This window comes from Lycium barbarum, chromosome 12 (assembly GCF_019175385.1).
Source record: "Lycium barbarum isolate Lr01 chromosome 12, ASM1917538v2, whole genome shotgun sequence".
NCBI classification, from domain to species: Eukaryota; Viridiplantae; Streptophyta; class Magnoliopsida; order Solanales; family Solanaceae; genus Lycium; species Lycium barbarum.
The window spans coordinates 80,981,635-81,053,723 of NC_083348.1; the positions used below are offsets into that span (position 1 = coordinate 80,981,635).

The following is a 72,089-nucleotide window of genomic DNA, read 5'->3' on the forward strand; positions in this document are numbered from 1 at the left end:
TCCGCGGCAGTCAGGTCAGTGTCACAGGTTTTGACGGAGCCCGAAGAGATGTTGTTGGAGAGATCGATTTATTTCTGGAGATTGGGCCTGTGGAGTTCATGGTGAAGTTCCAAGTAATGGACATATCCACTAGTTACAACTTGCTGATCGGGAGACCATGGATCCACATGGCTGGCGCGGTCCCTTCCACTTTGCATCAGAGTTTAAAGTTCGTGTGGAATCATCAAGAAGTAGTAATCCATGGAGAAGGCAACAATTCCCTCTACCCGGAAATTTCAATTCCTCCTATTGAAAGTGTAGAAAGACTAGACGGATCTGTTTTCCATATCAAGGAGATTGTGTGTGCTGTTCAAGCAGGGAAAATGAAATTGCCACAGGCACTTATGATGGTGGCATGGGAGATGCTGAAGAACGGTTTCCAACCCGGTCAAGGCCTCGGTTTGAACTCAAATGGGATTGTGGAACCAATCCAACTGCCCGGACACAAATATACTTTCGGTCTCGGATATGAGCCCACCCCTGAAGAGATTGCTTTAGCTAGTCTCAAAAGAAGAAGTGACGGTTCCTTGCCAAAGCCTATTCCTTTCCTGAATCAGTCATTTCTCAAGGCTTCCGTTGCCCAAGCATCAGAAGAAAAACTGGAAGACAACCTCCTAGAAAATTTTAAGAACTTATTCATCATCGAAGAAGAAGCTGAGTGCAACATGGTTTCGAGTGGGTGTTCTGAAGACCCGACTATCCGGGATGCAGAGCCGGGATGCCGTTTGAACAATTGGACTTGTACCCCGCCCCCATCTCTTCGGGAGTCTTGGTAGACAAAATTGTATTCAGTATTTAATGAAACAGACACGATTCGAAATTGAGGCCTGAATCGTGCCTATGCTTTTGTTGTTTTGCCTCCCAACTTTTGAAGCTCAAATGCAATTTTCAAGCCATGCTTTTGTTTATGTTTTCCGTCTTTGTTTAATTAATTTTTTCTTTTATTTTTCAGCAGTCAAATTAATAGATCTGCTGATACCTCGAATGTGACACATAATGAAACAAGCGAGCCCGTAGGAAATGCCGAGCGAGACTCTGAAGAATACGAAGAAGATATGCAACCTGAAGGATTAACTAAAGATTATGAATATTTTGAAAATAAGCCAAAATCAAATTTGGATGAAACGGAAATTATAAATTTGGGTAATTCAAAAATCATGATGGAAGTGAGAATCAGTGTCCACTTAACCCCGTCGCAGAGAGAAGAATTGATCAAACTTTTGAAAGAATACATAGATGTGTTCGCTTGGTCTTATGATGATATGCCCGGATTAAGTACTGACATTGTTTCGCATAAGTTGTCTCTTGATCCATCCTGTCCTCCAATAAAGCAAAAGAAAAGAAACATTAAATCGAACTTGAGCTTGAAAATCAAGGAAGAGATCTCCAAACAGTTTGATGCAAAGGTCATCCGAACTACGATGTACCCCACTTGGCTAGCCAATATCGTTCCCGTGCCTAAAAAGGATGGCAAAGTTAGGGTGTGCGTGGATTATCGAGATCTCAACAAAGCCAATCCAAAAGATGACTTTCCCCTCCCGAATATCCATATGCTCATTGATAATTGTGCAAAGCATGAGTTGCAGTCTTTCGTTGACTGCTACGCGGGATATCACCAGATCCTAATGGACGAGGAAGATGCAGAGAAAACAACATTCATCACACCTTGGGGGGTGTACTACTATCGGGTGATGCCTTTCGGGCTCAAAAACACAAGGGATACCTACATGAGAGCCATGACCACCATTTTCCATGATATGATCCATAAAGAGATTGAAGTCTATGTGGATGATATCATCATCAAGTCGCGAAAGAGCTCAGACCATCTGACGGATTTGAGAAAGTTCTTCGACAGGTTGAGGCGATACAATCTGAAGTTGAACCCCGCAAAGTGTGCATTCGGAGTTCCTGCAGGGAAGTTGTTGGGTTTTATTGTGAGCAGAAGAGGCATAGAGTTGGACCCCTCGAAGATAAAGGCCATTCAGGAATTGCCTGCCCCAAAGAGTCGGAAAGATGTGATGAGTTTCCTCGGGCGTCTCAACTACATCAGTCGGTTTATAGCACAATCAACGGTGATATGCGAACCAATAATCAAGTTATTGAGGAAGGATGCTCCTACCAAATGGACTGAAGATTGCCAAAGAGCCTTTGACAAAATCAAAGAGTATTTGTCTAGCCCGCCTGTTTTAGTACCTCCAGAAGCTGGAAGACCTTTGCTATTGTATTTGTCTGTATCAGAGAACGCGTTTGGATGTGTATTAGGACAACATGACGAAATAGGAAGGAAATAGCGAGCAATATATTACTTGAGCAAGAAGTTCACGCCCTACGAGGCACGATATACGCTATTGGAATGCACTTGTTGTGCTTTGACTTGGGTTGCACAGAAGTTGAGACATTATTTGTCTGCATATACTACTTACCTCATCTCAAGGATGGACCCACTCAAATATATTTTCCAGAAGCCTATGCCTACGGGGAAGCTAGCTAAGTGGCAAATGTTGCTGAGCGAGTTTGACATTGAGTATGTTACTCAAAAGGCTGTCAAAGGGCAGGCGATAGCTGATCATCTTGCAGAAAATCCTGTAGGCGAGGAATACATACCCCTTAAAACCTATTTCCTGGATGAAGAAATATTGTTCATCGGGGAAGATATCGCAGAAGAGTACCCGGGGTGGAGGCTGTTCTTCGACGGGGCGGCAAACTCTAAAGGAGTCGGCATTGGAGCGGTTTTGATTTCAGAGTCGGGCCAGCACTATCCCATTTCAGCCAAAATCAAGTTCCCGTGTACCAATAATATGGCAGAATATGAGACTTGTATTCTTGGCCTCAGAATGGCCGCTGATATGCATATACAGGAACTTTTGGTTATAGGCGATTCAGACTTACTGGTTCATCAAGTGCGAGGCGAATGAACCACTAAGAATGGGAAGATACTTCCATACTTGCATTGCGTGAAAGACCTATGTAAGAGATTCATCAGGGTGGAATTCAAACACGTTCCAAGGACACAGAATGAGTTCGCTGATGCTTTGGCCACTCTGTCTTCTATGATTCAGCACCCGGACAGGAATCGCATAGATCCTATCAAGATAAATGTGCACGATCAACATGCACATTGCTTCTATGTGGACGAAGAGCCTGATGGAGAACCTTGGTACTACGGCATTAACAAATATCTTAAGACAGAAGACTATCCGGAAGGCATAACCAGTGTTCAGAAGAAAACGCTTCGGAGATTAGCAGACCATTTCTTCCTAAGTGGAGAAATCCTGTATAGGAGGACTCCGGATTTAGGATTATTAAGATGTGTTGATGCTAAAGAAGCGGCCCGTTTGATTGAAGAAGTGCATGGCGGCACATGTGGGCCTCATATGAATGGCTTTACACTGGCCAAGAAAATCCTTCGCGCAGGCTTTCTGGATGACTATGGAATCAGATTGTATCCGTTTTGTGCAGAAATGTCACCGATGTCAGATTCATGGTGATCTGATTCGAGTTCCGCCAAATGAATTGAATGTTACGAGTTCTCCGTGGCTTTTCGCAGCTTGGGGTATGGATGTCATCGGTCCTATCGAGCCAACCGCATCGAATGGGCACAGGTTCATTTTGGTAGCCATTGATTATTTCACAAAGTGGGTGGAAGCATCTTCGCACAAGTCGGTAACAAAGAAGGTGGTGGCAGATTTTGTTCGGAGCAACATTATTTGTCGATTCGGAGTCCCAGAGTCAATTATAACAGATAATGGAGCTAATCTCAATAGTGATCTAATGCGGGAGATTTGCGAAACATTTAAGATTACTCATCGCAATTCCACTCCTTATCGCCCTCAGATGAATGAGGCAGTTGAAGCAGCCAACAAAAACATCAAGAGAATACTGAGGAAGATGATCGATAATTACAGGCATTGGCACGAAAAACTGTCGTTAGCTCTTCTCGGGTATCGCACTACTGTGAGAACTTCAACAGGGGCAACACCTTATCTTTTGGTCTATGGGACAGAGGCGGTGTTACCTGCTGAGGTAGAAATACCATCTTTGAGAATCATCCAAGAAGCCGAGTTAAGTGACGCTAAGTGGATGCAGAATCGATACGAACAATTGATGCTCATTGACGGAAAGAGATTGAATGCCGTTTGTCACGGACAACTTTATCAGAACAGAATGGCCAGAGCTTTCAACAAGAAGGTAAGACCGAGGCAATTCAAAACAGGGCAATTGGTACTGAAACGCATATTCCCATGTCAAGATGAAGCTAAAGGAAAATTTGCACCTAACTGGCAGGGACCTTATATGGTTCATCGGGTGTTGACTGGAGGAGCGTTAATCCTAGCAGAAATGGATGGCGAAATTTGGCCGAAAGCTATCAACGCAGATGCCGTCAAAAGATATTATATTTAGAAACCTTCTCTTATTTGTATGCAATATTCTGCAACACTTTTCCATGTAATGGCATTACTCTCCCGTGGCGGGATGCATGACAAACCTATATCGGGTTAGGTCTTAAGATAGAATTCTGATTTTATTTCTGCTTGTATTTATGAACTACGCTTGACCTGATTCCCATGGGGGATACGTAGGCAGCCCGCATAGGCCTCGGTCACATCATTTTAAACCCTCAATTTTTATTTCCGCTTGTAATATGAACTACGCTTGGCCTGATTCCCATGGGGGATACGTAGGCGGCCCGCATAGGCCTCGGTCACATCATTTTAATCCTTCAATATCATTTCTGCTTTGTAATATGAACTACGCTTGGCCTGATTCCCATGAGGGATACGTAGGCGGCCCGCATAGGCCTCGGTCACATCATTTTAATCCTTCAATATCATTTCTGCTTTGTAAATATGAACTACGCCTGACCTGATTCCCACGGGGGATACGTAGGCGGCCCGCATAGGCTTCGGTCACATCACTTCAAAATTCTCTCAATTTTATTTCTGCTTGTAATATGAACTACGCTTGACCTGATTCCCGTGGGGGATACGTAGGCGGGCCCGCATAGGCCTCGCTCATATCATTTTATTCCCCCCAATTTCATTCCCGCTTGTAATTTGAACTACGCTCGACCTGATTCCCCTAGTGGGATACGTAGGCAGCCTATGTAGGCTCGGTCTCGCCATTTTAAAAAGATCAACATCCCTTGCACCAGAAACTGGGACAAATTTTTTTTAAGGTATTGCCACAAGATAACATCGAGAGACTCGGGAGAATATTGTTCAATAGAGTCATCGGGCAGAAGAAAACTTCGGAAGAGGGGCATTCACTTTGTTTCACAATGTGTCACAGTTCCGAGTTCAGCAAAAATTATTTATCACCATACATATATTTTACTATGTCTATTTTCGAAATAATGTGATTCTAATCAGACTGTTTACTCGTCGGCCAAGACTTAAAATGAGCGGAGGTTACAAGTTCATACGAAGCTGGAGGCATGAAGCGCAAAGAGCCAGATTCTCAAAGTCAACGCGAATCAACCCCCTCCCCAAACTTACAAAATTTTCTTTGGATGCAGGTTTCCAAGTTGCAGAAGCTAAAATATGTACAACCTTATAAGGATGGCGCGTCAAACGGTTCGAGCATTTCTTCTATCAATTGTGCCTTCAAATATCAATAACTTTCGGCAATCACAATAAGTTAATCTCGCAATTTTTTTTTTCAAATATATATATCAAAGCACTAATATTTTCTATTGCCTTCGAATACATTGCTTTATTTATTTTTAAATGCCACTGCATATGCTCGCGGCCGCATTGCACTACACCTGCATTACTCACCGTTTTTCATATGATGCATGGGCTGCGCACCGCCCGTTGCATCGCTTTCATATATTGCATGGGCCATGCACCGCCCTTTTAAATTTCTGCATAAGGCTGTGCACCGCCTTTCATATGATGCATGGGTTGCGCACCGCCCGTTGCATCGCTTTCATATATTGCCTGGGCCATGCACCGCCCTTTTAAATTTCCGCATAAGGCTGTGCACCGCCTTTCATATGATGCATGGGATGCGCACCGCCCGTTGCATCGCTTTCATATATTGCCTGGGCTATGCACCGCCCTTTTAAATTTCCGCATAAGGCTGTGCACCGCCTTTCATATGATGCATGGGCTGCGCACCGCCCGTTGCATCACTTTCATATATTTCCTGGGTCATGCACCGCCCTTTTAAATTTTCGCATAAGGCTGTGCACCGCCTTTCATATGATGCATGGGCTGCGCACCGCCCTTCGCATCGCTTTCATATATTACATGGGCCATGCACCGCCCTTTAAATTTCTGCATAAGGCTGTGCACCGCCTTTCATATGATGCATGGGCAGCGCACCGCCCTTTGCATCGCTTTCATATATTACATGGGCCATGCACCGCCCTTTGTAAATTTCTGCATAAGGCTGAGCACCGCCTTTCATACATTACATGGGCCATGCACCGCCCTTTTAAATTTCTGCATGGGCTGCGCACCGCCCTTTGCATCGCTTTCATATATTACATGGGCCATGCACCGCCCTTTGTAAATTGCTGCATAAGGCTGAGCACCGCCTTTCATACATTACATGGGCCATGCACCACCCTTTTAAATTTCTGCATGGGCTGCGCACCGCCCTTTGCATCGCTTTCATATATTACATGGGCCATGCATCGCCCTTTGTAAATTTCTGCATAAGGCTGAGCACCGTCTTTCATACATTACATGGGCCATGCATCGCCCTTTTAAATTTCTGCATGGGCTGCGCACCGCCCTTTGCATCGCTTCCATATATTACATGGGTCATGCACCGCCCTTTGTAAATTTCTGCATAAGGCTGAGCACCGCCTTTCATACATTACATGGGCCATGCACCGCCCTTTTAAATTTCTGCATGGGCTGCGCACCGCCCTTTGCATCGCTTTCATATATTACATGGGCCATGCACCGCCCTTTTAAATTTCTGCATGGGCTGCGCACCGCCCTTTGCATCGCTTTCATATATTGCCTGGGCCATGCACCGCCCTTTTAAAATTTCCGCATAAGGCTGAGCACCGCCTTTCATATATTACATAGGCCATGCACCGCCCTTTTAAATTTCTGTATAAGGCTGTGCACCGCCTTTCATATGATGCATGGGCTGCGCACCGCCCTTTGCATCGCTTTCATATATTGCCTGGGCCATGCACCGCCCTTTTAAATTTCTGCATAAGGCTGAGCACCACCTTTCATCTGATGCATGGGCTGTGCACCGCCCTTTGCATCGCTTTCATGTGTTACATGGGCCATGCACCGCCCTTTTAAATTTCCGCATAAAAACATTGCACCGCACCTGTCTTGTTTTATTATTATTTTTTTGTTAATGCCCTGCATGTGCTCATAGCCGCATTGCACCGCACTTGCATCGCTGTATTTTAATATTTATTCTTACTGACTATTTTTATCTAGTTTTTAGTTTCGCAGGAGCTTTAGCGCAACGTGGAACTATCTCTTCGGCAGCGAACTGGGGCAATACGTCGGGAAGGACAAACAGACTTCTCGACAAGGGTCAAAGATCTACCTCGAACACTCGGCTCCAAATTCAAATTTCCCGTTCACATTCCAGTACAATCAATTTTCAGGGTTCTATCACAATACCCAGTATCATCATAATTCGACACTGGGACAATTTTTTGCGAGGATTCGCATCAAATCGTGAGTTGCCAGTCATAGGTGTCGTAGTCTTCCCAGAACTACACACGGCCTGATTCTCGTGCAACCCGAGATATGTAGGCGATTCAGAGACCAGAGTTCGGCCGTAATTTTCTTTACCCTTAGTCCTCCACAATCCTTTAGCCGGGACAAAATAGGCTACTAAGTCAACGTCTTTGCCCGAAAATTCTTTCACCATTACCAGGCAAAGAGGGACAAGTTGTTGACACCCAATTTTGTCCCGCCTCTCCTCCGAAATATCTATTTATACTTCTGGTATTTCGAGAAATTAAAATATGCATTTAAGTTTTACTATAATTATTAGTCTTTTATTAACACCCACGTTTTATTTATACTGCAGTTATTATTATCGTTATTATTATTATTATTATTATTATTATTATTATTATTATTATTATTATTATTCCTAAATTATCATTTATTACTAATTGACATTAATTATTATTATTCTTGCTATTTTCCATTATCATTATTATTATTATTATTATTAATTACTAATCATTATTATCAGCGTTATTTTGTTATTAATTATTAATCATCATTATCATCGTTATTTTATTATTAATTATTATCTTTGTTTTATCAATAATTGTTATTTATTATTATTATTATTATCATCATTATTATTTCTTCTTCTTATTATTATTATTATTATTATTTTATTATTACCACTATTATTGTTATTATTATTGATTTATTATCATTTTTGTTATTACCAATAATTGTTATTTATTATTATTATTATTATTATTATTATTATTTATTATTATCATCTTTATTATTATTATTAATTATTATCATTATTCTTATTGTTATTTTTTGTTATTAATTATCAATATTTGTTATCTACTATTATTATTATATCTATTATTATTATTTTATCACCATTATCATCAGCATTATCATTATTGCCATTACCATTATTGTTATCATTATTAGCAGTATTACTACCGCTATTTATTTGCTGCTATTATTTAGTATTATTGAAACTCGCATTTCTCGACGTTTCTACCAACTTCCGCATACACATCGCATTTATTTCGCACATTTAAATGATAGCGTTTGTTGTTAAATATTATTGCACGGTCATTGCGACATCATATAATTTTTATCCGGGTCTTGCATAATTACATATTTCCGTATTAGGTGATATTCTGGCACCCTTAGTACATGATAGAGCTAACTAGCACATTAGCTGAACTGAAGTAAATGTAGCAATTTCAACATATTATTTTGGTAACAAACTGATGTATTACCAGGGAAAAGACAAGAGAGGGTTGCTCAGATGGTAAGTGTCCTCCACTTTCAACCCGAAGGTTGCGAGTTCGAGTCACCAAGGGAGCAAGGAGGGAGTTCCTGGGGGGAGGGATTATAAAAAAAAAAAAACAGGGAAAAGTTTTACAATTTGAGCTGAACCCTCTAGAGTTGGACAGTAAGCCCAACTTCTAGTACACTTGAACAACCAAACAAAAAGTCTAGAACAGCAAACTACATTCTACTAGTTACACTATGGATAATAACTAAGTTCTTGCAACATCTTGTCTAATCTAGGCTGCTTCCCTCCTTTGCAATGCACATCTTGTATAATCAACTTTATAATCACATTCTCAGTCTTCTTCTTGCTTTGGAATACCCTCGTGTTCCTCTCTTGCCACAAATAGTAGATGCAACCAGAGCAAGTTATTCTGTAAATTTCTGCTCTTGCACTACTCCCGTTAGCATGTTTTCTTGCCCAAACTTGCTCCTGTTCCCATGCCAGATTGCCAGCACTAGTCTGTTGATATGCTTCCCTTGTAATAGTTTGTGCCACACTTCACCGACAAATGGACAATTGAAGAATAGGTGTTGCATAGTTTCTGGGCTTGATTCACAAAGTGGGCATGTTGGGCTACAGTTAACAGGCCACTTGATTAGTCTATCCTTTGTTGCCAATCTTCCATGAAGAGCCAGGTAATGAATAAAGATCCATCTTGGACAACCTTCATTGTTACATAGCAGTTTTTTCCATAAAATCTATGGGTACACTTTCCTGATAGAGTACTCTACTTTAGTATATCCTGTACCATCCAAGTACTTATGTGCTTTAAGTATCTTCCGAATGATCCATGATGCTTGAGGTGCTACTGTTTCCCACACTTCATTCCCTTTAATGTAATAAGCATGCACCCACCTTGTCCAGAGTTTATCCTTTTTCATCCAGACGTTCCATAAGTGTTTGAGTATGGCAGCTCTATTCCAAAGTTGTATATCTGTAATGTTGAGTCCTCCTGCTGACATGGGCATGCATAAACATTGCCTATGATAGTTCTGTATCTAATCTATCATATTTAACTTAGGGATTCAAATGTGTAATGACTGGCCTCATTATGGTCTATGATATGTACTTTTATATTGCTGTCTGTAGTAGGAAAATTAATCAGTTTAATGTGCATTTTGTCTCAATTGTTGATATACAACATGGTAAAATGTCCAAATGATATAAATGCCTTCTAATGCAACTTTTTCTTCAATATTATGAGAAGAGAGTTGTCTTATATTAAATTATATCTTCTGAGTTTAGTGTTTTACTTCTTTGAGTAACATAGGAAAGATAATTGTGACCAGTAAAACTTGTAAGATAGGCAAGATAATTGTGACCAGTAAAACTTGTAGTGTTCCAAGTGGCATCTCGGTGTATGTGTAAAATAAACTAAAGAAGAAAAGATCCCAAGATTATTTGATTAATATGCACTTTCTTGCAGGGCCCATCATCGAGTTTCTCAGATATTATACTGGAACTGGACAATAAGCAAGCTTCACGATATCTGTATATGTTCATAGCCTCCAAATTTCCCATTTGGCAGATGCTCCTCCAAAGCTCAGTGTTAACACTTGCTGCCTAAACGACTAACACTCGTGGCACTTGCCTATGGCGTGCAGCGTTACGGGCCCTAAGGATTTGCTGATACAGCCCCACTTAAACTTGTCACAATATCCTCACGTACCATCCATGTCTTTGTTGGCCTCGTTTCGCTTAGAAGGCTCTTCTCTCTTTTGGTAGTTTCTACTATAGATCCTTTGGTAAAAGCATGGAGCACCTATTCAGGTGCGACATCAAACCAGCCATGTTCTAACTTGCTTACTTCAAGACATTCTGTCGCCCAGTACCCATACTCAAGAGGATATTCATCTTGAGGAAATGTCTCTGCTTAGGCACATACCCAACTCAGTTCTCATGTGGGAATATCGCTTGGTGAATGCTCATTCCAAGCAATATCACAATTGTCAATCTTATGTTTGAACTTTGATTTAGAAACCTGTTCTAAGATTCGCTATAAATCTTTATTTTTCGCCTGTATACACCAATGCTATATGGATGGGGCAAGAATGTTGCAGCATAGTCAGGAGTATACATCTGAACAAGAAAAATAATACGATGAAACTTTATATGTCGACATGAGGCATAGTAACTGATTCTGGCTTAAAGACAATATACCAATTGTTGGTCTGGGAATACCAATCTATCCAGCCACCATATTTCTGTAGCTGTTTTCTGATAACCTTGTACATTGCTGCTACATACATGATTCATCCCTACTCTTTCAAATCTTTTACTACCCCGGTCCTGTCAACCGAAATTACTTATAAGGGTAGAGGGGAAGCTAACTTGAAAATTCTAATCTTTTTTAATTTTCATTCTTTATGGTAAGATATGCAAGGCTTACTAGCTATGTTCTCCCGTATGAGCTATGTAATCACAAAGATGAAGGTGTCTTATTCTCAAAAATAAAAATAAAAATAAAAATAAAAATAAAAATTTTAAAAAATAAAAAATGCTGAATGGTGTCCTGCTTTTGTAGTGACAGAGAAGTTCACATATCGGTGCATATGTGAGATTCTCAGTATTGAATTGATTGTACTAAAATTACAGATTTAAATATAATATTTGTTGTGATTATATATATTTCGTGTCGAACGTAATGATTTCAGATGAATCCCTAGCCAAAAGGCTACATCCACCCCTGGCTGCAAGTGTCAGTGTGCTCTTCTTGATCAAACTTTGTTAATAGTTTTTCATCTTGATTTTTAATATCACTATGTGTTTCTTCTGTTAACATTTTAATAACGGAAAAGGGCCAAAATTACCCTTGAACTTTGAAAAATAATTCATTTATACCCTTCGTTATACTTTAGGGTCAATTATACCCTTACAGTTATACTATGGGGTCAATTATACCCTTATGGCTAACGGCTGCCACGTGGCATCATCTCAGCCCTTCAAAATTATTTTAGCCTCAAATAATTTTTTACCCACTAAAATAACTCAACAATTTTTTTTCCAGCAAAAATAATACGAAATTATTTTTATTTTTTTTCCTGGAAAAAGTATCCGTATTATTTTTGCTGGAAAAAAAAATCGGGTCGGGTTGAGTTATTTTAGTGGGTAAAAAATTATTTGAGGCTAAAATAATTTTGAAGGGTTGGGATGATGCCACGTGGCAACAATTAGTCATAAGGGTATAATTGACCCCATAGTATAACTGTAAGGGTATAATTGATCCTAAAGTATAACGAAGGGTATGAATAAACTATTTTTCAAAGTTTAGGGATAATTTTAACCCTTTTCTGTTTTAATAATTAGAGTGATATTTATTTTGTGGACCAAGATGAGTATGCTATTGGATAATATGAGAGAACCGATCAGCTTCAAGATAATGCCAAATACGGATAGTCAAGTCATTACATCATAGGAAAGTAAGAAAAAGAGCGTGTTATAGACTCCATGGAATCTAACTCATTTTTTGGGGCAAACTTTCAGAAGACTTAATAAAGTCAAGTCACTTGCCTCCGAAAATTTCCAACCCCTTATCTACGGCACTGTTTGGCCCCAATACCCCTCTTTCCTTGATGACAGAGTATTCATTGCTTAGCAACCTTTTATCCCTTTTTATAGCTGAATATTTTATTTCTTATTCAATCTACACAAATTCCAATACTACTATACCAATCACTTGTACACATGGAGAGAGCATATTCGTTCTTTCTTTCTGCAATTGTCTTGCAATTCTATTTCTTAGAGACATGCATTAGCAAAAATATAAACACAGATCGATCAGCTCTTCTAGCCTTCAAAGCCAGCTTTACTCTAAACTCTTCTCATCCCATAACCCAAAATTGGTCATCTCAAGCTTCAGTTTGCCATTGGATTGGAGTCACTTGCGACTCTCACCACCGTAGGGTGACTGCACTACATGTATCCAACATGGACATTCATGGGTTCATTCCGTCACAGTTGGGAAACCTCTCGTTTCTTGTTTCTCTCGATGTGAGCAGAAATAATTTACATGGAGACCTCCCTCAAGATTTGTCTCCTTTAAGTCTATTAAAGGTGATGAATCTCGGGTATAATAATTTCAGTGGAGAGATTCCAATGTGGCTCGGTTTCTGTTCTAAGCTTCAAATGTTAATTCTTGATAACAACAGTTTCTCAGGTATACCTCCCGCTTCTGTTTCTAACCTATCCAAGTTAGAAACTCTCAGTGTTAAAAACAATCAACTTTGAGGCAGTGATACCTCCCGCTTCTATTTCACATATTTGATTGAAAAAGAGAACAAAAGATACATATTTCAATATATATATTTTCTATAATAATCAAAGGCTGAACAAAGATTTTCTACAAACATATATATTTCCCTTTTTAAGTTTTATAAAAATTAAACATATAAAAAATTGAGTGTATTCAAAACTGAATTATATTACAGGCCGTTCGATTTAATTAACCGCAAACTTAAAAATATAACATTAATTTGGATCTTCTTGCTCTCTATGATTGCAGGTGTTATACCAAGAGAGATTGGCAATCTTCACAAATTGGAGAAACTATTCATGCAATACAATAAATTAAGTGGTTCTATACCGGAAGACCTCTTCAATATCTCTACACTAGGAGTGATGACACTTGCTTTCAATAACCTTTCAGGTGGTCTTCCATCTGCTCCAGGCTATTGGCCAACAAACCTAAGGGATTTGGATCTTAGTGGAAACAACATTGGTGGAGTTATACCAAGCTCAATCTCCAATTCCTCAAATCTAAACACATTATATCTCAATGATAACAAATTGAGTGGCAAAATTCCTAACTCGTTGGGGGATTTGAGACAACTTGAATATTTGGATTTGTCGCACAATAATTTAACAGGTAATTCTGACCAAACAAAATGTTCTTGCTTATTAATCCAGGCTAGCCTTGCATCATATGGAAGTTGTTGATTATCGATTGCACCATTATCTATATCTATTGATGCAGTAAATTTGAGCAATCAAATAAACTTATTAAGTCCATATATACTCTTTCTTAGCGGTTGCATAGAAGTCAGAGTAAAATTAAAGGTTAATTACACTAACACTCATGCAATATAATCAGTTTTGGGATATATTTAAAATCAAACACTTACACCATCTGTATTATCGAAATTTTACTCCCTATGAGATACAATTGCAACTAAGTATTAAAAGACAAATTAAAATTATAAATTAATTCTTTTTAAGTATTTATTTTTATAGAAAGAAGTTAAATATTCTTGATGAAAAATTGTATTCACGCAATTTGATTGAAAAAGAGAACAAAAGATACATATTTCAATATATATATTTTCTATAATAATCCAAGGCTAAACAAAGATTTTCTACAAGCATATATATTCTCCTTTTTAAGTTTTATAAAAATAAACACATAAAAAATTGAGTGTATTCAAAACTGAATTATATTACAGGCCGTTTCAAACTTAAAAATATAACATTAATTTGGATCTTTTTGTTTTCTATGATGTGGCGGGTGTTATACCAAGAGAGATTGGAAATCTTCACAAATTGGAGAACCTATTCATGCATTTTAATAAATTAAGTAGTTCCATACCGAAAGAGCTCTTCAATATCTCTACGCTAGGAGCGATGGCACTTGCTTTCAATAACCTTTCAGGTGGTCTTCCATTTGCTCCAGGCTGCTGGCCAACAAACCTAGGGTATTTGGATCTTAGTGGAAACAACATTGGTGGAGTAATACCAAGCTCAATCTCCAATTCCTCAAATATAAACACATTATATCTCAATGATAACAAATTGAGTGGCAAAATTCCTAACTCGTTGGGGGATTTGAGACAGCTTGAATATTTGGATTTGTCGCACAATAATTTAACAGGTAATTCTGATCAAACACAATGTTCTTGCTTATTAATCCAGGCTAGTCTTGCATCATATGGAAGTTGTTGATTATCGATTGCACCATTATCTATATCTATTGATGCAGTAAATTTGAGCAATCAAATAAACTTATTAAGTTCATATATACTCTTTCTTAGAGGTTGCATAGAAGTTAGAGTAAAATTAAAGGTTAATTACACTAACACTCATGTAATATCAGTTTCGGGATATATTTAAAATCAAACACTTACACCATCTGTAGTATCGAAATTTTACTCCCTATGAGATACAATTGCAACTAAGTATTAAAAGACAAATTAAAATTATAAATTAATTCTTTTTAAGTATTTATTTTTATAGAAAGAATTTAAATATTCTTGATGAAAAATTGTATTCACGCATTTGATTGAAAAAGAGAACAAAAGATACATATTTCAATATATATATTTTCTATAATAATCCAAGGCTGAACAAAGATTTTCTACAAACATACATATTCTCCTTTTTAAGTTTTATAAAAATTAAACACATAAAAAGTGAGTGTATTCAAAACTGAATTATATTACAGGTCGTTTAAAACTTAAAAATATAACATTAATTTGGATATTTTTGTTCTCTATGATGTGGCGGGTGTTATACCTAGTGAGATGGGAAATCTTCACAAAATGGAGAACCTATTTATGCATTTTAATAAAGCAAGTGGTTCCATACCGGAAGAGCTCTGCAATATATCTACGCTAAGAGAGATGGCACTTGCTTTCAATAACCTTTCAGGTGGTCTTCCATCTGCTCCAGGCTGCTGGCCAACAAACCTAAGGTATTTGGATCTTAGTGGAAACAACATTGGTGGAGTCATACCAAGCTCAATCTCCAATTCCTCAAATCTAAAGACATTATCTCTCAATGATAACAAATTGAGTGGCAAAATTCCTAACTCGTTAGGGGATTTGAGACAGCTTGAATATTTGGATTTGTCGTACAATAATTTAACAGGTAATTTTGATCAAACAAAATGTTCTTGCTTATTCATCTAGGCTTGTCTTGCATCATATGGAAGTTGTTGATTATCGATTGCACCATTATCTATATATTGATGCATCGTTGTTAAATTTGAGCAATCAAATAAACTTATTAAGTCCATATATACTCTTTCTTAGCGGTTGCATAGAAGTTAGAGTAAAATTAAACGTTAATTACACTAACGCTCATGTAATATGATTCAGTTTCGGGATATATTTAAAATCAAACACTTACACCATCGGGATTATTGAAATTTTCCTCCCTATGAGATACAATTGTAACTAAGTATTAAAAGACAAATTAAAATTATAAATTAATTATTTTTAAGTATTTATTTTTATAGAAAGAAGTTAAATATTCTTGATGAAAAATTGTATTCACGCATTTGATTGAAAAAGAGAACAAAAGATACATATTTCAATATATATATTTTCTATAATAATCAAAGGCCAAACAAAGATTTTTTACAAACATATATATTATCATTTTTAAGTTTTATAAAAATTAAACACATAAAGAATTGCATGTATTAGAACTGAATCATATTACAGACTGTTTAATGTAATTAACCGTAAAATTAAAAATATAACGTTACTTTGGATCTTTTTGTCCTCTATGATGTGGCAGGTAGAGCTATCAATATGGGCTTAGCCCACGAGACGGGCCCAACCCAGCCCTTTATTTCAGTAGGGTTGGACTATGATTTTTTTAGCCCATATAGAAGTGAGGCTCAAAAGCCCAGCCTCTCTTGGCCAGCCGACGTCAAGGGTTGGGTTGAGGCCGGCCCTTGAGGCTAGAAAAGAATAATAAATTAATTATTTTTTTTAAAAAAATAATTAAATTAAACAAAAAGATAAAATGTAATGAGAAAAAGAATGTACTTACTACTAAATAGTAATTAGAAACTGGAGTAATACCTTTTAGTCTTAGAATTTATATTATGTTTAATTTCTTTTAAACGTGATCGAAATTAGTAATTAAAATAAAAATTTATATTTGTTCTCTTGAATTTTTTTCTTCTATGATATGGATTTGTGCAAGAATAGGTGGTAGAAGATTCTATTTCATATTGCAAAAGTATCACGTTCAAATTGTTTCAAATTGTACCAAAAATCACTTAGAAAATGTTATTTCGAAAGACAAAAAAATTTAAAGGGCTGGCTCGCCCTAGCCCGTGGCCCGCTTAGGGCTGTGTTGGGCTGCCATTTTACAAGTCTTTCAATTTAGAAGGGCCAGCCCGTCCTAGCCCATTTAATTCTTTGGCCCTTTAGGTCTGGGTTAGGTTGGCCTGGACCAGCCCATTTTGACACCTCTAGTGGCAGGTGTCAAAATGGGTTGGTCCAGCCCAACCCAACCCAGCCCTAAAGGGCCAAAGAATCAAAATGGGCTAGGACGGGCTTGCCGTTTAGTTGAAGGGCCTGCAAAATGGCAGCACAATCGAGCTCCACGCGGGCTGCGGGGTAGGACGGGCCAACCCTTTAAGTTTTTTTGCCTTCCGAAATAATATTTTCTAAGTAATTTTTGGCTTTTGCAATATGAAGTAGAATCTTCTACCACCCATTCTTGTGCAAATATATATCTTAGAAGAAAAATTCAAGCGAACAAATATAAATTATTATTATTAATTACTAATTCAGATCACGTTCAAAAGAAATTAAACATAATACAAATTCTAAAACTAAAAAGTATTACTCTAGTTTCTAATTACTACTTAGTAGTAAGTACATTCTTTTTTCTCATTACTGTCAATCTTTTTGTTTAATTTACTTATAAGTTTTTAAAATTAATTAATTTATTATTCTTTTCTAGCCTCAAGGGTTTGCCTCAGCCCAACCCTTGAGGCCGGTGGACCAAGAGAGGCTGGGCTTTTGAGCCTCACTTCTATATGGGCCAAAGAAATCTTAGTCCCACCTTACTTAATAAAGGGTTGGGTTGGGCCAGTCTCACGGCCCAAGTCCATATTGACAGCTCTACCTAGTGAGATGGGAAATCTTCACAAATTGGAGAACCTATTTATGAATTTTAATAAAGCAAGTGGTTCCATACCGGAAGAGCTCTTCAATATCTCTAGGCTAAGAGAGATGACATTTGCTTTCAATAACCTTTCAGGTAGTCTTCCATCTGCACCAGGCCACTGGCCAACAAACGTAGGGTATTTGGATCTTGGTGGAAACAACATTGGTGGAGTCATACCAAGCTCAATCTCCAATTCCTCAAATCTAAAGACATTATCTCTCAATGATAACAAATTGATTGGCAAAATTCCGAATTGGTTGGGGGGTTTGAGACAGCTTGAATATTTGAATTTGGGGGACAACAATTTAACAGGTAATTCTTAAGCAAAATGTTCTTGTTTGATAATCTAGGCTAGTCTTGCATCATCTATGGAAGTTCTTGATTATCGATTGCACTATTATTTATTTATATTGATGCAGAACTGGTACATTTGAGCAATCAAATAAACTTATTAAGTCCATATATACACTTTCTTAGCGGTTGCATAGAAGTTAGAGTAAAATTGAAGGTTAACTACACTAACACCCATATAATGTGATTCAATTTCATATATTTAATATCAAACACTTACACCATCTTTACTATCGAAATTTTACTCCCTATGATATACATTTGTAACTAAGTATATAATAATATAAGTATTAAAAGACAAACTAAAATTAGAAATTAATTTTTTAAAGTATTTATATTTAAATAAAATTTAAGAAAGAAGTTAAATATTCTTGTTGAAAAATTGTACTCACGCCTTTGATTGAAAAATAGAACAACGGATACATATTTCAATAAACTAGTTATGGGACACGTGCAACCATAAAATTACATTAGAAAATTTGTTATTTAAAGACAATTATTTTTTCACTACACATATATTTTATGAAATAAATTGAGTTGTAAAATATAATTAAATCCAAATAATCATGTCGAATTAATATGATATATTGCATTACAAATTTCATCAATACTTTAAAAATATAATAGAAATATAAAAATACTAACATGACATGAAGAAATAAAATATTATAAATGTATTTTGTTTTTCTAATGTCACTAAAAATTCTGATTGGAAATCAGAACCACAAGAAAGTGATGGAATACAGGCATAAACAACAGAAACAAATAGCCAGGATCGAACTTGCATGTAATATAAACAACACACAATCAAGATATTAATCAAATATAAAATTGATACTTATCTCTTGAAACGTGAATGCAACCTTGAATCTAGCTTGCAAGCACGAGGAAAAGTCATCCACGCGTTCATCCTCTAGTTCCACGGTCTTCTACTGTGTAACCCGAATCATACCAGAATCGGCGAAATTCGTGTGGGCGAATTTCTATGGATAAGTGTAGAAACTTGTCAAACCCCTCGCCTACTTATGGAATAAGACACTTTTTTATACCTACAGGTTTTAGGGTTTAAACCCTTTTCCCAAACCTGCTAGGTCTTTTCTTTTCCATCAAGAAATCGGATTCCATTTAATTCTTTATTATTCCGGCACAGCAGGGACCCTAGAATTAAATTAATGAGGCTTCCTATTATGAAATTAATTATATCTTAATTAATCCTATCATAATAAATTACAAATTATTCCACTAAAAATTCGTAATTGCATTCCTCAGTTCAATTTCGAAATCATACATTAAAACTTATTTAACTCCCCATGTTAAGATTACAGATACCAATCAATTAAATTAAATTACTGACAATTTAATTCATTGACTAATTGAATCATTTATATTTTTGCTTAACTTATATTATGTGATAGATACAAAATCCACTTGCAGGGTTTTCACATAAGACTTATAAGCATTCATAAAGGGGTATCATCAATCTCAAAGTCGAGACATGGATTCTATTAACTAATTATTATTTCACAATGTATTTTGCCATTATCCAATTTTCCAAGAATACATAGATCCGCAATTGAGTCGTACCTTTTAATAAATCAAAATAATGAACAAATCACATTGATCATAATAATCATATCAAGATTAAGAATATAAGTACATTTAATGAGCTAGAGGTGTTTTATATATTCAGTACAAAAACACTTATCTCTACTTGATCCGTTCAATACATACAAAACATACTAGCACAAGAAGACAGAACTATACCATTCCCATAATAAAGATACATTATATTTAATCTTGTGCTACAATCATACCGAGGGCATTGTCCAATTTTCATTTTAGATTGTGAACATAAACTTCACACTTATACGAACTGATGATTTAATCTTCCACGTACAAGCTAAACTCTATACACTAAATCATTTACTATATAAGTAAAAGGACACACATGCTAGTACATGATCTATTTATCTCTTTATTAAAAAACTATTCTATAATAAATATTATATCCAAACACATGGTTAATAGTACATATCCCAACATAAAGTATACCAAATATTGCTATCAAAGAGTAAAGCTTTTTAAAGCTATCTATTTTAACTAAATAACAAAGTGCAAGAATAAAAGATACATCAATATTACGGAGGGGCCGAAGAAAATAGAGAAAATTATTATAGACGACAGGAGGATGGGCGAGGTTAAATTTTTTGTGTGATAACACCTCACCCTCCTATGTCTTGCTACATCTCACTCCGTCTATCATTTACATTAAAAGCAATCTTATATTCTTCACAGTAATTAAGCTAGAATGAATGCACACCGATTGTCAATACAAAATTTGTTCAAGATTCTTTTCTCCACCAACATCCTAATGTCATCCTCTCATATCCATGCTTCTATGGTCTTGGTATAGGCGTATAGCATAGCCACCAACTATATGTGCATACTTCAATGTCTAAAAATATTCAAAAGTAACGTCAAGAGTCAAGACTTAAGCAACACCTCTTGGGTAGTGATGAAGAGAAGTTTCATCTTGCTTGGCCTTTTATAGCAGTAAGAATAATGTGCTTTATTAAATAAATCTGGTTTGTATTAAATTAGTCAAATGAATCTAGTCTCAATTAACTTATTTAATGCAACTTTTCAATTCTCTTAATTTATACGAAAAGAAAATTGGTTAGTGTGAGTTTGGTTCATGTACTGCTTTGAATGAATAATTTATTAAATTGTTAAAAGCAACTCTTCTAATTCAACACTAGAAGATGAAAAGAATGCATGAGAATTTAAAAGATTCATCTGAAAACGTTACTGCAATAAATTTCGTACAATTAAAGGGTAATATAATGAAGTTTATAAATATTTCAGGATAAACTTTCTAATATATAAAATTAATATACTAATGATTTCCTAGTTTTTGCCAGAGGTGAATAGATTGGTCTCATAAAAAAAATCATATGTTCATCGGAAGCACTTAAAATATTTCAAGTCTATTTATAAAAGATCATATTTGATCAAAATTAAATGGAGCATCTAATGGTTTTTTACAACAGACTAATTAATTTCATAATTCATTAGTAACACTTTAATTGTGTATATGTTGGTTTCCCTTAGATTGAAGGGATGATTACGTTTAGTTTAAATAATAAATGCTCTAATTACTACAATTTATAAGGTCTCCAAATATGATATAAAACCTACCATCGTCATTCATTTCTCAATAAATAAATTGCTTTAAGCTTAGATTATTCTTGGGAAAACCAAAAGTCTCCCTAAAGCTGATCGCCCTAATGTACCACATTTGTTTGTTTTTTTTAAATATTTATTATGATTATAATTATATTTGTGTTTGTTTGAAGGAGAAAAGTATCATTCAACTTTACAAGGGCATTTTAACGTGAGAAGTGAATGGCGAGCATTAAGTAGAACTGCACAACTTCTTTTTTACTCACACTTAAATATTATTATTTAATTAGAAATTACTTTGCACATGTTTAGATAAGTGAATGTGGAGCATTAAAATAAGACTTATGAGCTTCTTATTCACTCATCCTTTTTAATTAGGATTTCATTCATTACACAAAAAATAACTTAATGCCCCTGAACATGATTGAGCCTTCATGTAATGATAATATTACTATTTAATATTTATTATATTAGAAGATTTATGTTTTGTTACATTTAAATTTACAACAGGGGCAAAACGGTAATCCACCTTTGATGGTAGGAGCTTCCCACTTTTAATATAATATAATAATAATAATAATAATAATAATAATAATATGATGTCTATTTTCTTTTATAATCAAAGGCTGAACAAAGATTTTCAACAAACATATATATTCTCTTTTTTAAGTTTTAAAACAATTAAACACATAAAAAATTGTGTGTATTCGAAACTGAATCATATTATAGACTGTTTAATGTAATTAACTATAAAATTAAAAATATATCATTAATTTTAATCTTTTTATTCTCTATGATGTGGTAGGTGTTATACCTAAAGAGATGGGGAATCTTTACAAATTAGAGATACTATTTATGGGTGATAATAAATTAAGTGGTTCCATACCGAAAGAGCTCTTCAACATCTCCACGCTAAGACTGATGTCACTTGCTTTCAATAACCTTTCGGGTAGTCTTCCATCTGCTCCAGGCTACTGGCCGACAAAGCTAGAGTTTTTGAATCTCGGTGCAAACAAAATTGGTGGAGTTATACCAAGCTCAATCTCCAATTTTTCAAATCTAAAGGAACTAAATCTTTACGAAAACAAATTGAGTGGCCCAATTCCTAACTCATTGGGAGATTTGAGACAGCTTGAAGATCTGAATTTGTTCAATAATAACTTATCATCTCCGCATCTGAGTATCTTAACTTCATTGGTAAACTGCAGATCTTTAACAGTTGTAGGATTAGGGGATAATCCTCTTAATGGTGTTCTTCCAGATTCCATTGGCAATCTCTCCACTTCTCTTGATTGGTTGTATTTATATCGTTCTGAAATTAGGGGTCAGATACCGCTAGGAATTGGGAATTTAAGTAACTTAATCATTTTATCCCTATACGGCAATGACCTGACTGGAACAATGCCACGAAAATTATGTAATTTACATAATCTTCAAAATTTAGACCTTTCTCAGAATGGGTTAAGTGGACCCTTGTCGGAGTGCCTCTGCAGATTGCCGAAGTTGGGCATGGTTTATTTGTATTATAATCAAATTTCAGGTCAGATACCGTACTGCATCGGTAACGTTACCTCTTTGAGATATATTTATCTAGATTCAAATAGGCTCACCAACATACCCATGAGTCTGTGGAGCCTCAAAGATATTTTGGCGCTCGACTTGTCAAATAATTCTTTGGTTGGTTCATTGCCTCCTGATTTCGGTAACTTGAATCACATAACAATCATAGATTTGTCAAGGAATCACCTTTCAGGAAGTATTCCCTCCACAGTTGGAGACTTGCAGACTCTTGTTTATCTTTATTTGGCTTATAATGAGTTGCAAGGATCTATTCCGGAGTCACTCGGAAAAATGATAAATTTGGAATCAGCGGATCTATCCAATAACATTCTTTCAGGTACGATTCCAAAATCACTAGAGTCACTTCGATATCTAAAGGATTTCAATGTATCATTCAATAGATTAGAAGGTGAAATCCCCAGTAAAGGACCTTTTCTTAATTTCACCTCTCAATCTTATATGGGAAATGAGGAGTTATGCGGCGATTTGCTTTTCCGGCATTGTATGACTAAGTCTTTTCATCAGTCAATTAGAAGCAAATTGCTTCTGATTATAATTGTCCCATTGGTAGCTGCACTAACATTACTTGGCTCAATCGCCATGTTTATGTTAAGGAGACGTGGGAATAGAAATGTTTCAACTCAAGCCGTATCCTTACCTTCAAGAACAACACTAGCAAGGATTTCATACATTGAAGTTGAAAGGGCAACTCAACGGTTTGACCAATGCAACTTGCTAGGCTGTGGAGGTTACGGCTCTGTTTACTAGGGCATCTTTGCAAATGGGATGGTTAGGGCAATCAAAGTGTTTAATTTACAGATTGAAGGTGCATTCAAGAGTTTTGATTCTGAATGCGAAGTTCTACGCAACCTTCGCCATAGGAATCTTACCAAAGTTATCACCAGTTGTACTAACTTGGATTTTAAAGCTTTACTTCTAGAGTACATGCCCAATGGAAGCCTGGAGCAGTGGTTACATTCTGATGGTTACTTCTTGAATATGATCCAAAGATTTGACATAATGATCGATGTTGCATCTGCTTTGGAATATCTCCATCATGGTTATGTAACAATTGTTGTACATAGTGACTTAAAGCCTAGCAATGTCTTGCTAGATGAAAGGTTGGTTGGACATGTGAGTGACTTTGGCTTAGCGAAGTTATTAGGAGAAGGGGAATCTATTGCTTATACTAAAACACTTGCAACGATGGGCTACATCGCACCAGGTAACTTTCTTTTCGTCCTTTTATAATTGCATATTAGTTTACTGGTTCTAATGTTATGTATCACATTAGAATTGGGTAAAAGCTTGAGTGGATAGCTTAAATTTAAGAAAATATAACATATCACAGATTAAGCATGAAAAAAAAAGGTATTGAAAGCATCAAAATATGACTATGTCAAACTCTATATTCATGCATCTACGAAGATAAAGAAAAAGAAACTTGTGGTCAGATCGTATCAATTTTTTATTTTTTTTAGTCAGAAGTTCCCCCCGAGGAGATTAAATAGATAAGCCAAAGGAACATAGAGGGTGGCTATGCCTGACCTCTGCAATACAAATATACAATACTAGGAATGAGCAATTCATCCTTACACACTAGCCTACCAGAAAAAAGAAGAAAGGAAAAAAAGGGTTGCTCCTCATCAATGAAGCATACAAAAAGATATCTAAATTCTAGGATTTTTAGAGCAAGCAGAGAAGACTCAGCCAGGATAAAAAAAAATTGCCTCTCCTCGCGCGGATTCTAATGTTAGGCTTGCCTACTACGTCATTCTTCAATGTGGATATAATCTTGAAAGGAAGATTTATAGCCTCGGTGAAGAAGGTAGTTATTTTGTATTGTTCAACCAAGTTAGCGAGGATGTCACCAGGAGTGTTACCTTACTCTTAAGTTATGTGTGAAAGTGAATTGGCCAAGTGAGCTCATAGATTGAATCTGTATAATATCATCTTTAATCTGCTAGAAGTCATCGTTTCAATCGATTGCCTTACTCTTGTTTCATTCCCATTATACCTTTAGGTTTTAAAGTTTTCATCTATTCAAGGTAGATTCAACTATTTTTAGTATCTAACAAATATATAGATATTATTTTCATTTCTTTATTTGGCCCGTCAAGAAACTAATTACTCTTGTAACATCTGATCAGAGTATGGATCAGTAGGATTGGTTTCTCGAAGATGTGATGTGTACAGCTACGGCATTATGCTCATGGAAACTTTCACAAGGAGAAGGCCACATGATGAAATGTTTCACGAAAATTTGAGTATGAGGAGTTGGGTTTGTAATTCACTACTTGTCGCACCAGATGATATTATTGATTCCAGCTTATGGGAACCTGAAGAGACTGATTTTGAGAAGAAGTTGCATTGTGTGTCCTCTATTTTGGAGTTGGCATTGAATTGCACAGTTGAATCTCCTAATGAGAGGCTGAATATGAAAGATGTCCTTGCAATTATCAAGAAGATCAAGCATGAACTCCTTTGCAAATGATGTAACAAGGTTTATGAAACGGTAAGTATCCAACTTTTTAAAACATTCTAATGTCGTATGCATAGAAATGATCCTTTTCAGGAAGTCCTAAGAAAAAGGTAAAACGAGAGAGAAGAAAAACATTGAAGCTTTGGAACTCACTATTGAGTTGGCTATTCTCGTTATTACTTTTTGAGTATGAGGAGAACTTCATGAGTGAGTAAATAAATTTGGTACTTGTACTTTATAAGGAGAAGGATCAACATTTTTGTCCGTGGAAATTGAGTTATGATGAATTGTTTAAAACTTTACCTTACGTAGATATTGGAGAAGTGAAAAACTCAAGTCTTCTTAATATTAGTATATTTTTGCGTGTGCTTATGAGTTCTTATTCCATAATGACTGTGCCAACTCAAGTTTGATCCCGTTTAAAATTTTGTACAGGTACTGTGGCCTTTTCGGCTTTAGCAAATTTGGTGACTGCCATTGAGATGACAACCAACATTTGGTCCAAGAATTGAACTTTCTTCTTTCTTGTGCTCTTCTCTTGTGCAAGTTTCAAGTTGTGAGTATATGTGTGTCAAATGATGAACTACGAGCTTGTGTACTAAAACAGTGTAAAATGATGAACTACGAGCTTGGCTCTTTTGGTTACCAAGTTGAACGGAATTGTCCCAATGAAACAGCTTAACTGTAGATTGAAAGCACAAATACAATCCATATTTTTCACTCACTCGAAATTGATACAAACCGTAGATCCTAATTGTGGAAACCACTGAAAGACTGAACCTGCCCGATCACCAACACTTGGCAACTCCTATAATCACACTTTGCAAATACAAAAGCGTCACTCCCTTTGTGGTTCATTATATTAGTAATATTTCCATTAATCCATAACTAACAAACCAGAGATATCTCCATTAATCCCATAACTGATACAAAAGCTGAACTCTCCATATAATAGTCTGTCTTTTCCAAAGTCTGGCTGGGAAATTGAATCTCTAAGAAAGCTTTTTTACTTGGATTCAAATAGGTTAACTTTAAGTGTACCAAATAGCCTTTGGAATCTCAAAGATCTTCTAGAGGTAAGCTTATCATCAAACTTAATGAATAGCTCTCTACATCCAGCTATTGGAAACTCAAAGGCTGCAATATTCATAGACGTGTCATGAAACAATTTCTTAAATGAGTTTCCAGTGGCAGTTGGACGTCTATCAAACTTGATCAATTTTTCTTTGGCACATAATAATTTGACTACATCAACAGACAACCGTGCAGTGATAAGTGTGATTGTCTTAGACCTCTCCTTTTTCTTTTCTTTTTTCTGAAACTGGTAATTGTGTATTCCTCAGCATTTAGGACATGCTGGAGACCTTCAAAAGTGTTACAGTAGGAACAAAAAAAAAAAAACTCTCTGGTCCAATCCCCAAATCACATGAAAGCTCTTCAAATATCTCAAGTATTTCAATGATTCATTCAATGACTTAACAGGTGAGACTCCTTCATTGGTCCTTTCAAAAGTTTCACTAGTATCATTTTTGTCCAATAAAGGTTTATGTGGCCATCCCAAGTTTCATGTCTCAGTTTGCAATACTAGTCCATCCACCAACTCAAGAACTAAAAAGCTTTTGCGGATTATTTTGTTATTCGTTGCTACTGCAATTGTGATGCATGGCTTATCCTGATTATCGTAATTAGAAGATATCTGAGGAAAGATGACAGTGAGAGCACAACCAACTCAATCTCTCAACCAGGACCACCACGGATTTCATATTATGAACTTTTACATGCAACAAACTGGTTCAGCGAAAGCAATTTGCTTGGAAATGGGAGTTTCAAATATGTTTATAAGGGGATATTTCAAGGCGGTACCACTTTTGCAGTAGAGGTGTTAAATTTGCAACAAGTTGCATCCAAGAGTTTCGATGCAGAATGTGAAATATTGAGAGACCTTTGCCATGGGAATCTCACAAAGGTCATAACTGGCTATTCCAGCAATGATTTCAAAGCTTTATTATTAGGGTACATGCCAAATGGGAACCTTAAGAAGTTGCTATACTCTGACAATCATGCTTTAGATATAATGCAAAGACTGAATATTATGATAGATGTGTCTTACAAATTACAGCATCTTCATCATGGTTAGTTAAAGCCTGTGGTCCATTGAGATGTTAAGCCTAGTAACATCTTGTTGGATGGAAAGTTGGTTGCTAATTTAAGTGATAGGAAAAATATTTGGTGAGGGAGAGAGCATAGCATATACGAAGTATACTGCACCAGGTGAAGCTTCTTGTTTATCTTGCAAATCTTTTCCCTGTTCTGACAGGGTTAACGGATATAGGTGGAATTATTTCTTGAAACCAAGAAACAAAATTCTTCAGCAAAGTGAGTTTCTGGAAAATACCTGTAGATTATACATCATTTATGGTGAATGAAATATCGTGCGGTAAACCTTTTATCTTGTATAACATTTCTGTTGATCTAAAAGTTTAAGTTCTATGGTGAGAATGTACAGATTAAGGTGCTTTAACTACTATAGCTCATAATAGCAAAAAATTCTCCACCTCAAAGTGAAAGTGGGGCCCGCTTCCTATTTCGTTTACCCAATCCTCAAAACATTGCACAATCTTCTTTGAAGCAACTTTAATCTGCCCACTTCTCACTTATCAAAAATTAATAATAACGATCCTACTTCCTCTCTGCTCTAAATTTTCTATCAAGCCTTTCTAGAGAGAGTTGAGGTCTTGAGTTAAATGGAAGGCCGCATAGGTGTCATTCAAGCCGGATGATCCAGCCAAAAGAGAAACACATTGAAAAAGAATGAAGGGAAAAGATGGAACTGGAGTTTTAGTATTTTACAAATTTGTTAAGTTTTCTAGAGATTTACCTACTTTGAAGAGTCAAAAATATCGTAATCCAGAAGCAGCTAGTCAGTAACTCTAATTAGTTTCTCCGTGTTTAAGACAATTTCTCTTCTTCTTTTCTTTAAGTGAAAGCTGAAAAAAGAACAAAGAAGAAGCAAATAGCTCCTTCCAATCAATTGAATATGGTGAACACTATACTTATATATCAAGTCCCGAATATCTAAGGATTTAACTGAAGTTTTCTCCACTTTAGTCCCTCCAAATCCGAGCTACTTGTTAAGGTATATTTTTCACGCTGGACAGCTTATTGTTTTGTGCAAATCTCATCAGATGTAAAACTTAATAAACACCAATGTTATTTAGTCTTAGTATAAGTTCAACGCTGAAATTATCCATCATACCTCAATATAGCAGCGATTTGGCATATTCTTCGCTTAACTCTGGCATTGTAACTTTGGCTCCTTTTCTACTGCTGTTGTTGCTTTTTGTTTTGTCTGAACAAAATAGCAGTTATTCAGCACTATATACATATAGTATATTGTTTTGCTAGTTATATGTGTGATTTGGTGTTGGTTTCTTCAAAACAGAGCCCATTAGCATTGAGGCGTACTCCTTACTGCCTTGATGTCGACACCAAACGTTGCCTAGCGAGTAGAAGCTGCAACTAGCTTCAAGGCTTAATCATCGACTTTTAACTGCATTAATGTGTCTGCTTTTTAACAGCAGTAATGTAACAAGCACTCTAGTGCCTTGATACCTGCACAGAATACTGCCTAAGCAAGACGACACGTCGACACCAACTTGCGCTGCAGCTAGCTTCAGTGTTTAATTGCCCCTCAAATGGACTTTTTGCAACACTGATATGTGGTTTTTCTTTTTCCTTTTTATCTTTTGTTCCTTTTGAGGAGGATCCCACCTAACCTAAGAGACCCATACATTGATACAACTTGTTAACAAAATGAAATGGCCTAACTCAAAAGCAAAAGGTAACACATGGGATAAGGATCATCCAAACCATATAAGTAAGCTACAGCATACAGCATATATCCTCAACCTATCTGGGACTCTAACACCACCCACCCCCCACCTCCTCCCCCCTCCCCCCCGCATGTCCAAGATTGTACCTCTAGAGGCCCATTATTGACTAAGACCAAGAATAGAGATGGGTTTGGCACATATACCACATTAAGAAAATGGACCTTCAGCGTAATTCAACCTCAAAAGCTAGCTCATGAGATTGAGTACTGCCCAAAACCATATAAGAAAACTACTTCTTATATCCTCAACTAAGGTGAGACTCTAACACAACAAAGTGATATCGAAAGCAGGTTCTTCCAGCTTCTCAAACAATGCAGTAGACTCTTAGAAAGATCACAAGTTCGGCAAAATCTTGTCAAACCTTATCTACTGACTAGTCCACTTAACTTTAGTCACGGCTCTGTAAGTTTTTGCCTAAACTATTTTACCTAAACAGATGCTGATTAGCAAAAAGAAAAGGATGTTGTCCTAGAGTTCTTTTCGTAGTATTTGGAGTAAAATTAACCATCAGGTCATTTTAGAATTCACTTCATTAGTGACAGGTAGTGAGAGCATTTTAACCTTCATCACATGTCGTGGGCCAGAGTCATTAAATCCTATTAAAGGCTTCCCAAGATTTTACTTCTTCAACCTTTACCCAGTTCTCTATAAAAGAGATGCTCTTTAGAGCTCATCTTCGGGGCATATAAATAAGAGAAGTGAATATCATAAAGATAATTAAGTCATTCACTTAAAAATGCCTTATTTCGCATTACTTTTTACTTCTTGAACTTGTACCGCATAATGCTTTGACTTCCATCAATTTCCAAAGCACAGTAAGCAAACCAAGGCGATTATAAAATTTCAAGACACAGGAAATGAGTTACTCTCATTATTATTTTTCTAAAAGATGAGACAATATCAAATGAAGCCTGAGTTAGTAGCAAAAACTTCCAGCACATACAGTCGGGTTAACAACTTTCACTATTTCTATGACTTGTATATCCACAAGCACTTAAGTAAACAACCAACAATTCTATCATAAACCATTCGTGTAGTATGCTGGACAAATATAAATAGTTCTGGAATAAAAATTTAGTACCGTTTTATCCCTTGTTTGATTACTAATCCTGAGATAAGTTATACCATGATTAGAAATAGTACTGGAATAAGTTATCACTACCAGGATTAGTGATAAAACAATGAAAATGATACCCCTGAGGTCCCTCAAACCCATTTTCTACTAAATAATGTGGAGGGAATTTTGTAAACAAACAACTTCTCAAAGATTATACTACAATAGATGTAATTTTCAATACAACAAACCGAACAGTCAATAACAAATAATACCAGAATTCCACTGTAACTAATGCCTACATAACTTATCTTCGAACCAAACAACCCCTAAGAAGAGTTACTCTTTTATAAGAGATGCAACAAAAAGAGGAAACTGCTTTCAAAAAATTACGTACTGCTGCTTATTCTTAACTATTTGCTTCAAATTACCTCAACTGGCAAGTTTAAAAGCATCAATAAACAGACCATAAGTAAAACCCATCTTAAAATTGTTCAAAAGAGCAATAGGAAATGTCACCTTAGGCCTACTATAGTAAAACCTTGTCACATATTCGGTAATTAAATCACAAACTACAGCTGCAATGACGTCATTAACTCCCAATGCTCCAAATGATAGAGAAATTGTTTGCGCCACATAAAATCCACCAAGCAATGATATACCTCCAAATAGTGCCCTTCTTGAAGGGCTTTTAAAGTAATTTCTTGAAATTTCTGGTACAATACGAATAATGTCAATTAGTCTTCTAGGTCCACGTTCATTATCTTGTACAGCTTGAATTTTGAATGATTTTGACCTAGGTAATGCCTTGATTTTTGGAGTTATGGTGTATTGGATTAAGGTTGTAGATGGTAAAGCTAGAGAATGGGTCATTTGATATTTATGTGATTAAAAGGGAAGTGAATATAGGATGGATGATTAAAGCAATAGTTGGTTGAACAATGTACAAAAGATGGAGGCATATGAACATGAATGAAACCCGGAAGATTTAATTTGCGGTGACAAAAAAGTCTTATAATTAGAAATGGTGACAAGTTTGATCAGCCAAGGTCAAACTTGTCTTAAAAATGTGATTAACTTAAATTGGGACCGAATTATAATTTTTAAAACTTATAATCTTTTACAAAATACACAAAAGCCCATACACATTATACAAAAACTTCTTCCAACCCACACACATTATACAAAAACTCCTTCCAACCCACTTCCCCACGACTCCAACTACTTCATTTTATTTCAAAAAAAAAAAGAGCAGTTCTTCATTTCATCTCGTCTCTCTCTCCGTTGCTGCTGTTCAAAACCGGCGCCCAGTGACCACCATTGTTGTTGCTCGTTCCTCTCTCTCCATTGCTGCTGCTGCTGCTCATTTTTCTCTCTCTCCATTGCTGTTGCTTGTCTATTCATTCTCAGGTAAACTTTTTTTTTTCACTTGGTTCAAAAGTTTGGGTTTTGAAATCAGAGTGTGAAAATGATGATTTTGGTTAGAGAAGATGAAGAAGAGCATGGGTTTTTCTTGAATATTATTTGTTTTGTTGTAGTTTCGTGTATTTGTTGCACTTGTTGGGGTTTGTGAGTTTGTAAATAGTGGTTGTGGTTGTGAAATTATGGTTTTTGGTGCTGTTTTTGTTCTTTTTCTCCTTGTTATTTCGAAAAAAAAGGTTTGCAATTTTGTTGATGTTTTCCAACAACTGAGGTTACCTGTTGCAGCAAATTCAGCACTTGTTTGACAGTTGCAAACATCTGCTGAGGTTGCATGGTTTTGGTGTATTTTGTTTAAGTTGTGAGTGAGATTTGTGATGGTTGTGTGTTTGTAGTGAAATATAGATGTTTTGTAGTTAAATTTAGATGTTTTTGCTGTTGTTGTTGCTGTTGCAGCAAATTCAGCACTTGTTTGATAGTTGCAAACATCTGCTGAGGTTGCATGGTTTAAAAAAATCCTATTTGGTGTATTTTGTTTAAGTTGTGAGTGAGATTTGTGATGGTTGTGTGTTTGTAGTGAAATATAGATGTTTTGTAGTTAAATTTAGATGTTTTTGTTGTTGTTGTTGCTGTCATGCTATGGTTTAGGAAAAGTTTTGATTTTATCCAACAGCTGCTGGATAAAATCAAAACAATTGTTGAGGTTTTTGCAGCAATTGAAGCAGTTGTTGTAGCATATTAACAAGCTGTTGTAAAAAATCAAAACAGTTGCTAAGTTGTTGCAACTGTTTTTCTATTTCCAACAGATTAAGATTCTGCTGCAACAAGTAATAAGTTGTTGCAACAACTTCGTATTTTGTTGCAACATATTATTAATCTGTTGCAACAACTGATTACTTGTTGCAACATATTCCTTTTCCCTTTTTACTTTGAATGTTGCACTAACCAACTAAAACTTTTTTTCTATCTCCTGTGTGTAGATAAAATGGCTCCAGTTAAAAGAAAAGGAGAGAAACCAACTGAGGGAGAAAGTAGTAAAAGAGCTAAGGTGCAAACACCATTAGATAAACTTGTGACTGCTATTTGTCAATCAACAAATGAGGAAAGAGTTAGTGAAACTGGGGCTTCAGAAAGAGAGGAAACCCATGAAACCTCTGTTGGGCATGAAGAAAAAAGTGATAAAAATGAACAAAGTGAAGAAACTAGAGAAGAAAGTGAAAAAGATGATGAAAAATCTGCTGAAGGAGATGAAGAAAATGAAGAAAATGCTGAAGGAGATGAAAAAGAAGTAAGTGAAGAAGAAGGAGATGAAGAAGAAGGAGATGAAGGAGCTGACGGGGATGAAGGAGGTAAAGAAGAAGCAGAAACTGAAAATGGTAATGAAGAAGAAGAAGAAGAAGAATCAACAGATCAGATCTTGGCTGAGTTAAGAAGAAAAAGGAAACATAATGTGGATGCCAATCTTGTTGAGTCTTCTAGTATTGCCATAGATCCCAATAGACCTTCGATTGAGGAGGTCGTCAAGAGTTTCAGCATTGAAAAGTATGGCGTGACGATGCCGCTGAATGGAAATAAGGATTTGTCTGGTGATTTTGTGGTTGGATCAACCATGGGCAAGGGCTTTGACACCTTCAGGGGCATTCTCCGACAGCAGGGGTTGGAGAATTTCTTTAGGGCTAGCTGCTTTGGGCTCTATTTAGATTTGCCTGAAGATACCAGTGCCCGATTTCAAATGACAATGGTTTTTGAGCTTTTGAAGCGTAAGATTATTTGTGATAGAAAGGATGAGATTTGGATCAATTACTGTGGCATGCCGGTTTGCTTTGGCATGAAGGAGTTTGCCATAGTTACCGGATTGGAATGTTATCCTTATGAGCCTCTTCCTACTGTTGTATTAACCAAGCCAGCCCGGACGCCCAAGGCAGATAAGAAAGCGAAGGGTTCCAAAGCTAAGAATAATGTCTCTTTGGTAAACTTAGTGGGAAAGAGCTACACTCAAAAGAAATTATTGCAAGACTTGGAGTCCAAAACTTTCTCAAAAAAGCACAAGGAGGCTGCTTAGTTTGGTTTGTGCATAGTGTTCTTTGGGCAAGAGACGTAAACTACAACATACCGCTTGGATTGATTAAACTTGCTGAGGACTATGATGCCTTCAATAACTATGCCTGGGGTTTTCAAAGTTTAGCTTGACTGTTGAATATTTAATGAAGGATTTGAAGCCAACGGGGAAGACACAAAACCTATATGGCTTCCCTTGGGCTTTCATGGTAAATTTTCTTTAATGTTTTACCTTTTTTTTATTTTATTTCAATCACTATTTTGATTTTTGATGGCATCTTTTTTTTTCTAGGCTTGGGCATTTGAATTCATTCCTCACCTCAGGCATCAAGTCAAGGAATACTCCAAAGAAGTTACCTATCCAAGAATTCTTAGATGGCTCACTGCCAGGAACAACACAAAATTGAGTGTTGACCTTTTCAACCCCCCTAGGAAGCTGTAAGCATTAGAACACAACAGATGACTAGGTGTTGCAACAACTTTTATAATCTGCTGCAACAACACATTCATCTGTTGCAACAAGTTATGCATCTGTTGGACAATGTCCAACAGATAATTAACCTGTTAAAACAAGTTACCCAACAAATGAATCTGTTATAAAATGCAACTAGTTTTTTACAACAGATGAGTAACCTGCTGAAACAAGTTACCCATCTGTTGGAAAATGTCCAACAGATGATAAACCTGTTGCAACAAGTTGACAATCTGTTGGACAATTTCCAACAAGTACCACAGTTGTTGCAACATATCACTTTATTTACTAATTTGATAATTTCTGAATCTGTTACAGTAAGTTTTTACAACAAGTACAATAATCTGTTGCAACAAATTACTAATCTGTTGTATAATATCCAACAAATGAGCAACCTGCTGCAACAAGTTACCCATCTGTTGGAAATTTTCCAACAGATGAGATACCTACTGCAACAAGTTACCTATCTGTTGGACATTGCCTAACAGATGTGTAACCTTTTGCAACAACCTGTTAACTTATTTTAAATAGGTTTTGCTTTTTATGATTTAGCACCATTATGATATATCTACTTTTTTGTTGTAGGTTGTGAACCCATGGCTTGTCCCAACAATAAGAGAGTTCGAGATGCCATGCCTTGTCACCTTTGTGCCCATAGAATCTATGCCTGACAGACTGATTGATGGGTTCAAAGGGGAATTGGCTGGAGTGACAGCCATCACTAGGGTTGATGATGTTGTAGCTGGTGGTGGTGGTGATGTTGCTGGTGGTCATGTTGTTGTTGGTGCTGGTGGTGATGTTGCTGTTGATGTTGGTGGTGGTGGTGTTCAGCATGTTGATATTGTTGGTGGTGGTGGTGGTGATGATGTTCCAGCAAGTATTGCTGGGGAAAAATTAAGAGATGATGATGCTAATATTGGTGGATTTGCCCCAGTTCCTGGATTGAGTGATTTTTCCGGATTTGGTGGTAATTTTAGTAGTGGTGGATTGAGTGGTAGAAGATTTGTTGATGTTGGTGCCGGTACTTCTAAGGTGCCCTCGTGTGCTTGTGAGTGCACCACTTGCAAGGACAAAATTGATAATTTGATTAGAAAGGTGGAGGAATTGGTGCAGGCCCAAGAAGCCACAAACACTTCTATGCAGAGGTTGATATCTAAGAGGGGTATCAAACCATCAAAGAATCTTTCCTCACCTTATACTCCTGTTCATGCTCGGAGGAGGGGCAAAGCAATTGCCAAGGCACTTGCATCAGTTAGATCAAGAAGATCTGTTGCTACTCCTAGTAAGTCAATTGAGACTCCTCTTCTTGATGTTGGGCCAAAAGTGCTAAAAAGGGTGGGTGGACATTTTCAAGCCTGTACATGCCCAAAGAAAGAAAAAGGTTGAGACAGCAATCAAGTCCAAAAAGAGTGGGAGAACCATGTACTCAATGCATGAATTTGGAGCAGCAGACTTCAAGGCTCTGACAAGCATGAAAATATGGTGGGAGGATTGGGTAAGTTTCAGCACTTGTATATATCTATCTAACTCAGTATGTTGTTGCGACAAGTAGATAATCTGTTGCAACAAGTTAACTAGCTGTTGCAACAAGTAGATAATCTGTTGCAACAAGTTAACTAGCTGTTGCAACAGTTCCTTTATTTTGTTGAATCTGCTGCACCAAGTTAACTAGTTGTTGCAACAAGTAGATAATCTGTTGCAACAAGTTAACTAGTTGTTGCAACAAGTAGATAATCTGTTGCAACAAGTTAACTAGCTGTTGCAACAGTTCCTTTATTTTGTTGAATCTGTTGCACTAAGTTAACTAGCTCTTGCAACAAGTAGATAATCTGTTGCAACAAGTTAACTAGCTGTTGCAACAGTTACTTTATTTTGTTGAATCTACTGCACCAAGTTAACTAGCTCTTGCAACAAGTAGATAATTTGTTGAATCTGTTGCACCAAGTAACTAACTGTTTTACTACTTTTACTTTAGTATGTAGATGAAGTCCTGCTTCTAATGCGTATGAGGCAAATCAATTTCCCCGAGTACTATGATTCCACTGACATAATCTTGGACCTCAACTTTTACAACAACATGTCCAAGAGGTACGCAGAATTGACAAAAGAGAGTACAGTTCCAAATGTCGTGTCTCTGAAGGTTAGACTTGCTGAATTCAAGTGGGATGATGATATGGTCGATTATTGTAGGGGTGTCAGACCCTACCCGGGAGGCTGCTCGTGGGCTGGTGCAAAGAGGGTTTTAACAGTGATGAATATTAATGCCACACATTTTGTCACTCTCGAGTTCATGATTGAAGAGGGAGTGGTAAATGTGTATGACTGCAATGTTCCTGTCTATGAAGAATCTGATTTCTTTTGTTTCATGGAGCCGGTAATGGAATTGTGGCCCAAGTTATTGCAACAGAGTGGAATGTTCGCACACTTGCCTGCAAAGTTACTCAATGAATCGTGGGAATTCAATAGGCTACAGAATCTTCCCCGCAATGTCACTGGTAAGACATGTGGTTCGTGGTCAATTACTTTTATGGAGGCTTTGCTTACCGGCACAACTATGACAAAACCCGAAAGTCTAATCAGCGATAACTCTGTAGAGAGGATGCAATGGAGATGGGGATTAGGTGTCATTGAAAAGGTGTTGGAGCCCTAAGATGGGTTGATAAACAGTTCATTGATTTTGCGTTTTTTTGAGCCAAAATGTGGAATGTTGAACAATTTAAGTATATATTAGGAGTTTTTTTATGACATTATGTAATTTAAGTATATATTAGATGTTCAGTACTTTTCTAAGACATTTTGTTAAGTATATATTAGGTGTTCATTATTTAAGTTGTGTTCAATACATTATGTTCAGTGGTTTCAGTAGTTTTAAACAAGTCACAAAATCTAACAGCTGTTGAAGAAGCTGCAACGACTGACCCATCTGTTGCAACAAGTTTTTAATATGTTGCAACGGATGAGTAAGTTATTGCAACAAGTTTGTAATTTGTTGCAACAGATGGTTCAGTTGTTGCAACATATGGGTCAGTTGTTGCGACAAATCTAACTGATGTTGAAGAAGTTGCAACGACTAACCCATCTATTGCAACAAGTTTGTAATCTGTTGCAACGGATGAGTAAGTTGTTGCAACAGATGGTTCAGTTGTTGCAACATATGGTTCAGTTGTTGCAACATATGGGTCAGTTGTTGCGATAAATATAACTGATGTTGAAGAAGTTGCAACAAGTTGATAATCTGTTGCAACAGATGCGTCAGTTGTTGCAACAAGATGTAAATTTGTTGTAACAGATGGTTCAGTTTTTGCAACATATGGGTTAGTTGTTGCGACAAATCTAACTGATGTTGAAGAAGTTGCAACAAGTTGATAATCTGTTGCAACAAGTTTGTCATCTGTTGCAACAGATGCGTCAGTTGTTGCAAGAAGATGTAAATTTGTTGCAACAGATGGTTCAATTGTTGCAACATATGGGTTAGTTGTTGCGATAAATCTAACTGGTCTTTTAGAAGTTGCAACAAGTTGATAATCTGTTGCAACAAGTTTGTGATCTGTTGCAACAGATGAGTCAGTTGTTGCAACAAATCTTTCAATTGTTGAAGAAATTGCAACAACTAACCCATCTGTTGCAATAAGTTTGTAATCTGTTGCAACAGATGGGTTAGTTGTTGCAACAAGTTACTAATATGTTGCAACAAGTGCATTATTTGTTGTAACGGATGAGTAACCTGTTTAAAAGCTTCACATTTAGTAAACAATATCATTGGTTTTCGTTGTTTACACCTAAATATGGGTGAATCAAGTAGTTCTCATCAAATTACACCAACGATCGCTCGATTTGGGAAGTATACACTTAGTTGATCATATGTCCTGACTCAGAATACCATCAAATTGGTTAGGAACATTTAATAAACAATAAATATCATTGGATTTTTGATGTTTACACCTAAATATGGGTGAATCAATTAGTTCTCATCAAATTACACCAACGATCGCTCGATTTGGGAAGTATACGCTTAGTTGATCATATGTCCTGACTCAGAATACCATCAAATTGGTTAGGAACATTTAGTAAACAATAAATATCATTGGATTTTCGTTGTTTACACCTAAATATGGGTAAATCAAGTAGTTCTCATCAAATTACACCAACGATCGCTCGATTTGGGAAGTATACGCTTAGTTGATCATATGTCCTGACTCAAGATACCATCAAATTGGTTAGGAACATTTAGTAAACAATAAATATCATTGGTTTTCATTGTTTACACCTAAATATGGGTGAATCAAGTAGTTCTCATCAAATTACACCAACGATCGCTCAATTTGGGAAGTATACGCTTAGTTGATCATATGTCTTGACTCAGAATACCATCAAATTGGTTAGGAACATTTAATAAACAATAAATATCATTGGTTTTCGTTGTTTACACCTAAATATGGGTGAATCAAGTAGTTCTCATCAAATTACACCAACGATCGCTCGATTTGGGAAGTATACGCTTAGAATTTCCCATCAAATCAATGAAATTACCGTCTAATCCATTAAGGATGTTAGTAGATAAATATATTGATCACTAAATATCATTGAATCCCTTTGTTTAACACTAAATATCATTGGTTCCCTCTGTTAATAACTAAACATATATGACTTATATCCTAGTTGTTGCAGCAATTTCATGATCTATTGCAGCAATTACATAATCTGTTGCAACAAGTACATAATCTGTTGCAGCAATTACATAATCTGTTATAACAATTGCATAATCTGTTCCAGCAGTTGCATAACCTGTTGCAACAAGTACATAATTTGTTGCAGCAATTGTTTAACCTGTTGCAACAAGTACATAATCATTTGCAGCAGGTAACATAGCTGTTGAACAAGTCATATCACTTGTTGGATGAAACAACTCATTCTATTTGTTGGATGAAACAAGTTAAGGACTTTCTGCTACAACTCATTCCATTTCTTCTAAAAACTCAAAACACTATAGGAACTTACTGTAACAAGTCATGTCACTTGTTGGAAAACCAAGTTAAGTTAGTTGCTGCAACAAGTACATAATCTCGTTGGCAAAATCTCAACAAGTTACACAGCTGTTGCAATAGAATTTTTACTTGGTGAAAACTGTTCAGAAATTGCAAAACCACAGAACATACATTGGTGATTTGAGCAAGACCAACATATCATTTAAACCAATTTTACTAACAGAAACAACATAAAAATGTCATAAAGTCCAATTTCACAAACACAAAAAATAGTAATTATTATTACAAGACATTGCAAATTTAACAACTAGGGAACAATTCGGTTTGGGCATGTAGTTTTTTTATGGCCAGCTGTTTTGCATATGGAGCATTTGTTTTTCCTCGTTGCAAGTGATTCCCCGATTCCACGCCTCCTCTTTGTCCGTCTTCTTCCCGGTTTGCTCGGATCAACATGTGGAGGAGGTATTTCTCTCTCTAAAATCTCCATAGGAACTTCCCAAGATTCTTCAGAAGGCACAGGATTCATTTCCTCACAGTATGCAATTATGTAATTCTCCACCCTGTAATATGGAGATGAGTAGTCATAAATTCTCCTTCCAAAGTCTTCACCATATTGGACTCGAAGCGCTGCCATAGCATGTGGGCAAGGTATTTTGTCCAAGTCAAAAACTCTACAAGTACTAGATCTTCTTTGCAGATCGACTGTTGCAACTGAACCGTGGCCGATGACGCTGAACTTGTAGTTGGCAATTTGATGGGCCAATAACTTATTACCCAAGTTGACAAATTTTGATATTTTTTTTTCCATTAAGGGAACAAAGATGGTTGGTGAGTCGATGAACTCCATACGCCTCTCATGAAATTTCTCAGTAAACCTCCTGTTTATGGAATCAAATAAAGCAGTAATGGGAAATTCTCTTTCAACATTGAACATTGAGTTTACCGACTCAGCAGCGTTTGTCGTCATAAAATCATACCTGACAAAACAAACATATTAGTGTTGGAACATGTGGCTGAGGCTCAGCTGTGTCAAAAATCACAACAAGTACAATATCTGCCGCAACAAGTTACCTATTAGTTGCAGCAGATACGTTACTTGTTGGAAACAGAAATGTGAAAATACCTATTTCCGGGGCAGAATGCCCTGCTCCATCTGTGGAATCCAGCACGTTCAAGATGTTCGGCAACTCCAGGAACCAAATCTCTGATTTGATTGAAATGGTCATTGAAGACATCAATATTGTACGCTTTTGCTGCTTTATAAAATTGAGATACGACCGCCCCATTGTGAAAGGTGGTTCTCAGATTTTCCCCTAGGTGCCTCATGCAAAAACCATAATGACATATAGGGAAGACAATTGAAACCGCCTTTTTGATACTTGGATGTATATCAGAAATTATGCACAACTCAGGGGTATCCTCTATATAGCTTCTCATTTGTTCAAAAAAATATTTGTACGAAGCATCACACTCCTTGTCCACCACACAAAATGCCACTGGAAAAATATGATTCTCCGCATCTTGTGCAACTGCTGACAACAACACTCCTTCGTACTTGCTCCTTAAGAATGTCCCATCGACAGCTATGCCTTTTTTCATTTGCGCAAAACCAAGCATCCAAGACTTATAGGCTACAAAAAAGTACTTGAACTTCCCATTTTCATCAACTTTCAATGCCGTCTTACTTCCTGGATTTGCAGAACGAAGCATATAACGGTACGCATCAAGCACCGCATACCCGTGCTCATGTGTCCCCCTTGTCAAAGCCTTTGCAATCTCCATGCCCTTCCAGACCTTCCAATAACTTATCTTACAACCCAAATCTGTACGGATTGATTGACTCATATCTTTTGTAGATGGGCCTTTACCGTAAGGAAACTTATCTTTGAAGTATTCACCAATGACTTTCGCAGTAGCGTGTGGATTATGGCTCGTAATGTGATCAGAACCACATGTGTGATGCTTTATGTAAGTTCTGATACAAAATCTGTCAGAACTTAAAAGCTTCACAGCCCTAAGCCACCACTTGCACACCGGATGTACACATCTGAAGCAATACACAGTACGCGAATTAATCACCTTCTTGATTCTAAAATCTTTCTTCAAGCAAGCAAGTTTCAACCAAGTGGCTAGTTCTTCCTTGTTCTTGAATGACATTCCTTTATAAAAACCTATTTCATCATCTTGAACATGGCTAGATTGTATTGATTGTGTAGTGCCCAATGTATTGCTCGCAACTTCGGGTATAGGAATCGGGTCAGCCCCACTTCTATTAACTGGGATATCCACATCCACCCCATCTAATTCATCATTTAACACATCTTGTTGGTCTTGAGATAAATTGTGGTTCTCTACCGGGCTTCCAACAACGTATACCCTTAAAATGGGCCTAGCTACATCATTCAAATAAGCACGCAAACGAACCTGATCAGTTATCTTAAATGGCAAGACCCTCTGATTTTCAAAAAAGAGCATATAAGTGATGGCAAGATCTTTTGGTTCACAAGTTAATTCGCAATAGGTGATGATTAGGTTCACAAAATCATCGAACATAACATCTCTTTGGACAGTCATCGCTATCGTCTCTAATGTGTCACTACCCTTCCATCGCCAAATATATCGATTGTTCTTCTCGATCCATTCACCATGGCAATCAACCCCTATTGTTATTGAGTCCCCCATTAGTGGTGTTCGAGGTACCTGAAGATATTTTGTTTAATAAAAAATTGGTCATGAGAGTACATACCAATCTATAACAAAATGAAACAGCTGCAGCAGTTGTTCCAACAGATTATTGACTTGTTGGAACAAGTGGACTACTTGTTGCAACAAGTAATAAAATTGTTGCAACAAGTCACTAATTTGTTGGAGTCAGCTTCAGTTTTTTGGGTTCTGTTTCAGACAAAAATTGAAGCTGAATCCAATAGATAGTTGAGTTGTTGCAACAAGTGGAACACCTGTTGGAACAACTATACAACTTGTTGCAGCAAGTCAATAATCTGTTGGAACCAGCTTCAGTTTTTTGGGCTCTGTTTCAGACAAAAACTGAAGCTGACTCCAACAGATAGTTGAGTTGTTGCAATAAGTGGAACACCTGTTGCAACAACTATACAACTTGTTGCAGCAAGTCAATAATCTGTTGGAAGTAACTTCAGTTTTTTAGGTTACGCTTCAGACAAAAATTGAAGCTGACTCCAGCAGATAGTTGAGTTGTTGCAACAAGTGGAACACCTGTTGCAACAACTATACAACTTGTTGCAGCAAGTCAATAATCTATTGGAAGCGGCTTCAGTTTTTTGGGTTCTGTTTCAGACAAAAACTGAAGCTGACTCCAACAGATCGTTGAGTTGTTGCAACAAGTGGAATACCTGTTGCAACAACTCACTCAGTTGTTGCAGGTTATTTATTTAACAATTACAACAACTTCATAATCTGTTGTAGAAGTTGCAAAAACCACATTATATGTTGCAACAACTACAACAGCTACTGTAAGTTGTTGGAAAATCAGTAGATTTATACCCAGGTGAAAATTGAAATAAAACAACGTTGTTGTACTTACCAAATGAGCGGAAAACACTTATGAAGTAATTGCCAGTGCTACACCAACAAAATCCAGTCAAAAAATTGCAAAAACAGGTGGTCACAGTTTTTTCTTTCTTGAGCAACAATGGCGGACGAAGAAGAAGAAGAAGAAGAAGAAGAAGAAGAAGAAGAAGAAGAAGAAGAAGAAGAAGAAGAAGAAGAAGAAGAAGAAGAAGAAGAAGAAAGCAAAACAATGGAATGAGTTATGAAGTAATTCCCGGTGCTACACGAACGAAATCCAGTCAAAAAATTGCAAAATCAGGTGGTCTTGTTTTTTTTCTTTCTTGAGCAAGAAGAAGAAGAAGAAGAAGAAGAAGAAGAAGAAGAAGAAGAAACGAGCATCAGAATAAGAAGAAGAAGCAAGAAGAAGAAGACACGAAGCAAAAAAGAAGAGCCAAAAATGGTGGAAACGGCGCAGACAAACAGAAAATTTGGCGCTTTTTTTTTGCTCTGTAGGGTTTATATGGGTTGGGTCAAAGTGTTAAAAATAAAACTTGGGGGCAAAGTGTAAAAAATAAAGCTTGGGGTCAAAGTGTTAAAAATATAACTTTGGGGTGAGTCAAAATTCTCTAATCACTAATCCAGAGTTTATCACCTTTACTCAATTAAAAAAACTAGAGTTACCCCAACTCAATTTTAAAACCCATTTGTCACCTATAATTAAAAGGCCCATGAAACCCAATCCTCATGATCCCTGTTTTTTGTTTTCCTTAAATACCCCTGACAGAACGCTAGCACCTCTTTTTACTTGAAATTTTGTGCCAACTAATAGTAGAAGAAGAATCGGTACTCATCTATTGTAAATGCTTCAACTGTGTATATGTCTGTCAAATGAATTCAACTCATAAGAAGCATATTAGAGTTTGAATTAATTAAAGAATGCCTTGTATAACATTAATGATTGCAATCATGTGGATATCAACTTCAAGCATTCGGACTTGAAAATAACTTGACTTTGTTTCCTTTTTGTCCTTTCTGAGTGTTTGAATTTGGTTTTTGGAATAATTAATTTTGGGATTATTGAGAGTTATTAGCCTTATGGTTTGATAGCTCTGTTTTCTGATTTTAAAACAACAGCGGATGGATTGAATGTGATAGTTTAGGTATGTAAAAGAAACACAAATAAATTTGAGGTATGAAACTTGCAAAAGTGTAATAATTTATGTGTGTTTTAATATATTCACTTTAATAAACAAGAGATGCTCCTCTAGTTAAAAGAAAGAGAAGGAGAGTTGGGTTAGACCAAATAACCCAGGCACACTACAGTTGAGATGGAAAAGAATGGGTGGAAAAAGAGGATGACTGCTTTCACCGGAAAATTATAGAAAATGTGAATATCGGATAGAATTCTTCAGATCTGAACCGTTTGCCCGAACTAGGAAATTTGATGGGTAACACTAGATTGAATGGATGACCCTCACAAACTTGGAATCAAAGTTTGAAATGGCCGGAAAAATCTGTCTGAATCGGGTGCGAGAAAAAAAAAAGATGCTAGAATGAGTCACTGGAAAATCAATAGGAACAGTCACCAGAAAAGGCAACTTGAATCTCTATAAAAATAGCAGAGGCTCTGATAGCATGTTAATGATGTAAGTGTATTTCACTTCACGCTTAGAATGATAGATTACATCTAGAATAAAAGGTCAAGAGAGTATTCCTGAGATCACGCCTTCTACATACAACCTAATAGTTGAAATGCTCTCTACAATATCTTAACACTTCAATAGTCAAAGTGATACGGAGTATTTTATAGACCAAGATATAGTTGAAATACTCTCTAACCATATCACACTTCTAAGCATGTTTATTTTATTGTCCATTTTGTTAGTGATGCAAGCAACTTTATATATATATATATATATATATATATATATATATATATCATTCATCTACTTCATGCTGGAAAAGCTTTTTCTTGATCATGTTTCTTCCTCTATGATCCATCTTAAAAATAAATTTCAGAACTTCAAGAAAGGTTCTCTTTCCATGGAAGTATATTTACAACAGTTGCACTCTTTATCGAGTGCGCCATCCGTCATCGGTAAGCCACTATCAGATGAGGACCTTGTTACTCAAACTTTGCAAGGGCTACCCCTTCATACAGAACTTTTGTTTCGGGATTAAAAGCCAATAGGCCATTTCCCTAATTTTTTTCTCTACGCCCTCGACTTCTTACAGAAGAAGAACACATCAAAGCCATTTCATTTGATGATTCTCAGCAATCGGTGGCTCTCTTTACTTCAACCAAAATTACTAATGACATTGATCGTTTCAATCAACAAAATAAAGGTCGTAGCTCTAATCAAAATTATGGTCGTGGGAGATTTCATAACAAGAATCGTTGTCGCAGATTTTCCCAGAACAATTATAATACAAATTTGGTAATTCTTCTCATGTTGCTCCAAGCATCCTTGGCCCTCTGCCTACTCCAAATGTTAATAAATCAATGACACAATGTCAGATTTGTTTTCACTATAATCATACTGCTTTAGAATGTCGCAATTGTTTCAACCATTCATTTGTTCCACATAATTCTCCCAAAGGTTTGTCAATTGGTAAGAGGCGATTCCCTCAGGGGAATGTAAAGGAGCCTGAGGTTCCGGGTTCGATACCCCGTAGCGCTGCAGCGTGAAGAGGGAGTATGTGCGAACTGGCTGTACCCTGGCACAGATAATACCAGTGCATGTCAGATCATGGGCCCATCAGGGGTCGGGTCCCACCAGGGGTCCCCACACACACACTGCTCCAATGTAGGAACTCGAGCTCTCTCTATCCGTTTTCATATTCTTCAAGCTTCACTGCATCAACATGTCCCACTGCTTTGTTTGGATCTGCTTCGCAATCTTCATTGTGGCACAAGCGTCTCGGCCATCCCGGAAAACTTGTGCTTGATGTATTATCCCGAAATAAAGTTATTTCTAGTTCTTCATGTTTTAATCCTTCTATGTGTAATGTTTGTCATTTGGGTAAACAATCAAGGCTCCCATTTTCCAGTTCTACTAGTTCTTCATGTTTTAATCCTTCTATGTGTAATGTTTGTCATTTGGGTAAACAATCGAGGCTCCCATTTTCTAGTTCTACAAGTACAACAAATAAAGCCTTCTTTTTAATTCACTCTGATGTTTGGACATCCCCTATTGTGTCCAATTCTGGTTATCATCATTATGTGCTCTTTATGGATGATTATACCAAATTCTCTTGGACCTATCTCACGCGCCAAAAATCATAAACTTTTGAAAAATTTCTTGAATTCTATAATATGGTTTCTAATGTCTTTGATTCATCAATTTCGTATTTCCAATCTGATGGGGGTAAAGAATATGATAATACTCAATTTAAGACTCTTTTCCATGACAAGGGTATTATTCACCAATTTTCTTGCCCATATACTCCCCAACAAAATGGTCACGCCGAGCGCAAATCAATTTCGTTGCTTACTTTTTCAAGCTAATATACCTGCCTCTTTTTGGCCTGAAGCTCTACATTATGCTACTTATATTATTAACAGGCTACCACATCAAAATTTGAAGTTCTCCTCACCATTTAAAGCTTTATTCCATTAAGAGCCAGATTTATCGCTTTTAAAAATGTTTGGGTGTCTTTGTTTTCCACATATTGTTTTTGGTCATGTTCAGACATTCCATCCTCGTTCCACTCCTTGCTTATTTTGGGGGATTTCACCCGATCACAAGGGATATAGATGCCTTGATCCCTCAACTAATAAAATACTAATTTCTAGGCATGTAAAATTTGTGGAAGATATGTTTCTTTATGATGTTATATTTGCTGATTCTAGTTCTGCAAAAATACCTACCAACTTTGATTTTTTTCACAGCTCAACCTCTCCTACATCATCTCCTAATATTTCTCCTTCACCTACCCATATATTTCTCCCTCAAATTATGGGATTCAAACACCTTTTTCCAATTCAAAGTCCTTTCCCAACTCAAATTCTACTTTACCTTTAATACCTAGCAATTCTCACGCCAACACATCTCCTGATTTACATAATTCTTCTACTTTTTCATCTTCATCTAATAATTCTACTAATTTTTCTCCATCTAATAATTATCCTATTTCTTCTCCATCTAATAATTATCATAATTCATCTCCATCCAATAATTCTCCTAATTCTTCTCCACCTAATAATTATCCTAATTCATCTCCATCTAATAGTTCTCCTAATTTTTCTCCATCTAATAATTCTCCTAATTCATCAACCTCAAGTAATTCTGCTAATTCATTCGAAACAACCTCTTCTTCTCTCGTGGTTGCTCCTCAACACTCCAAAATTCATGGGATGACAACTCGCACTATGAAAGGTTCTTTGAAGCTGAAAGTCTTACCTTCCTTACTGGCAACATCCGCTCCTGTTCCATGTGAACCTTCTTATTACTAAGAAGCGGCAAAAGACCCATCTTGGAGAGATGCCATGAGCACTGAATATAACGCTCTCATTTTTAATAAAACTTGGACATTAGTTCCTCCTTCTCCTCATCACAATTTGATTGGTAACAAATAGGTATTCAAGATCAAAAGAAAAGCTGATGGACAGATTGAGCGTTACAAGGCTCATTTAGTCATCTAAGGTTTCTCTCAACAACCTGGAATTGATTATGATCCATTTTTTTCTCCAGTTGTTAAACGTTGTACTGTACGCTTGGTCCTATCTCTGGCACTTTCTCAAAAGTGGACTATGAGGCAACTAGACATCTCTAATACCTTCTTGCATGGAAACTTGGCAGAAACTGTTTATATGCGCCAACCTCGAGGCTTCATCGAGCTTGGTTTGCGCGCCTTACCACATATCTTTCTGATTTGGGTTTCACGCAAAGTCGTTCAGATCATAGCATGTTTTTATACTGATCTGCAGGTACTCATATTATTATTCTCTTATACGTAGATGACATTGCTATCTTTGGTTCTTCTCCTCATCTTATGCAGAATTCTTCTCCTCATCTTATGCAGAAAATAATTGATGCTATGAAATCTGAGTTCTCCTTGAAAGATTTGGGTCTTTTGAGATTTTTCTTAGGGTTGAAATCACTCCTAATTCTGATGGAATAATGCTGCTCCAAAGAAAGTATATTTCAGATTTGTTGGTTCAACATAATTTGTCCGAATCAAATCCAGTGAGTACTCCTTTACATAGCAAGCAAACTTGGCACACTATTGATTCACCACTTTTGAAGGATCCAACTGAATATCGGAAAAAGGTTGGAGGATTACAATATCTGGATTTCACTCGACCTGATATCTAGTTTGCGGTGCACTTAGCATCATAATTTCTCCATCGACCTCTCCAAGCTCATTTGCATAATGTTAAGCGAATTTTTTTGTTACCTTCGAGGTACCATTGATTTTGGCCTACAACTCTACTGTGATTTCTCACCTAATCTTCTTGTTTATTCTGATGTCGATTGGGCGGGATGCCAATCTAGTCGACGTTCAACTTGTGGTTATTGTGTATTTTTTGAAAAGAATCATATTTCTCGATCAGCTAAAAAGCAGCCCACAGTAGCACGTTCAAGTACTGAAGCGAAATATCGTGCTCTAGCCTAGGCTGCGGCTGAAGTCACATGGGTCCAACAACTATTGTGTGATTTACACGTTTTCTTGAAAGAGACGGTTCGAGCTTACTGTGATAATATTGTTGCATTATATCTTGCTCAAAATACAGTGTTGCATTCTCAAACGAAGCACGTTTCAATAGACTATCATTTTGTTCATGAGAAAGTTCCCTCAAGAAATCTTCTAGTTCATGATGTCTCATCATCCCAGCAACTTGCAAATATATTTATTAAGTCATTACCTTCAACCAGATTCACCGATTTGGTCACCAATTGTAACGACCCGTTTGGTCGTTTAGCACCTGTGAACTCGTTTTCGCTAAGATACCCTTTTCGTAGTTTAAAGGGTATTCTTGACTTGCGGGGATTGGTGGAACGGTGATTTAATTGGCGGTACTTTTTGAAATATCTTTTGATTTAATATGTGTGAATAGTTGATTTATAGGAATATGAGTTTCTCACATATAAGGTCTAAGTTGGTAATTAAAGTATTTGGCGGAAGGACTATATTTTCTACAGGTGGTTAAGTGAATAAGTAAATTGTAGAAATTAATGGGAATATTATTTGCACATATATATAAGGCATGAGGTGAGAGTATTTATTTTATTTTATTTGGCTAATATGCTAATGGATTGGTGGACTAAAGTGCAATTGTTTGGATATTAAATAAATCGTAAAAGAAGTGGGTCAAGCTCACCATTCCTTCTCTTTACGTCATAGGTATGTATTGGGAATAACTGAACTTTTATTTTCTTTATACCTAGTATGCTAATCAAAAAGAAAACCTACGTATATTCAGTTAGGCTAAGGGAGGAAAGCACTTGGGGAAAGAGGCAACTGGAAGCTATTTTCGTGGAAGGAAGTTGAGGCAAAATTAGGTATGCTCATTTATATTTTGGTCCGCTTAATTATTGGGTTATCATACGGTAATGATTGGAAAGGTTGGTGGGTTGAAAATGAAGTAATGATTATATATGATAATTTGGTGGAGGAATGAGATTAAATCTCACTGAGAACATCTTTACGGTATGGCACAGTTCTTGTGAAATTTACAATAAGTGAATGGGATGGCATAATGATTACTTGATGATTAGGACGAATGATAAATTAATGATTAACAAATCAATTCTGGACAGTATTGATAGAGTTAATGTTGGGGGTTATGTTTTGTACGTTGCTTTCATTATTTGGATGTAAGTCACTGTTTTCGTATTTGGCTTATGGTTTTCGAAATTGTTTTTTTTTACTTGCTGTGTTTCCACTTCAATTTGTGTATAGAATGATTTATGTGATTATACTTAGATGTATTGGGTCATATGCACGACTTTAAATTCATGGTATTGGAAATGTGGGAAGCTAGATTTTAATCCTAAGTTAAGATTTCGAGGTAATTGAAAGTTTTGGGCCCTAGTCTTAAGAAATGGAAATTTATGATTTGAGAGTCCATTGTGGATTGAGTTGACTAATTTTCTGAATATAGGACCCTTAGGTTATGGGAAAAATGATTTTTAAAGAAAATTTCAGTTTTTCCCTTCTGGGCTCAAGGTCACTTTTCGAGGTGCGTTTTTGGATTTCGAATATAAGTATAGCAATATGGGTGTCCTCAGATTCATATTCTAATGTAAATCGCGTATTTGATAGATTTCAATCACTCAGAGGCTCTACGCAAATGAAAGGCATTGGTTTGATCGTTCGTGGCACCCGCTCGGCATTGAGGTAGGTTACGGTCTACTTTAGTTAGACTCTGATTAGAGAATCGTATGTAGTTGTAGAAAGTGACGGGGATAGCATATAGGCCTTCGGGCATGAAGTAAAGGTGGATTCCAATTAGGTTGGCTCCGTCAGCTGTTATGTGGGCTTGTCGCCATATGTGTTATTTTCTGTGATTATTACCAGTTTGTACCTCTGTCATATACTAGCTCCCTCATCATACGAAAAGGAATGATAACATTAATATGACTTGTATTTGTTGATTGTACATTGGTGATATTGTTGAGACTGATATCATGCATGACATGTTTTTCATATTATTCTTGTGATGATGGTGAGCTAAGTGATTGAGAGACTCCGAGGTTTTTGGCCGAGATTGAGAGTGACAGAGAGACTCCGAGGTCCTTGCCGGAGATTGAGAGTGATTGAAAGCCTCCGAGGTTTCTGTCGGAGAGCATGAGTGGTACATGGACTTCGCGGGTCCCCCATGGGTCATGGCTTTGAGGCACTGCCCTTAGCATGTGTGTACGAGAGTGGAGTGAGAGAGGTGACTGTTGCATTGCATTGCATTCATTCACTCATACATTTGACTGATCATCTGGTGAACTATATCTGTCTTGGTTGATCTCGTGATTCCTTTACACTTTACTTGTATATTAGATGTGACCATACCTGTTTGCTCTATGTGCTACTTGTTTACTTCTTTATGCGTTATCTAATCATTGTCGGCCTATGATGCTTACCGGTACCAGTGTGTTGTACTGATACTACTCTTGCTGCACTTTTGTTGAGTGCAGAGTACGATCCAGGCTCCAGTTCTACACCCCGTGGCTGATACGCGAGGGTGACATCTTTCAGTCATTCAGGGTGAGCTACTTGGTTATCCGTGGCCCCTGAAGGACCTCCTCTATTTATTTCTGTTTTTGTATTCGACAGACAATATGTAGCCTTCGAGTATTTTCAGACTTATATTCCGTATTATGTTAGCGCTCTTGTACCCTTTGACCAGATTTTGGGAGTTGTCGTGACATTTATAGTTATGATAAGTATTTAAGACTTGATAACTTATTCTTATTTAATTTTCCGCTTATTTAACTTGTTATTAGTAATGTGGTTCGTCTACTCGGGGGGATAGTGTAGGTGCCACCACGACTAGCGAATTGGGTCGTGAAACCAATCTGAACGTTCGATCTCCCGCTCAGATTGAGGTAGGGTGTTAGGGAATATTCTGCACATATATAGAGGATCTACAGGATATTAGCATTTACTATAATATATCTTAATTGATTGTATGTATCCTAGGATTAATTACATTTCCATTCTTGTATTGTATTGTTATTCTGGTTGTACTATAAATATATGAACCCACTGGTGTTGGATTATTACACCAGAACATATTCAATTTTAGTACTCATAATTAATTATGATTAATTAATCTGCAATTTCTACTTCATCGTCTTCTCCGAAGAAGAAGCTCGATTTTTTTATCCAATTTTCTCCACTACTAAATCACATGAGCTCAAATTTGAGGTACAATTTCTCCACAACTCCGTGAACAAATCTCAACCACCAATATCTTCAAATAAATATTGAATCAACAAAACCCATTTTCAAGTTTCTTCTTCAAAGCTTCAAACCCTAACAATGACTTCCATTTTTTTCTTTGGGCAATTTGCACGATTGTCCTTATTTGGGGGTGGTATTTAATTTTTGCCTTCGCCTAAAATACCCCGAGGTTTTGGGTTCGAACCCCGACTCCATTAAAAAAAAAAATCGCAAGACACAGCTTCTTGCAAAAGTTAGGCCTTAAAGGCCTAACTTTTGTAGAATTCCAACCAAAAAAAAAAATGTCATAAGGCAAAGGCAAACCTCTGTGTTAAGGCATACTTTTCGCGAAGTCTTGCCTTGCGATTTTTTTTTTTTTTGACTTAGCGGGGTTTCAAACTGAAAACCTTAGGGTATTTTTAGCCACTTTTTTAAGCGAATGGCAAAATTAAAGATCAGCAATTTGAGGGACAAGAATTAAAGACCAACGCCTTTGGAAGGAAATCCGTGCAAAAAAAATGTTTTTCTTTTGAGTCATGTTTAATGCAAGTTCTGCTTTCAAACAATCAATATCCAATAATTTCGATTTCAACAGATTTCGGGACAGATTTAAAAGAAGAAATTTAGGTTTGGGGGTGATCGAAGAGGGTTTGAGTGTTGTAAGCTTCGGGTAATTTTTTGTCCGGGAAATATTATGAACGGGTAAAAAATTAAAGGGAAAAAGGAATGCGAAGCGGCCCACTTCTCATAAAAAAAGCACATCAGTAGGGATAATAAGAACCCCGTAAAGGTAATGTGTGTTGTTGAAACTTCTAGTAAAATTTAGGAGTTACTTATGCCTTATCCCATATAAAATATATACGTATGTTAAAGCGTTCCATTTGCCTTTAATGGTGCCATTCAATTTTGAAATTTTAGGTACCAAAGAGATGCCAAGTTGCCAACCACGCTTGAAGACTTCCACCAGCTTCTGCTTGTTCCCCCACCCCTTTAATCATCAGATATCCAAAATCTATTGACTTGGTCAATTTGAATTTGTGTGCCGACTAAGAGAGATAAACCGCTATAGCGAAACATTATTCATTTTCACGACTCAGAGACCTTTGCTTCAAAGTGAAGATATCCTAATGTTCCACTACTGCTCTCATTGATCCTCCACTGATTATTACATCCAAGCTACTCTATCATAATTTTTGTTATTTTATATAACTGGATTTTTTTTAAAATCATTTTAAACGGTTTTTGCCTCTTTGATTAGGTGACAAAATCAGGGGGTTGATTGCGCAAATAATCATCTAACTTATACTCTTAGTTTTATTTTGCAGTAAAGTCGTTAAAAGCAAATATTTTAACGTAAATATTTTAACTTAAAAATCATTGAACTTCATCTAATTTGTTCTGAGAATGACTTTGGCCTGAAATCCCACTGGACCATATGGCCTTTCATGTCAGCCCACGTCATAATACCTCAGCATCTCAAGACTTTCCACCTCATAAAAACAAAAATAAAAGATCTAACTTATAATAATCTCCATGAACAAAAAAAGCTGAGCTGACAAATGTGGAAAAAGGACCCGAAAATGAATTTGGGTTTGGGTTTGGGTTTCTGCCTCTCATCAAATCATTCTCAGCTAAGTGCTTCAACTCGAACCCAAGGTAATTTCTTGAAGAATTTCAGTTAAATTAGAGCCACTGTTGTTTCTGCTCACAAACTGTTTGATGAATTGTCTGAACGAGAATTAGAATCTCGCTTTTCCCTTATATTAGAAGATGCAAGACAAATTTCCAATATTTAGATTCTTGCCGAAGAGATTATTGTGCATATTTTCTTCAGATTACTTTTTAAAACTCTCTTGCAATTAAAGTGTGTGTACATGCTGGCGCACTCTGATTTCAACCCCCTGCTTCATTTCCGTGCATCTCAAGACATTCAATTCAGACCCTAATGACCATTATATCCTTGTTCAGACAAGTGCAATTAATGGTTTGATGTTGATCCTTATTCGAAATCTGAGCTGCTTGATAAAGCTTACTGAACCCTATGGGTCTGATTATTCTGTTGTAGGTTCAATTAATGGCTTGTTTTGTCTAAGCACCTAACAACAACAACAACAACAACAGCCCAGTGAAATCCCACATCTTGGGGTCTGGGGAGGGTATAATGTACGCAGACCTTACTCCTACCAAGGTAGGATGACTGTTTCCGAGAGACCCTCAGCTCAATAGAAGCATAAAAAGGGGGTCAGATAAGGTTAAAAGATTTAAAACGATATTGCAATGAAATAATGCAAGCGACACAGTAAAACAGGATAATCAAGAAATTCAAAGCGATATGGAAATGCAAATCACGAAAGCGGCACAGATAAAATAGAGTAATCAAAGTACAGAAAGTAGCAAATAATAACATAAATCAAAGCACAAGAAATTATAATGCGCTAATGCGCCTACTAATAAGGAAAGATAACGAGACTTATATACTAGCCTTCTACCCTAATGTGGGTCCTCCACACCTTTCTATCTAAGGTCATGTCTTCGGTAAGCTGTAACTGCGTCATGTCCTGTCTAATCACCTCTCCCCAATATTTCTTTGGCCTACCCCTACACCTGTTCCCATAAATTAATTTGCCTATGGAACCCTTCGATACATCAATTCAAGTTGCTCCCTATGCACAATATTAAGGTTCAAAAGACGCGTAAATGTTATGTGAGTGTGGGTTTTGCATATGAAAAGAATTCTGATGATTACAAGGTCGTGAGGATTACAAACTATTATAAAGGTTGGCAAGGGACTATAGTTGAGGTTTACTCGACCAAATTGGAATCTTAGAGAGAAGTTAAGACTGATGTTCGCTTAAACGTGACTACCTGTAGTTGTGATGCAATTGTTGAAGAGTTTAGTTACTAGGTTATAAGAAACACAAATGAACCTCATAATGTAGGATATCTCCACTGGGGTCTTACCAGTGGAGATATAGTAGTTGAAAATGCTCCAAACATGCCGTTCTTGTTCAACCTGAGAACAAAACAATGTAGGATAATGGGAACACGCGTTATTCATTCAGTTTTCTACTATACTGAGCTGCTTCCCTCCCTTGAAATGCACATCTTGTATAATCAACTTTATAATCACATTCTCAGTCTTCTTCTTGCTTTGGAATACCCTCGTGTTCCTCTCTTGCCACAAATAGTAGATGCAACCAGAGCAAGTCATTCTGTAAATTTCTGCTCGTGCACTACTCCCATTAGCATGTTTTCTTGCCCAAACTTGCTCCAGTTCCCATGCCATCACTGGTCTGTTGATATGATGCCATTGTAATAGTTTGTGCCACACTTTACCTACAAATGGACAATTGAAGAATAGGTGTTGCATAGTTTCTGGGCTTGATTCAGAAAGTGGGCATGTGGGCCTACAGTTAACAGGCCACTTAATCAGTCTATCCTTTGTTGCCAATCTTCCATGAAGAGCCAGGTAATGAATAAAGATTCATTTTGGACAACCTTGATTGCTACATAGCAGTTTTTTCCATAAAATCTATGGGTACACTTTCCTGATAGAGTACTCTGTTGCAAGAACTCTGCTTTAGTATATCCTGTACCATCCAAGTACTTATGTGCTTTAAGTATCTTCCTAATGATCCGTGATGCTTGAGGTGCTACTGTTTCCCACACGTCATTCCCTTTAATGTAATAAGCATGCACCCACCTTATCTAGAGTTTATCCTTTTTCCATACTGAGGTTCCATAACTGTTTGAGTATGGCAGCTCTATGCCAAAGTAGTATATCCGTGATGTTGAGTCCCCCTGCTGAAATGGGCATGCATAAACATTTCCTATGATAGTACTGTATCTAATCTATCATAGTTAACTTAGGGATTCAAATGTGTGATGACTGGCCTCATTATGGTCTATGATATGCACTTTTATGTTGCTATCTCTAGTAGGAAATTAATCAGTTTAATGTGCATTTTGTCACAATTGTTGATATACAACATGATAGAATATCCAAATGATATAAATGCCTTCTAATGCAAATTTTTCTTCAATATTATGAGAAGAGAATTTATATTAAATTGTATCTCCTGAGTTTAGTGTTTTAATTCTTTGAGTAAGATAGGCAAGATAATTGTGACTAGTAAAACTTGTAGTGTTCCAAGTGGCATCTCGGTGTATGTGTAAAATAAGCTAAAGAAGAAAAATTCCCAAGATTCTTTGATTAATATGCACTTTTTTGCAGGGTCCCATCATTGAGTTTCTCAGATATTACGCTGGAATTGGACAATAAGCAAGCTTCACGATATCTGTATATGTTCATAGCCTCCGAATTTCCCATTTGCTAGATGCTCCTCCAAAGCTCAATGTTAACACTTGCTGCCTAAACGACCAATTCTCGTGGCACTTGCCTATGGCGTGCAGCGTTACAGGCCCTAAGGATTTGGTGACACAGCCCCACTTAAACTTGTCACAATATCCTCACGTACCAACCATGTGTTTTTGGCCTCGTTTCGCTTAGAAGGCTCGTCTCTTTTGATAGTTTCTAATGTAGATCCTTTGGTAAAAGCATGGAGCACCTATTCAGGTGCGACATCAAACCAACCATGTTCTAACTTGCTTACTTCAAGACATTCTGTCGCCCGGAACCTATACTCAAGCAGATATTCATCTAAAGGAAATGTCTCTACTTGGGCATATACTCATCTCAGTTCTCATGTGGGAACTTCGCTTGGTGAATGCTCATTCCAAGCACTATCACAATTGTCAATCTTATGTTTGAACTTTGATTTAGGAACCTTCCTAAGGTTCTTTAATTTTTCTACTATAAATCTTTATTTTTTGCCTGTATACACCAATGCTATATGGATGGGGCAAGACTGTTGCAGCATAGTCAGCAGTATATATCTGAACAAGAAAAATAATACGATGAAAATTTATATGTCGACATGAGGCATATTAACTGATTCTGGCTTAAAGGCAATTTACCAATTGTTGGTCTAGGAATACCAATCTATCCAGCCACCATATTTCTGTAGCTGTTTTCTGGTAGCCCTGTAGATTGTTGCTGCATTCATGATTCATCCCTGCTCTTTCAAATCTTTTACTACCCCGGTCCTGTCAACCAAAATTAGTTACAAGGGTAGTGGGGAAGCTAACTCGAAAATTCTAGTCTTTTTTAATTTTCACTCTTTTGGTAAGATGTGCAAAGCTTACTAGCTATGTTCTCCCGTATGAACTTTGTAAACACAAAGATGAAGGTGTATTATTCTTAAAAAAAAAAAAAAAAAAAAAAAAAGACGAAGGTGTCCTGCTTGTGTAGTGGTAGAGAAGTTCACATATCAGTGCATATGTAAGACTCTCAGTATTGAATTCATTGTACTAAAACGACGGATTTAGATATAATATTTGTTGTTATTATATATATATATTTCATGTCGAAAATTGTGATTTCAGATAAACCTCTAGCCAAAAGGCTACATCCACCCCTGGTTGCAAGTGTCAGTAGGCTCTCTTGATCAAACTTGGTCAATAGTTTTTCATTTTGATTTTTAACATTGCTATGTGTTTCTTCTGTTAACATTTTAATAATCAAAGTGATATTTATTTTGTGGACCAAGATAAGTCACACTTCATAAGAAATTAAGAAAAAGAATGTACTATAGACTCCATGGAATCTAACGCCTTTTTTGGGGCAAACTTTCAGAAGACTTAATAAAGGCGAGTCACTTGCCTCTGGAAAATTTACAACCTTTATCTACGGCATTGCTTGGCCCCAATAGCTCTCTTTCCTTGATGATAGAGTACTCATTGCTTAGCAACCTTTTATCCCTATTTATAGCTGAATACGTTGTTCCTTATTGGGCAAAAAAGCTGCAAATATACCCCTCAACTTTATGATTTAGAGCAGATATACCTCTCATTACAAAAGTAGTGTATATATACTCCTGCCGTTACAAAATGATGCAAATATACTCCTGCTGTTACAAAATGGTGCAAATATACCCTTTTCGCTAATGAATTTTTTTTAAAAAATTAGGTTTTTTTTTAATGAAAAAATGTCATGTGACTTTAAAAAAAAGTCTACGAATTTTTTTTGAGTAGACATACTTTTCTAAAGCTACATAGTAATTTTTTTCTGGTGGGTCAGGTCTAGTTCGTTTAAAAAAATGAGTAGACTTATTTTTTTGAAGTTACGGAGATATTTTTTTAAACTTACCAGACCCGACACACCAGAAAAGAAATTACCATGTGGCTTTAGAAAAATATGTCTACTAAAAATTACATATATTTCGTGTCGAAAATTATGATTTCAGATGAACCCCTAGCCAAAAGGCTACATCCGCCCCTGGCTGCAGGTGTCAGTGTGCTCTTCTTGATCAAATTTGGTTAATAGTTTTTCATCTCGATTTTTAACATCACTATGTGTTTCTTCTGTTATAATTTAAATAATCAAAGTGATATTTATTTTGTGGACCAAGATGAGTATGCTATTGGACAACATGATAGAAGGTTCATGATATGCCAAAGACGGACATTCAAGTCACACATCAAAGGAAAATAAGAAAAAGAACGTGTTATATGACTCCATGGAATCTAACGCCTTGATTGGGGCAAACTTTCAGAAGACTTTTAAGTCCAATCCCCTTGCCTCTGGAAAATTTACAACCCCTCATCTACGACACTGCTTTGGCCCCAATAGCTCTCTTTCCTTGATGATAAGGTACTCATTGCTTAACAACTTTTTATCCCTATTTATAGTGAATACTTTATTCCTTATTTAATCTACACAAATTCTAATACTACTATACCAATCAATTGTACACATGGAGAGAGCATATTCTTTCTTTCTTTCAGCAGTAGTCTTGCAACTCTACTTCTTAGAGACATGCATTAGCAAAAACATAACCACAGATCAATCAGCTCTTCTTGCCTTCAAAGGCAGCTTTACTCTAAACTCTTCTCATCCCTTAACCCGAAATTGGTCTTCTCAAGCTTCAGCTTGCCATTGGATTGGAGTCACTTGCGGCTCTCGCCACCGTAGGGTGAGAGCACTAAATATTTCGAACATGGGCATTCTTGGAACCATTCCACCACACTTGGGAAACCTCTCATTTCTTGTTTCTCTCGATGTGAGCAGAAATCATCTACATGGTGAGATTCCCAAAGATATTGGCAACCTTCAGATGGTGTAAATCAAACACTTACACCATCTGTAATATCGAAATTTTTGTCAAACCTCTCTATAACAGTATTGTTGGGTCCGAAATTTTTCAGTTGTTATAGAGAATGACTGTTATATACCGATAACAGCATTGATATTTAAATAATACTTCATTGTAATAGGCAAAAAAGATGCATCAAATTTAATTTTCATTTTTAATTGTCAAATCCTAAGTTTATTCACACTTTGTATAACGAAGGAAAATCGATTAATGATGAATATATATATATATATATATATATATATATATATATATATATATATATATATATATATATATATATATTCATATGATTTTTTTGGTCATAAATAGTTTATTAAATGATTAAATATTTGGTCATAATCTCTACACTTATTATTGGTAATCATAAATATTCTATTTTTATAAAGATGATTAATTATATTACCAAAAAAATAAGATAGTTGTTATATGGGGGTAACTTTACAAAGAGCGTACTGTTATAAAGTTGGTTGTTATTATAGGTGAAATGTTGTTATAGAGAAGTAAAATATAGCAAAAAAATCGGTTCCGAAAAAACTTGATTGTTATAGAGAGGTGGTGTTATATGCGGGTGTCGTTATAGAGAGGTTTGACTATATATTAAAATATAAGTATTAAAAGACAAATTAATATAATTAATTAATTCTTTCTAAGTATATATTTTTATAAAATTTAAGAAAGAAGTTAAATACTGTTGTTGAAAAATTATAGTCACGCCTTTGATTGAAAGAGAGAACAAAAGATACATATTTCAATAAATCTATTTTCTTTTATAATCAGAGGATAAACAAAGATTTTCAACAAACATATATGTTCTCTTTTTTAAATTTAATAAAAATTAAACACATAAAAAATTGTGTCTATTCGAAACTGAATCATATTACAAACCGTTTAATGTAATTAACGGTAAAATTAAAAATATATCATTAATTTGGATTGCTCTCTATGATGTGGCAGGTGTTATACCCAGAGAGATGGGGAATCTTCACAAATTGGAGAAACTATTTATGTATTCTAATAAGTTAAGCGGTTACATACAAGAAGAGCTCTTCAATATCTCAACGCTAAGACAGATGGGACTTTCTTCTAATAAGCTTTCAGGTAGTCTTCCATCTGCTCCAGACTACTGGCGAACAAATCTACAGTTTTTGAATCTTGCTGCAAACAACATAGGTGGAGTCATACCCAGCTCAATTTCCAATTCCTCAAATCTAAAGGAATTATATCTTCACGAAAACAAATTGAGTGGCCAAATTCCGAACTCGTTGGGGGATTTGAGACGACTTGAATATCTGAATTTGGATTACAATAATTTAACAGGTAATTCTCAAGCAAAATGTTTTTGTTTGATAATCCAGGCTAGTCTTGCATCATCTATATGGAAGTTCTTGATTATTGATTGTGCTATTATCTATATATATTGATGCAGCATTGGTACATTTCAGCAATCAAATAAACTTATTAAGTCCATATACACTCTTTCTTAGCGGTTGCATAGAAGTTATATCAAAATTAAAGGTTAACTACACTAACACCCATGTAATATGATACAATTTATTATATATTTAAAATCAAACACTTACCACCTGTAGTATCGAAATTTTACTCCCTAGGACATACATTTGTAACTAAGTACATAATAATATAAGTATTAAAAGACAAACTAAAATTATAAATTAATTATTTTTAAGTATTTATATTTAAATAAAATTTAAGAAAGAAGTTAAATATTCTTGTTGAAAAATTGTACTCACACCTTTGATTGAAAAACAGAACAAAAGATACATATTTCAATAAATTAGTTATGGGACACGTGCAATTGACATTAGAAAATTTGTTATTTAAAGACAATTATTTTTTCATTACATATATATTTTATGAAATAAATTGAGTTATGAAATATAATTAAATCCAAATAATCATATCGAATTAATTTGATATATTGCATTACAAACTTCATCAATACTTAAAAAATATAATAGAAATATAAAAAATACTAACATGATATGAAGAAATACAATATTACAAATGTATGTCGTTTTTCTTATGTCACAAAAAATTCTGATAGGAAAACAGAACCACAAGAAAGTATACCAAATATTGCTATCAAAGAGTAATGCTTTTTTTAAAGCTATCTATTTTAGCTAAATAACAAAGTGCAAGAATAAAAGATACATCATTATTTCGGAGGGGCCGATGAAAATAGAGAAAATAGAGGTTAAATTTTTTGTGTGATAACACCTCACCCTCCTGTGTTTTGCTACATCTCACTCCGTCTGTCATTTACATTAAAAGCAATCTTATATTCTTCACAATAATTAAGCTCGAATGAACGCACACCGATTGTCAATACAAAATTTGTTCAAAATTCTTTGCTCCACCAACATCCTAATGTCATCCTCTCATATCCATACTTCTATGGTCTTGGTATAGGCGTATAGCATAGCCACCAACTATATGTGCATTAGTTCAATGTCTAAAATTATTCAATAGTAACGTCAAGAGTCAAGATTTAAGCAACACCTCTTGGGTAGTGATGAAGGAGAAGTTTCATCTTGCTTGGCCTTTTATAGCAGTAAGAATGATGTGTTTTATTAGATAAATCTGGTTTGTATTAAATTAGTCAAATGAATCTAGTCTCAATTAACTTATTTAATGCAACTTTTCAATTCTCTTAATTTATACGAAAAGAAAATTGGTTAGTGTGAGTTTGGTTCATGTACTGCTTTGAATGAATAATTTATTAAATTGTTAAAAGCAACTCTTCAAATTCAACACTAGCAGATGAAAAGAATGCATGAGAATTTAAAAGATTCATCTGAAAATGTTACTGCAATAAATTTCTTACAATTAAAGGGTAATATAATGAAGTTTATAAATATTTCAGGATAACCTTTCTAATATATAAAATTAATAGACTAATGACTTCCTAGTTTTTGCAAGAGGTGAATAGATTGGTCTCATTAAAAAAATCATATGTTCATCGGAAGCACTTTATTTCAAGTCTATTTATAAAAGATCATGCTTGATCAAAATTAAATTGAGCATCTAATGGGTTTTTACAAAAGATTAATTAATTTCATAATTCATTAGTAACACTTTAATTGTGTGTATATGTTGGTTTCCCTTGGATTGAAGGGATGATTACGTTTAGTTTGGATTATTCTTGGGAAAACCAAAAGCCTCCCTAAAGCTGATCGTCTTAATGTACCACATTTGTTGTTTTTTTAAATATTTATTATGAGTATAATTATATTTGTGTTTGTTTGAAGGAGAAAAGTATCATTCAACTTTACAAGGGCATTTTAACGTGATAAGTGAATGGGGAGCATTAAAATAGAACGACTCAACTTCTTTTTCACTCACGCTTAAATATTATTATTTAATTAGAAATTACCTTGCACACGTTTAGGTAAGTGAATGTGGAGCATTAAATTAAGACTTATGAGCTTCTTATTCACTAATCCTTTTTAATTAGGATTTCATTCCTTACAGAAAATAACTTAATGCTCCTGAACATGATTGAGCCTTCATGTAATGATAATATTACTATTTAATTTACAGCAGGGCCAAAACAGTAATCCAACTTTGATAGTAGGAACTTTCCACTTTTAGTATAATATAATGTCTATTTTCTTTTATAATCAAAGGCTGAACAACGATTTTCAACAAACATATATATTCTCTTTTTTAAAATTTAATAAAATTAAACACATAAAAAATTGTGTGTATTCGAAACTGTATCAAATTATAAACGGTTTAATGTAATTAACCGTAAAATTAAAAATATATCATTAATTTGGATTCTTTTTATTCTCTGTGATGTGGCAGGTGTTATACCGGAAGAGCTCTTCAATATCTCTTCTCTAACAGAGATGTCACTTGTTTTCAATAACCTTTCAGGTAGTCTTCCATCTGCTCCAGGCTACCGGCCAACAAAACTAGAGCATTTGTATCTTGGTAGAAACAACATTGGTGGAGTTATACCCAGCTCAATCTCCAATTCCTCAAATCTAAAGACATTAGATCTCGATAATAACAAATTGAGTGGCAAAATTCCTAACTCATTGGGGGATTTGAGACAGCTTGAATTTCTGGGTTTGTTCAATAATAACTTATTGTCTCCGCATCTGAGTATCTTAACTTCATTGGTGAACTGCAGATCTTTAACACATATAGTATTATCGGGTAATCCGCTGAATGGTGTTCTTCCAGATTCCATTGGTAATCTCTCCACTTCTCTTGAACAGATTTATTTAACTCGTTGTGAAATTAGGGGCCAGATACCGTTAGGAATTGAGAATTTAAGCAACTTAATCATGTTGTCCCTATACGGCAATGAATTGACTGGATCAGTGCCAAGAACATTATGTAATTTACACAATCTTCAACGTTTAGGGCTTTTTGATAATAGGTTAAGTGGACCCTTGCCGGAGTGCCTTTGCAAATTGCCGAAGTTGGAAGCAGTTGATTTGTCATCTAATCAAATTTCGGGTCTGATACCGTAATGCATTGGAAGTGTTACCTCTTTGAGAAATATTTATCTAAATTCAAATAGGCTCACTAACATACCCATGAGTCTGTGGAACCTCAAAGATCTTTTGGTGCTTAACTTGTCAGATAATTCTTTGGTTGGTTCATTGCCTCCTGATTTCGGTAACTTGAATCACATATGGTTCATAGATTTGTCAAGGAATCACCTTTCAGGAAGTATTCCCTCCACAGTTGGAGACTTGCAGAATCTAGCTTATCTTTCTTTGGCTTATAATGAGTTGCAAGGATCTATTCCGGAGTCACTCGGGAAACTGATAAGTTTGGTATATGCGAATCTATCCAATAACATTCTTTCAGGTACGATTCCAAAATCACTAGAGTCACTTTAATATCTGAAGGATTTCAATGTATCGTTCAATAGATTAGAAGGTGAAATCCCAAGTAAAGGACCTTTTCTTAGTTTCACCTCTCAATCTTTTATGGGAAATGAAGAGTTATGCGGCGATTTGCTTTTCCGGCCTTGTATGACTAGGTTTTTTCATCAGTCAAGGAGAAGCAAATTGCTACTGATTATATTTGTCCCATTGGGAGCTTCCCTGATGGCACTTGCCTCAATTATTGTGTTTATGTTAAGGAGACGTGGGAATAGAAATGTTCCAACTCAAGCCGAATCCTTACCTGCAAGAACAACACTAGCAAGGATTTCATACATTGAAGTTGAAAGGGCAACGCAAGGGTTCGACCAATGCAACTTGCTAGGCTCTGGAGGTTATGGCTCTGTTTACAAGGGCATCTTTCCAAATGGGATGGTTTGGGCAATCAAAGTGTTTAATTTACAGATTGAAGGTGCATTCAAGAGTTTTGATTCTGAATGCGAAGTTTTACGCAACCTTCGCCATAGGAATCTTACCAAAGTTATCACCAGTTGTACTAACTTGGATTTTAAAGCTTTACTTTTGGAGTACATGCCCAATGGAAGCCTGGAGCAGTGGTCACATTCTGATGGTTACTTCTTGAATATGATCCAAAGATTAGACATAATGATCGATGTTGCATCTGCTTTGGAATATCTCCATCATGGTTATGCCACAATCGTTGTACATAGTGACTTGAAGCCTAGCAACGTCTTGCTAGACGAAAGGCTGATTGGACATGTGAGTGACTTTGGCCTGGCCAAGTTATTGGGAGAAGGGGAATCTATTGCTCATACTAGAACACTTGCTACAATGGGCTACATTGCACCAGGTAACTTTCTTTTTGGTCTCTCGTTATCGATTATGAAGTGTTATTGTACATTAACTAGTACTTATGTAAGTTTTGATGTAATATATCACAGATTTTGCATGAAAAATGTGGTACTGAAAAACATTGAAATATAACTGTCAAACTCTATATTTGTGCATACGACCATAAAGAAAAAGAAACTTGCAGTAATATCGTTTCAGTTAATTTCCTTACTCTTGTTTCATTCCTGTTGTACCTTCATTTATTTTATTTTTATCTACTATTCAAGGTAGATTCAACTGTTTTTATATCTTCCAAATATATACCTATGATTTTCGTTTGTTTATTTGGCACATTAAGAAACTAATTACTCTAGTAACATTGGATCAGAGTACGGAACAGTAGGATTAGTTTCTAGAAGATGTTATGTGTATAGCTATGGGATAATGGTCATGGAGACTTTCACAAGAAAAAGGCCATATGATGAAATGTTTAAAGAAAATTTGAGCATGAGGAGTTGGGTCTATAATTCGCTACGTGCAGCACCAGAGGAGATTATTGATGTCACATTAATGGAACCAGAAGAGATTGATTTCCAGAAAAAGTTGCTTTGTGTGTCCTCTATTTTGGAGTTGGCATTGCATTGTACAACTGAAACTCCCAATGAAAGATTGAACATGAAAGAAGTCCTGGCAAATATCAAGAAGATCAAACTGGAATTCCTTCGCAAATGATGTAGCAAGGTTCATTTGAAGGTAAATATCCAACTCTCTCAAATATTCAAGGAATGTTTTCCTTATTCAAGAATAGAAAGGATTATTGTCTTGTCTGTACCATATATAAACGTTGAACTGGGTAATTGTTTTCATACAAATATAAACCACTGTAGTAAAAAGAGAAGAAAAAAAGAAGAAGAGAGAAATGGATTGAAGGACAACTTCTTTAAGAGTCTGGTTTAAGAAGGAAAATAAAAAAACAAAGACAAGTGAAATTAAAAAAGAAATTTTAAGTTCAAAAAATTCTAGAGTTCAATATAACAAGGGAAAAATATGAAAAGAAATTGAGGTCTAATGCAAATGGTGTAGGGAAATAGGTATCTTGATAGATTATAAATGACAGACTCAAGTCTTTTCCTATTTCTCAATTGGTCTTCTGCTCAAGGACAACTCAAGTTTGATCCCATTTAATATTTTTACAGGTAGTGCCGCCTCTTCCTCCTGGTGTTAGCAAATTTGGATGACCCCAATTGAGATGACAACCACCATTTGGTCCGAGATTTGAACTTTTCTTGTGCTTTTCTCTTGTGTGCTATTTCAAGTTTGAGTGTGTGTGTGTCAAATAACTTTTATATATAAGATGTGTACTAATAAAGTTGGTATAGAAGGATGCCTTGTGTGATATTAACGATCGTAATGAAGAGATTTGGAGAAAGCCCATATCAAATCCCCATTTCTGTTTCTAGCAGCTTCCCCAATCCCAGCTGTGTGATTACCACTATTACGACTACCTCCAATGTTGAGCTTAATCCTGTTTTCAGCTCATTTCAACCATTTATTAGGGTTAAGCTTAACTGTGGTCTATATTCATCAATAAATTGACATAGCTGGTGACAAGAATTCTGAGTTGTTATGGAAATTGTTTCTAGTAAAATAAACCTTGAGATGAAATAGAACCTCATTGCATATTGTAGTGACAATTGTTCTTTTGTTACCATATCTGAGTGCACACCTAGCCTTCCAAAGTTTCCAACAGATTAAAGCAGGTATAGCTTGAGTAGCAGTCCTTATAGCACCTTGAGACAATTAAAAGACCAAAGTTAGTTAATATATCATTTAAAAGACAATTTAAAGCATTACTTCAAGAGTTCATGCCTAATGGAAGCCTGGAGCAATGGTTACATTCTGATGATGACTTCTTGAATATGATCCAAGATTAGACATAATGATGGATGTTGCATCTGCCTTGGAATATCTCCATCATGTTTATGCAAATTTATTGTACATTGTGACTTGAAGCCTAGCAATGTCTTGCTAGATCAAAGGCTGGTTGGACATGCATGTGAGTGACTTTGGTCTGTCCAAGTTATTCGGGGAAAGGGAATCTATTACCCATACTAAAACACTTGCTTCTATGGGCTACATTGCACCATACTTTACTTTTATAACATTTTACTCCCTCCAATCCATTTTACTTGTCATGGGTACTAAAAATAATTAGTCCAAATACTTGTCATTTCAGAATATTAAGATCGAATTAATTAATTTTTTTTTACCTTTAATAAATGTGGAGAGAGATTAATGTGGTAAAAGGAAGAGTAGTATTAAAGTGAGATCAAATAATAAATAAGAGTAATTTAGTCAAATTATCCTTTTAGTCAATGTTTTCTTTTGGGGCATGCAGAAGACAAGCATCACAAGTAAAATGGATCGGAGGGAGTGTTGTACATCATGTATATAACGTAATTTCTTTACTGGATCTTTTGTAATATATAAAAGATTTTGCATGAAGAATGAGGAAACCAAAATTCGAAATATGACATATCAAACTTAATGGAAGCTAAAAAATGAAGCAACAAAAACTTGCAGTTACATCGTTTCAGTTGATTGATTGCCTTACTCTTTCATTCCTATTGTACCTTCATTTGCTCATTGTGTTGGTCTACTCAGAATAGTTTCAAACACTTTTAATGTCTTCCTATAAATAATTTTGGTTTATATATTCTTCCCGTCAAGAAACTAAATATTCCAGTGACATTTGCTTAGAGTGTGGATCAGCAGGACTAGTGATGTGGCGTGATTTTACGCCACAATCGACACTTTTCGGTTATAAGTTTTACTTGTTTTTAAGCAAGTCTATGTTATTTTACGTAGTTTTTGTCATGTTTCAGGTAATACGAGGTCCCTAGAGCCTAAGTGTGGAAAACAAGCGAAAAAGAGTAGAAAAAGTTAATCACTGGAAGTAAATCGAGATGCTGGAAATTTTTGGGAAAAATTGTTCTGCGCGTTCGCGCAGGAAGATCACGCGTCCGCGCCCATGCGCGTCAGTGACCCTACGCGTTCGCGACATGATTTCTCACGTTCGCGCCGAAACGTTGCGCGTTCGCTTAGAAGGAATTTTAGCCCAGTTCGACAAGAACTTGGGCTTTGACGATTTCTGCCATTCCAAGTCCTATAAAAATCCAACTAGGGTTTTCTAAACACATCTTTGGCAGTTTTCACAAGTTTGGAGGCTAGGGTTCCTACAAAAATGTTCTCTCTTTTATTTAATCCTTGTTGATGGAAATCTCTTGGTGACAATTAAGATTGATACTCTTGTTATGCTTATTTATTCATCTGCATTATTCTTAATCAAGTAAGTTCTTGTTATTTTAATTATTCTTGTTCTTGAATGTTTTTCAATGGATTTGCTAACCCTTGAACTCGCCCATTTACTTTGTTTGAACCTCGGAAGAGGAAGAACGGAGTTGGGATAGAATAATTAACATGAATTTGGGGCGTTAACCCTCATCTAATGGAAATTGACCTAGGAATAGGCAATACCACTTGTAGCTATATTCGGGTGTTCTTAATGCTCCTAATTGTTTGAGGGATCTTCAATTGGGTAGTCTAGTTAATCTTCGGAAGAAGTTAATTTAGAGTCATTATCCGAGGCTAAATAACATAAACTTGCTATTATTTATAATTCGTGAAATAGATTGGATCGTTTCTTGAGAAGTAGTTTCCTTTATTCCATTCTTGTTGCCATTGATCAATTTACTTGCTTTCTAGATTAGAATTTACATTTTCGTATTTTATCAAAACCTTATCAAAAATCACCATTGATGCGTTCGGTCTAGCTATTGTTAGTGATAATTCCTAATCTGCTTAAATCGCCTACACATTGTTCTCTGTGGGATTCGACCCCAACCTTGTAGGGTTACTATATTTGACAACGTCCGCGTTATACCATTAATAGGTGTAATTTGAGCGTACCAAATTTTGGCGCCGTTGCCGGGGAACAATTGGTGTATTTTGGCTAATCTAGGAAATAAGCTAACTTGCTTTGAACCGAATCAGTAAATATTTGTGTAGTTGTTTTATTTGCTTGATTTTATTTTACAAAAAGAAAAGAAAAAAAAATGGCATCATTCCATGAGAATGGATCGGATAGAAGTTGTTCATACTTTGATGACCCTTGTCCTTACTGTGGAGGACCCCACTCTTGGCAAACTTGTTTAAAGTCTCCCGGGGGAGGATTGTGCGCACAATCTCGAACTCTTGAGTGGAGGATATGTGATAGATATGGAGGTCAAAATGGTCATTTGGCTAATTGTGCTTATGTGTTCTTCCCTTCCCCGAACCCCCACTATGATGATTCTACTTTGTGTTGTGACATTGATAGGGATATGGAAGTGGAAGAAGTTTAGATTGGTCAAAATGAAGAGTTCAAGCTCACGATGGAATGCATACTTGAAGGAGGAAATGAAAAGCAAAAAGCCTTGGAGGAATACTTGGAAACTAGTCTCCAACATGGCTTGATGAATGAGCACAAAAATCTTCCATGGGCATTTGAACAAAATCAAGAAGAATCCATTTTCGTTAAAGATGCCAAAGAAGAAAAGAAACTAGAGTCAACCATTGTCTTGAGAAAAATAGTGGAAGTTGACTCTAGGTTGGAGGAAAATGAGAATGTCAAAATCCGAAAAAATTTACAAACTGGGAGGTTGAAGTCTCACTCCAAGCATTTTTCAATATTGGATTTGTATGGTGATATGGAAATTGAGCCACATACATCCATGTTGGATGGTGAAGAAGAAAGACAAGTGTCTTACATCTTGCAATTCGAAAGAGTAAGAAGGCAAAATGACATTCCTCATTTGAAAGCCAAGAAGTGCAAAATGAAGAAATTAACGTTTGGCTTGTTCATCTACTTACCAACCCCCACCGCACGTGGTCACAAACTTGAGTCCAAGTTGGGTGCCCAATTCATAAGCTCCAAGTGGAGAGAAAAGTGGTAAAGGTATCTGTCGTGCCGCGACGTTAACTCAAGCGCTTGGTGGGAGGCAACCCATCATTTATAAATTTTTAGAATGGTTTATTTTATTATTTTTTATTAAACTAAAAAAAAAAGTGATATGGAAAAATGGGTTATGAAATACCTCTACGCGAACGCGTAAAACATTACGCAAACGCGCTTAATAAAAGAAAATAATTTTTTTTTGTTCTGCGCGAACGCGCTATTATACAGCGCGAACGCACCAAGGCGGATCTCCCAGGTACAAAACAGAATTAAAAGGGGTATAACCCTATTTCCCTCACTTTTCTCAATTTTCTCTCACTTTTCTCTCAAATCCAACTTCAAAGTTTAAGAAAAATTCTTCAACTTGCAACCACAAGGTATGTGATTCTCTCATTTTCTTGTTCATAGGGTTGTTTTTTATCATCTTTTCATGTTAGAAATTGTGAAAGAAAATTTTGTCTCTCACTTGTTTAAGCATAAATATTTGATGAAATTGTTGAATTTCTTGTCATGTAAATTGTTGTTTGTTGTTGAGTGATGTGAGTTGAGAGTTGGGTGTTGATATGTGAAAAAAAAATGGGGCAAATTACGTGCTTAAAATCGTTGAATCAAAACCCCAAAAATCATGCCCATAACCTGTTTGTGAAAATGCTTCTGAAAATCTGAACCGACTCAGCGCGATCGCGCTGGAAAATGACGCGAACGCGCTGGAAAATGAATCAAAATTGCGCGAACGCGTCCTTTTGTTACGCGATCGCGGTGAAGAAAATGGTTAAAATGGTGCGAACGCGCTAGTTTGTTGCGCGATCGCGCTGAAGGAAAATAGGCAGTGCACAAACAGAATGCTCGCACAGAGCTGCTCAAAACTTGGGTGGCTAATTTCCTTGCTCTAATTGCCTCATTATACATCATTGTAGGTGTTCATATGTATTGCGTTTGTTTTGTAGGTACTTAAACTTGAAAAATGACTTCAACATCCGATGTTGCCCAAGTGCCCTTGATTGAATACTACGACACCACCACTTTTCAGTCAGCAAAATGTTCGAAGCTCTATGATAGACTGTTGGGAAAGAGCTTCATCGAAGAAAGGGGCATCGTAACAGAAAATTTGGAAGAAAAGATGCCCAAATTCTATGAAAGGCTGGTAACAAGCGGATGGATACGCTTTGCGGATGAACCAATCAAGGCAAATTATACCCTTGTGCGGGAATTCTATGCAAATGCTGCAGAGGCAGACATTACACATCGGGCAATTGTCAAAGTCAGAGGTGTAGATGTCCTGTGCAATTCTTCTCGAATCAATGCCTACTAAAATCTGCAAGATGGTGACAACAGTGAGATGGCACAGAGGTATAAACAAATGAGGCAACAATGGTTTGTGACCCACCTTCACGGTGGGGAGCAACCAAAGTGGTTGACCACAATGCAAAGGAAGATTGACTCCACAGAATTCACTGCTGAGGCCAAAACTTGGCTAGATATTGTGACATCCAGGGTGCTGCCTTCTAAACATGATTCAGAGGTGCCTCTTGAGAGGGCTAAATTAATTTGTGCTGTGATGGAAGGATTACCTGTTGATGTGGGGAGGCTGATTATGTAAGAAATACGGGAGGTGGTGCATGAAAGGACTAAGAGTCTATTCTTCCCGTCGTTGATCACTTATTTGTGCTCCACTGATGGGGTGCCCACAAGGCCAGGTGACAAAGAAAAGGGGCCTGGTGGATCGATTCATCCATTGAAGAAGACAGGTCCCGGTAATGTGCAGAAGAAAAGGAGGATTGATGTAGCAGCCCCGTCATTTGGGCAGTTCACCTCTACTGCATCAGATTTGACTGGTGGGGCACCTGCTCCTCCCATGGGTATACCAATCTTGCCACCACTGCAAGAAGCCGTCAGGCCTTTCCAGTATATCTCCACCCAAGTCCATGGGGTGGACAATCGGATTCAGCAGCTAGTGGCTAGTCTCCCTTCGGGACCACATGGAGAGGGCACATCTACAGCTCCCTCTGGTCCTGGTGGTCCGACATTAGCAGGTGTGGTGGAGGACATGAAGCATATAAAGGAAAAGCAGGGTAAGATAGAGAGGAGGCAGAAAAAGGCAAGGGAGCACGCCAAAAAGCAAAGCAAGTTTTTGAACAAAATGATGAGTATTCTGAGGAGTGTATGCGGAGCACAGCATGAAGAGGACGAAAATGAGGAATATTTTGTCCTTGCAGAGCCCAGCAGCTCTAGTTCCGAGGGTGAGCAGAGATGACCATAGCACTCAGTGCTAGTAGGTATGCCTAGGATTTTTACTTGTTTTTAATTTTTTGTTTTTTGTATGCTTATGGGATGCAGTGAGGACACTGCAAATTTTTTAG

The 72,089-nt window shown here is 36.4% G+C and overlaps 4 protein-coding genes and 2 long non-coding RNA genes across 8 annotated transcripts; 4 read left to right on the forward strand and 2 right to left on the reverse strand.

Moving 5' to 3' along the window:
• The first annotated feature begins 12,576 nt into the window (after positions 1 to 12,576).
• Positions 12,577 to 26,155, forward strand: LOC132624919 (LRR receptor-like serine/threonine-protein kinase RGI1). 2 transcript variants are annotated; one of them, XM_060339681.1, is made up of 7 exons: positions 12,577 to 13,189; positions 13,535 to 13,897; positions 14,699 to 14,896; positions 15,673 to 15,891; positions 18,028 to 18,246; positions 25,179 to 25,543; positions 25,946 to 26,155. In XM_060339681.1, the coding sequence occupies exons 1-6, from the start codon at positions 12,718 to 12,720 to the stop codon at positions 25,520 to 25,522; spliced, it is 1,815 nt and encodes a 604-aa protein (XP_060195664.1). In that variant the 5' UTR covers positions 12,577 to 12,717; the 3' UTR covers positions 25,523 to 25,543; positions 25,946 to 26,155. The 2 variants fall into 2 exon arrangements, with proteins under 2 accessions (XP_060195664.1, XP_060195663.1); XM_060339680.1 differs by lacking the exons at positions 25,179 to 25,543; positions 25,946 to 26,155 and adding an exon at positions 22,274 to 23,933.
• A 757-nt stretch (positions 26,156 to 26,912) lies between these two features.
• Positions 26,913 to 29,384, reverse strand: LOC132622840 (uncharacterized). Its single transcript, XR_009576021.1, has 3 exons — positions 29,123 to 29,384; positions 28,767 to 28,859; positions 26,913 to 27,905 (listed from the first exon to the last, which is right to left on the reverse strand). It is a non-coding gene; the product is annotated as an uncharacterized LOC132622840 (long non-coding RNA).
• Positions 29,385 to 30,889: 1,505 nt separating this feature from the next.
• LOC132624515 (uncharacterized protein ycf20-like) lies at positions 30,890 to 31,330 on the reverse strand. Its single transcript, XM_060339282.1, has one exon. It carries the CDS (start codon positions 31,328 to 31,330, stop codon positions 30,890 to 30,892), a length of 441 nt encoding a protein of 146 aa, XP_060195265.1.
• A 21,345-nt stretch (positions 31,331 to 52,675) lies between these two features.
• Positions 52,676 to 56,754, forward strand: LOC132623486 (uncharacterized). Its single transcript, XR_009576256.1, has 2 exons — positions 52,676 to 53,455; positions 56,034 to 56,754. It is a non-coding gene; the product is annotated as an uncharacterized LOC132623486 (long non-coding RNA).
• A 1,326-nt stretch (positions 56,755 to 58,080) lies between these two features.
• LOC132623735 (probable leucine-rich repeat receptor-like protein kinase At1g35710) lies at positions 58,081 to 63,521 on the forward strand. Of its 2 annotated transcripts, none has more exons than XM_060338536.1 (3): positions 58,081 to 58,942; positions 59,971 to 60,333; positions 62,845 to 63,521. In XM_060338536.1, the coding sequence occupies exons 1-3, from the start codon at positions 58,615 to 58,617 to the stop codon at positions 63,519 to 63,521; spliced, it is 1,368 nt and encodes a 455-aa protein (XP_060194519.1). In that variant the 5' UTR covers positions 58,081 to 58,614. The 2 variants fall into 2 exon arrangements, with proteins under 2 accessions (XP_060194519.1, XP_060194520.1); XM_060338537.1 differs by having other exon boundaries at positions 62,917 to 63,521.
• Positions 63,522 to 63,587: 66 nt separating this feature from the next.
• LOC132624516 (probable LRR receptor-like serine/threonine-protein kinase At3g47570) lies at positions 63,588 to 66,129 on the forward strand. Its single transcript, XM_060339283.1, has 4 exons — positions 63,588 to 63,864; positions 63,934 to 64,752; positions 65,122 to 65,486; positions 65,930 to 66,129. The coding sequence occupies exons 1-3, from the start codon at positions 63,588 to 63,590 to the stop codon at positions 65,463 to 65,465; spliced, it is 1,440 nt and encodes a 479-aa protein (XP_060195266.1). The 3' UTR covers positions 65,466 to 65,486; positions 65,930 to 66,129.
• Positions 66,130 to 72,089: the final 5,960 nt, after the last annotated feature.

Coding starts and splice junctions, on each gene's coding strand:
- LOC132624919 (XM_060339680.1), top strand. CDS start 12,718: ATGGAGAGAGCATATTCGTTCTTTCTTTCTGCAATTGTCTTGCAATTC. Junction 13,898..14,698: donor GTCGCACAATAATTTAACAG/GTAATTCTGACC, acceptor CATTTGCTCCAG/GCTGCTGGCCAACAAACCTA. Junction 14,897..15,672: donor GTCGCACAATAATTTAACAG/GTAATTCTGATC, acceptor ATAACCTTTCAG/GTGGTCTTCCATCTGCTCCA.
- LOC132624515 (XM_060339282.1), bottom strand. CDS start 31,330: ATGACCCATTCTCTAGCTTTACCATCTACAACCTTAATCCAATACACC.
- LOC132623735 (XM_060338536.1), top strand. CDS start 58,615: ATGGAGAGAGCATATTCTTTCTTTCTTTCAGCAGTAGTCTTGCAACTC. Junction 58,943..59,970: donor GAGCAGAAATCATCTACATG/GTGAGATTCCCA, acceptor ATGATGTGGCAG/GTGTTATACCCAGAGAGATG. Junction 60,334..62,844: donor GGATTACAATAATTTAACAG/GTAATTCTCAAG, acceptor GTGATGTGGCAG/GTGTTATACCGGAAGAGCTC.
- LOC132624516 (XM_060339283.1), top strand. CDS start 63,588: ATGAGTCTGTGGAACCTCAAAGATCTTTTGGTGCTTAACTTGTCAGAT. Junction 63,865..63,933: donor ATCCAATAACATTCTTTCAG/GTACGATTCCAA, acceptor TCAATAGATTAG/AAGGTGAAATCCCAAGTAAA. Junction 64,753..65,121: donor AATGGGCTACATTGCACCAG/GTAACTTTCTTT, acceptor ACATTGGATCAG/AGTACGGAACAGTAGGATTA.